Genomic DNA, 72,089 nt, shown 5'->3' on the forward strand with positions numbered 1-72,089 from the left:
AATTTTTATTATTATTATTATTTCTCAAGCAATCTTCTAGCAGCTCTTCCAGTGAGGTAAGAGACATTTTCTTTTAACAACAAAAAGCAGATTCACCAAGATGTGGCAGAATTTTAGCAATTAGATTGTTCATCGAATTGTAACCCAAACTCAATGGTATTTGAGAGAGATTGAAATTGACTATCTGAACGTTGGTTTCCTGTTTTGTGCTCTTTGACAGTGTGTATCAGACATCTGATTTCAGAGGAAATTGCATTTTAAAGGAAGCCAGGGTTAAATCAAGGGGCTGCCATTTGCCTTCAACATAGTTTTATCCTGAAAAACCTCTCAATATCTCTTAAAGCAGTGGTTCTGAAAGTGTTGCCCCTCAGCTAGCAGCATCAACATTATATTCTGGTGCACTTTAAAATTTGAGATTCTTTTGTTTAAAAACAAGAGGCTGAATAAGGGATTAGATTAGAAGTTGTGTATATCACTGACACAAGAACACCTGCCATGGTAGGAATACCCAAACAATAAACGTGATGGGAAAAAGTATCTGGGAAAGGAAGAAGCATGGTGGCACCACAAACCTTGTAGCCTTAGGTGCAGCCTGCACTCTTCCTAGTCAGGGACCAGGAAACATGCTTTACTCTTCTTCCAAGCTTCAAGTATCATCTTCAAATGGAGAGTTAACAGTCACTTAAAGATAACATTTGTGTCCTCTAGAAAGGGTATGTGGGACTTGGTTTGCCACATACCTCACCAGGCCTGTGTCATAATATTTTGTGTCACTTGTCACCTTCTGTAGGCATTTGATATTGTATGAATAATAAAAAATGTATGAAAATTTAAAATAAAACATTTTTATTCATATGCTATTTTGATAATGATGACTGATGATAAATGTTTTAATTTTTAAATTAATTTATTAAATTCCTAATAAATGACATAATTTTTGAGTAGTAGTGGCTTGGGCCCTGAGTATTTAATTAATTACCCCTAATATTCTAGCATGACTCTGAAGCTTAATCATGCAAGTAATGTTAATTCTTCTTTTCTTCCCCTAAAAGGAATCTGCAGAAGTTTCCACAGAGGTAATTTTCATTCAAATAAAATAAAATTAATATCACTTAGTAGTGTTTTATTTTTGTATATTTTTATACAAATTAATTTTTTTTCTTACCAGGAAGTTAGGCACACTGTGGACCAAAAGCACTATGTAAAACAACTGGTAAATTTCTCCTATAAATTATAATTTCAAGTAAAACATCTTATTTTGGCTGTTTTTTCTCTTAAATATTCACGCAATTCATTATATCCCATTAAGAAATTTATCGGCCGGCGCGGTGGCTCACGCCTGTAATCCCAGCACTTTGGGAGGGCGAGGCAGGTGGGTCACCAGGTCAAGAGATCGAGACCGTCCTGGCCAACATCGTGAAACCCCGTCTCTACTAAAAATACAAAAGTTAGCTGGGCGTGGTGGCGCGTGCCTGTAATCCCAGCTACTCAGGAGGCTGAAGCAGGAGAATCGCTTGAACCCGGGAGGCGGAGGTTGCAGTGAGCCGAGATCACACCACTGCATTCTAGCCCGGCGATCGAAAGAGACTCCGTCTCAAAAAAAAAAAAAAGAAAAAGAAAGAAATTTATCCCCAATTTGTAGGAGTCTATTTTTGCTATTTTTGTTGCTCTGATTTCTGGCTATTATTTTTGTCAAATCAATGTGGATTTATATTTTAAGAAAAATGAGTATTGAGAAATTATCCGCTGATTTTGGAGGAGTTACAAATTTCAGAAAGTTTGTTGCAAGTTTAAATTACCTAAGTTAGATACCAATGCACTTAAGGTATCACATTATTACGCACTCAACTTCTCTTTGACGACGGGATCTTAGATGATTATCTAAAGTGTAAACATTCTCAAGCTACAGGAGGTCATATAATCTAGGGGTCCCCAAACCACAGGGGGTACCGGTACCGGTCCTTGGCCTGTTAGGAACCACGCAGGACAACAGGAGGTGAGCTGCAAGCAAGCTAGCACTAGCCTGAGCTCCGCCTCTGTCAGATCAGCGGTGGCGTTAGAGTCTCAGGAGAGCGAACCGCATGGTGAACTGCGCACGCTAGGGATCTAGGTTGTGTTCTCCTTATGAGAATCTTTCTAACGCCTGATGATCTGAGGTGGAACAGTTTTATCCCGAAACCATACCCCCGCCCCCATCCGTGGAAAAAATCGTCTTCCACAAAACCGGTCCTTGATGTCAAAAAGGTTGGGGACTCCTGATGTAATCCATCCTCTGAGGACTAGAGAAGTTTGCTGCGTGTGTAGGGAAAGCGCATAGATTTTGGTATCAGGCAACTTGTATTCCAACTCCAGCTCCACAAGTTATTACTTAACCTCTCCAAGCTCCAGTTTCCTTAACTGAAAATACGGAGAGCTGCATTAACCCTGCAAGATTGTATTAGATGATGTACATTTAATTTATACAGAAATTGCTTGGAACACAGTAAATTCATCTAAAAATTTGACAATTATCTTATTTCAACACAGAGCAGACTTGCTTTCTAAAACCTTTATAATAGAAACACCTGTTTTTGAACACTTAAAAATGGAATGCTCCAAATAAAACCTGTCTTTTTAGGAATTTAGATCGTTACTAACTTCCACGTTGCTATAAATATCTTTCTTACATTTTGTCAAAATACTTCCAGTAACATTCTCGTTTTGTACCTCTCTTAACGGAACCATGGATTCATCCAACAATTCTAAAGACCCGTTGACTTTCTACACACACTTATTTTTCACTCTCTATTAAATGAAAATTCTCCTGAGGAAAAAATGCTATTTATATTTAATCCCTAAAAATAATCTTTGTAAAATCAGTTCAAAGGCTCCGGAACTTACTAGAATACTTAGTTACTAGGCAAACTTCTCATTATAGTTTAACAGATATAATCCCACATGATAAGTAATGCTCAGACAGTTTAAGCAATTTAATCAGGGTCGTGGATTCCAGTGCCCTGGGTAAAGACAATTAAGACCAGACTAACTTCCAACACACATGGAAAAGGAATAAGTTGAGACATGTACCTTGTGATTGTTTTTTTTTTCTTTTCCTTTCTTAAACATACTTTTCTTCCCCACATAGATAATTTTCTCCCGTGGTCTTACTTAATTTGATAATTTTTAAATTCTGCAATTGACTATAAATGTAGACACAGTTAAGGTAATTTTTATGTATGTAAACTATTCTTTTTCTCAGCAAATTTGCCACCACTTATAAATTTTCTAATTAAAGTTCTAATTCATTCAGTTTTGCTAACATTTGCTTTGACTCATGAAGGATATAAAATGTTGGAATAAATATTCATAATTTCCTTTCTCTCTAGAACAAAATCAACCCATTTTATCAGAAGTGGTACTTCCTCCCATTTCTTCAGCTTCCTTATCAACATCAGAATGTTATAAACCCAGGGGATCAGCATAAGACAAGTGTCTACCCCTTTGCTCCCACTGTAGTAAGTTTTGCATTTTTAAGAGGCGAGGGGTACAGGATAAAAATAAATACAGTGGCCAGGCGCAGTGGCTCAGGCCTGTAATCCCAGCAGTTTGGGAGGCCAAGGCAGGAGGATCACCTGAGGACGGGAGCTCGGGACCATCCTGTCCAACATGGTGAAACCCTGTCTCTACTAAAAATATAAAGATTAACTGGGGATGGTGGCACGTGCCTGTAATCACAACCACTTGGAAGGCTAAACCAGGAGAATCACTTGAACCATGGAGTTGGAGTTTGCAGTGAGCCAAGATCTGCCACTGCACTCCAGCCTGGCAACAGAGTGAGACTCTCTCTCAAAAAAAAATACAGTAACTAGAGGCAAAATACACTCAAAAGTTCTAACTTTAAAAGTAGGGCAGTCCAAATACAATAACAAATAACAATAGTAGCAATAGTGACAAATAAGTACTAATTTAATTTAAATTTAACATACATGTCCTAAGTATTTGCTCATATATCATTTCACTTGGTCCTTCAAATAATTCTTTCATGTAGGGGGAAGGATAGAAATCAGTATCTTCATTTAACAAGGGAAATGTAATGTAGGGAAATGTAAGGAAGTACTTGCTCAAATGCCAAGTAACCATTTCCATTTTGTTTCATAAAATGAATTTGTCTTAAGGAAATTTTTCTAATATGAGCAATAAATAACACAAGTCCTCCTCAGCCTTTTGATCAAATCATAAAATTAAAGCTTTTTTGTCTTGTTACAGGACCAGTAAATATAGCCACCCAATAAAAAGCCTAGTTTGATTTCCCTTATTTCATCTCCAGGAATAATTAAAAGTCCAAAGAAAGGGAAAAATAACAATTTTATAAGTAATTAAACATACTATTTATATTTTTTAAGGAAATCTGCCGGCATCTCTCAGAAAGTAAGTACAAACCACTTATATTAAATATATTTAAAGAATTACTTTTTATTTATCTATTATGGCTTGCTTTTTATTTATAACAATGTGTTATTTATTTTGTGGAAATATAAGGAGAAAAAGGATGCAGTTATACAAACCAGTCAGGTAAAACGTATTTATGTATTTACTGGTTCATTGATGAAATATATCTTAGATGCATGTACATTATTTTTTTACCAATCTTATTCCTTATAAGTATCTTTTTAAATAAGTATGAAAGAGGTAATGAATGGATGTCAATAGGGTCCCAAGAAAATATACTTGTGTGCCATTTGTGAACCACATTGTCAAAGTTAGATATTCCTGAAAAGATTTCTTGTTAGTTTTCCATCACCTTTCTATCACCAATTGGTTGCAAGTTTGTCATCAAATGCTGGACTGGCACTATATTCTTCTTGAATCAGTAGATACATTTTTTTTTTATTTCTTTCCAAGAATAAAGCCCCTCACTCCAAACCTATGAGGACCCTCACTCCAAAATCCAAAAGATGAAACCATTTAATGACACTGTATTTGAAAAAACCAATAGTCAAGCACATTTGGAAACAGTATATAATATCAACTCATATAATAAATAACATGATTTTCTGTATTCTTTAAATTTATTTACTATATTAACTTAAATTTGTAATTGCTAATATAGATTATTATTTCACTGTTAGAATATAAATTAAAAATATTCTGTATATAAAAAAATCACAGTTTTAGTTTGGCATAAAGATTCTGCTATTTACATAGGGAAGCCCTGCAGAGTTAATTGGTTAACAGACCTGGGACAGTGTTCTTGTACCAATGAACAGACACCAAACGTGCTATCATCTTGCTCTACCTCCCTTCCTTTTTGCCCCATTGGTATAGGAAAGCTAGTTTCCGTTTTCATATTAGCCAGTAATTTCTAAGGGAAAGTAGTAGATCTTAATTTGATACTAATGGAGAGTTTGATAAATAGGAAATAGGAAAATTGCACTGTTTTGTAAACATCTGCATTTTTCTTAAAGAAAGAATTATTGAATTTATCTAAGTTTTATAGGGATGTTTGAACACATAAAAATTTAAAAATACTTACTGAGATATATCCTCACTATCAGAATTAAGATATTTTACACTTTTGCCAATAATATGGAAGCATAGCAGATGATGTGTATGTGAGAGTATATGCATCTATATGCATAAGTATACTTATATATCTTTCTTAGAATACATATTTTAAACTGATTTTTCCCTTATGCTACAGTACCGAAGATCACCAAAAAATTAAAAACATGGGAAACTGGTGATAATGAAAGTAAACAACTACTTTTGTCATAATTTTATGAATAATCAAGTAAAGGAGGTTTAAACTTGCATGAATCAACTAACCAAACTAAATTTGCCAGTTCCCATGAGAAATGGAGGCCTAATCAGTTAGTGGTTTTCATTCTTTCTTAAAATTTTTTCAGTTAATTCCACTGTATACATCTTCATTGATACATCTTCATAGTTTCCTATTGATAAATGTTGTTTCTATTTTTTAAATTATAAAAATAACATACTAATATTCTTATAATAGCTTATTTTATACATATATGAATATATTAATAGGATAAATTCCTAAAAGTGAAATTTTTGAGTTAGAGGATATATACATGAAATTTTTATAATATTTCTATCACAAACTTTAATACCATAAATTAATATGCAACACACATGTAACTATAAATTATGAGTATCATAATTAATACTTATAGTTCTATATTTTATGTTTTATTTCATACATATATGATCATAAACACTATTTAATTTTCCGTGTGTTTATTTCTCCTTAGAACATTCATTTTAGACAATAACATTACTTTTAATAAAGTTAATATATTAAGTAATAAATTGCTTTTACCACACAGTAAATTCTCATAGTTAATGTTAGACTCTGAATATTACAAGATGATATCAGAAAGATCCTAAGGGACTTATTTCCTGTTGAAAATCTCCTTCAAGTAACTCATATTAGCATTTAGATTGGGCTTCATTTCTTTTAAAAAGCATACACACCCTGAATTTCAAAGTAGTTTCTCTATGTAGTTTGGTTTGTTTTTGAGATTTACAAGGAGTATCATACTTTATGTAGCCTCCTTGGTGTTGCATTTTTCACTCAATAGATTTCTAGCACATTTATCCATATTGTCACTTTATCCATATTGTCACAGCAGATATAATCTACCTATTTACACTGCTGATGATATTCCACAATTCAGTCCTCTATTGCCCTATACTTAGAAGGCATTTGGGTTGTTTAGGTTTAGTATATTTATTTTTAGTTTTGGTAGGTATTTTCAAACTATTTTTCTTTGAGGTGAAATAAAATTTTTTTCCAACCACTAATAAATGGGAATTTACAGTAGCTTTTTGCCCGAGTGGTTGGCATTTCTGATGCAACACTCTAGATCTCAAAGCAGTTTTAGAAACTCATTCATGGGCATTATGCAAGAGAGACCAGAAAGAGAACCCTGCTCCAGGGAGGCCTCAATGGGAGCAGTGACAACCCAAGACCACCCCATCAGACAATGCCAATCAGGGAGGTTTATAGATAGCTGATAGATTTATTTTATAACCTGGCAAGATCTCCACAGCATGATTTTTCATCTTGGATAGTTTTCTGAGTTTGTTACAGGGGCAATTGAAGAGATTTTTCTGCCTCTGAAGGTATTCACTGTGACACAGAGAAAAAAAATAAAGTCAGACTTGACACTGAGGTAAGAAGCAAGGAGGAGGTCAGGTCCTAAAAAGAAATCTTGCCTGTGGTCAGCAAAGAGGCAGCAGGGTGTCTGACACAGCCCTCGCCCTACCCTTGGACAGAGAGGGAATTTCACGTAGGAGGGGAGGAAAAGAGAGATCAGAGTCCAGACTTGTTGTTAATGATCCTCCAAAAGGCATTGCTTCTCTGAATCCAGATCCTCTCTGGGAAGGGAATCTTCTAAATTAGTTTTTTGTTTTCATGTAAATTTTCATTCTTCTAAACTTTTAAACTTTTCAATTTGTTTTTTCCCCTTACCTGTTCTCCATCCAAGCTATTATTTATATAATATTTTTCCTGAAGTTATGCTTTTTAAAAACTTGTCATTGCTAATAATAAGAAACGTTAGGCCGGGCGCGGTGGCTCACGCACTTTGGGAGGCCAAGGCGGGTGGATCACCTGAGGTCAGGAGTTCGAGACTAGCCTGGCCAATATGGTGAAACCCCATCTCTACTAAAAAAATACAAAAATTAGCCAGGTATGGTGGTGGGTGCCTGTAATCCAAACTACTCAGGAAGCTGAAGCAGGAGAATCACTTGAACCCAGGAGGCGATGGTTGCAGTGAGCCAAGAGAGTACGTTTGCACTCCAGCCTGGGCGACAAGAGAGATAGTCTGTCTCAAAAATTAAAAAAAATAAAAATAAAAATAAAAGGAAAGTTATATGTACTTAACTCACAAGTTTGATTATATATATATGTTTTAAATAAACATGCAATTATTAAAATTATTTAAATGAGTTGCCTAAAAGCATGTGCTTTCTCAATTACTCTTGTGAAAAATTCATTCATTCAATTATTATTTATTTAAGAAATGTTGTATTTAGCAAATACTATGTCCCTTCCATGTTTCCAGATCTTAGAGATAAAAAAGTGATTAAAAGAAGCATTACAGATAAATTTATTTTTATTCTTCTTGTTTATAAAAGAGTAGTTTTTCTCTATACATCCAAGAGGCAATTATGTATAATCAATACACTGAGAACAATGTGTCTAATTCTTGTTTTATTCCTTTACGGAAACACCAAAAAAGACTGTTAATATGGTAAAGTATTGTTTGTATATGAAGCTGTATTTGATTCATATTTCTAAAAACTAAACATTAAAATATTAATACTCCTGAAATTCTCCTCTTTTAATAAAATTGAGTGATATTTTAGTTTACTTAAAAATCCTCACATGTATACATATGTAACTTACCTGCACATTGCTCACATGTACCATAAAACCTAAAGTATAATAATAATAATAATAATAATAATAAAGAAAAAAATAAATAAATAAATAAATAAATAAAATCCTCTTTACTCCTTAACTGTGATTTTCTCAATTGACCTTAATTTTTTTCAGTCAAGACCTTCCAGGTTAGCAAGATCTCTCCACATAGCCTAAGTATTCTATGTTTTTTGCTGCTTCTTTCTTTTTTAAAAAAACAGATTTCTACCATTTTTTGAACTGAGAATTTTATTGCAATTAATCTTTTTCACCTGTCATAATAATACCTTTGTTGTAATATAAAAAAGATCTTTTGTCCACAAATATTAAGAATATACTGCTAAGTATTCAATTGCCCTGATTCTAAAATTTTGATTATTATACTTTTTATTTCTCAAATAATGTTCTAGTAGGTTATCTCTGGTGAGGAAAATGATAATTTTAAAATGAAACAATTAATGAATTCATTGAGAAATACTCTGTTTCTTGCTGTTGACTAATTATTTTAAGTAAATTAGGTGTTATGCTATTGACATATCAAATGGAAACAAAGGAAAACCCTTGTAAAAAATACAGACTCAAAGTCATTTTAGAGGTCTGGAATGAACCATCTACATGGTCAAGAGTAGCTGTTCTATCACACACTTTCAGATAATATATGTCTGAACTCTGTTACATTGGAAAAATGAATTTTTAAAACAAGCCAGCCAAATCAGGATTCTGGCAGTTGCCTTCACTGTAGTTTAATATCGTTTAGGAGTTGAATACTGGACTGGGTTATAAGTTATGTAAATCACAGGTTCAGGGAACACCCACTGTGGGAGAAAGTGCCAAGTGGGAGAGCAAAATTGGAAAGGGTCTTCAGAATATTAAGTATAAATTGTGGCACAGGATCTTGTGGCCTGGGGCCCAAAGCAAACAACATCTTCCTTCTTAGTGCCTTGAGAAGCATGCTTTACCCTTTCTCTCCACCTCAAACTGTGGGCCTATGGACACTGATATAAAAAACACTGGTCCTCCAAGAAGGAACATGCAGACTTTGCCACACACCTCAGTAGGCTTAATTATTTTTCCTCTCTCTCTCTCTCTCTGTCTCTCTCTTTTGCACCTGCCCATATTACATAGAAATTTGACATTATATGAACAATGTAGGTAAATGGAAAATATGAAATAAAATGTATTTTCAGTCAGGTACCATTATGTTGACACAGGACATGTCCTTTCAATGAATACTTATATTAATTTAATTCAGAATAGATTTCTATAAAGTATGACTTTGTTTCTTGGTAGTAACAGCTTGGCCCTGAATTATTAAAATAATTAGCCTTAATTCTATATTATTATGATATGGACAAAAATTACTATTGGGTTATCCAAGTGAGGTTATTTTTTCATTTTCTTTCCCTAAGGAATCAACTGAAGTATTCACCAAGGTAAGTAAGTTTTGTTCAAACAAAACAACAAAATATAATCTCAAAACATTTTCTTCTGTATTTTATGACCATTTATTTTTGTTATTAACAGAAAACTGAGCTGACTGAAGATGAAAAGAATTACTAAAAACATCTGGTAAATTTTCCATACAAACATAGCACAATTAGACTTTACTTGGAAACTGCCAAGTTGCAATCCTCTTGATAAAACAAAAAAAAAACTATGTTTACCAGTTCCAATTTTTATAACAGTCTTCCCTTTTTAAAAATGGTTACAGAAGCATTCCCCAACTGTAACACTTATATTATTGCTAAGTATCCACCCAACAATTATTCCATGGCAATTCTAAAATTCCATTGATTTTCCACTTTGTAAAAATGAGAACTTAGCCTAAAAGAAGATGCCACTGTATTTAATTCCAACTTAAATCCCTACGACAATCTGTGGCTAAATCTATATAGATAAATAGAACATAGAAGAGGGGCACATGTACTCATAATAAAATATATGGGAGGCATTATGCAAATAAAGTGCTCTTTCCATATTAATTCATTTACTTCTACAAGATAAATAACACTCAGAGATTAACTGCTCAGTGTCATAGATTCCACTAAGTTAAATCACACATTCTATATGACTCTGAGGCCCAGCGTTTTCCTCAGAAACAGAAAATAAACCACAACTGAGGACACTTATCTTAGTCAAGAAATTATCTTCTTGCCTTCTTACATGTATTTTTAATTTTATTTTTCCTTGTTTTTGATTTCTTTCATGCAAGAACTGTGGCTTTGGGGTCTGAATTAACCAAATAATTTTCTTACTTCTACAGTTAATTCTATAAATGTAATCATGGAGTTAATTTTGTATGAATAAATTTTCCTTTAATTAGGTTCATTTGGTAAAATGTAGAATTTATCCAAATAGAGTTTTGATTCATTTGGTTATGTTCAGGTCTCTCTGATTCATGGGATATTGAGATAATTATTTATATATTTTTCTAGAACAAAATCAACCAATATTATCAGTTCACCTTGCCCCAATATGTAAAAGCTGTTTATCAATATCACAAAACTATGAAACCATGGAAAAACATGAAGACAAATGCTTACCAAGTTATCCCCACTCTGGTGAGTGCTCTCTTTTTATTTGAAACTTAAAAATAGTTATCTTTTGTGCTAAAAGTAAGCTAGGGGGATGAAACTGATATAATCCCAATAAACTCAAGTAGAAGCTGAAACAAATAAAAATGCCTAAGCTAGAAATTAAATAATAAATCATACAATGCAAACACAGCATAATAAATAAAAATAATAACGTTACAAAAGTAGATGAAATTGTAAAAAGTAGCTGGACCAAGTTCTAGTTAACATTTATCCTTTATCTTATTTAAAAAAAAAAAAAAAAAAGAGATTTGACCTAGGGAACATTTCTTCTAATATGAAGAATGAATGAGGGAACAGGACACTGAACCCAGAGAATTAAAATGTATTATAAACAACATGGGTTTTGGAATCAGAAGACCTAATATAAATAGGCTTTTGAACTTAGGCAAGTCACATTATTTCTCTGGATATTTTTAAATACGATTTAGTTTTTTAGATATGCATGTAGCATTTAAAAGTGTCTTCCATATAATTTTAGAAAAATCAGAATTTAGTACCTCTGATTTGCATATGAGATGGAGATTTGTTCCTATACATTTTTTAAATAAAATTATTCATTTTTTTCTCTTTTCTCTTCAAAGAGGGATTTTTAAGATTCTTGAATTAACTGCTTCTACTTTACTTTGGTAAGTGCCTTTCCCCCTAGAATTTAAGCAATAACTTTCATGTGAAGAAAGTTATATTAAATAATATTACTAAGTAATATACTTTCAGCTTTAATTAAATCATATTTTGGTTTATAAAGTGTTTTAAATTTTGCTTTCATCTTTTTGACTCACAAATGTAAGTTGTCTGTGTAATTTGCATGCATATTTCATTAATACTTTAAATATAAATTATAGTACATTTCCTCCAAAGCTAATGATACATTCAAGCCAGAAGGAATGACTATGAGTGAAAATTGTCACAGGCATAGTGTTCACACAGATGATTTCCTGTCATCTTTTGAGTTGTGCCAAGAAATTCAGACCTGGCACTTTGGTTTGAGAAAAGATATGTAATATCAAGAGAGTTTCATACACAATTCAAGCCATTTAAGACAAATTTCCTGCATCATTTTCTCTGGAAAAATTAATGTTTTCTACAAAAAAATTTGGCTTATTTTTCAAATTTCTCTCTTTGACAATTTATTCAATGGATTTAGAACCATGGTGGCAACTCAAGAAAATTGTAATGTCCTTTGTGTAGTCATGTTTTGTTTTTCTTATTTTGCTCTTACAGCATTCAGGTTTATCTCCTATCCTAGAATTCTCTCATTTAATTTAAACGTTTTGTTCTTTTTATATGTCCCAAACACAAATTTCTAGCATGACAAATTAGGTTTCAAAACAATGAATAATAATAGTGATAATAATTTATCAAGAGCATATAGTGCACCAATTACAATTCTAAGCCCTTGCCTGTATTGACTAATTTAATGTTTACAAAAAACCTATGAAGTAGTTAATACTATCAGCTGATTTTTTTTCCATAAGTTATTGGGGTACAGGTGGTATTTGGTTACATGAGTAAGTTCTTCAGTGGTGATTTGTGAGATCCTGCTGCACCCATCACCCAAGCAGTATACACTGCACTGTATTTATTGTCTTTTATGCACCCCCCCACCGCCTCACTCTTCCCCTCAAGTCCCCAAAGTCCATTGTATCATTCTTATGGGTTTGTGTCCTCATAGATTAGCTCCCACATATCAGTGAGAACATACGATGTTTGGTTTTCCATTCCTGAGTTACTTCACATAGAATAATAATCCCCAATCTCATCCACGTCCTTGCAAATGCAGTTAATTCATTCCTTTTTGTGGCTGAGTAGTATTCCATCATATATACATACCACAGTTTCTTTATCCACTTGTTGATTGATGGGCATTTGGGTTGGTTCCACGATTTTGCAATTGTGAATTGTGCTGCTATAAACATGAGTATGCAAGTATCTTTTTCAAATAATGACTTCTTTTCCTTTGGATAGATGCCCAGTGGTGGGATTGCTGGATCAACTGGTAGCTCTACTTTTAGTTCTTTAAGGAATCTCCACACTGTTTTCCATAGTGGCTGTACTAGTTTACATTTACACCAGCAGTGTAGAAGTGTTCCCTGATCGCCGCATCTATGCCAACATCTACTGTTTTTGATTCTTTGATTAGCAAATAAAAATATAAAGTGGGGAAAGGACACGCTTTTCAACAAATGGTGCTGGTATAATTGGCTGGCCACATGTAGGAGAATGAAATTGGATCCTCATCTCTCACCCTACACAAAAATCAACTCAAGATGTTGACTTAAACCAAAGACCTGAAACTATAAAAATTCTGGAAGATTAGAAAAACCTTTCTAGACATTGGCTTAGGCAAGGATTTCATGACCAAAAACCCGAAAGCAAATGCAATAAAAACAGAGATAAGCAGCTGGGACCTAATTAAAGAGCTTTTGCACAGCAAAAGGAACAGTCAGCAGAGTAAACAGACAACTCACAGAGTGAGAGAAAATCTTCACAATCTGTACATCCAACAAAAGACTAATATCCAGAACCTACAACGAAGTCAAGCAAACCACTAAGAACAAAACAAACAATCCCATCAAAAAGTGGGCTAAGGACATGAACAGACAATTCTCAAAAGAAGATAAACAAATGGCCAACAAACATATGAAAAAATGCTCAACATCACTAATGATCAAGGAAATGCAAATCAAAATCACAATGTGATGCCACCTTATTCCTGCAAGAATGGCCATAATCAAAGTATCAGTTGATTTGAGATGAAGAACCTGAGGTGGAATGGAGGTTAAATAAATTGTTCATGATAGTCCTGAGAAAATAAAAAAGCCAAAAAAAAAAAAAATCGAATACAGATTTCCAGCCCTAGGGCTCAAACGCTCTACTACCAATGCTGAACTGCACCCGAAAGGCCACGTTAAGGTTTTTTTGAAAGGATATTTTCTGACTTTGAGTACATTGTTACAAACTTGATTTTATTATGTTATTTTGGCCTTCCTAATAATGAAAAAGGGTCAGGCAACTTCACAAAGTAATCTCATGTGACAAAAATAATACCATAATTGTTATGGATAAGAGCTAAAAATACAGTTGTGTTTTATAAATAGTAATATTTCTTACTGTCATTATTCACATATTTATTCCATTTTTTTTTTTTTTTTTGAGATGGAGTTTCACTCTTGTCGCCCAGGCTGGAGTGCAATGGCTCGATCTCAGCTCACTACAACCTCCACTTCCCGGGTTCAAGCAATTCTCCTGTATCAGCCTCCAGAATAGCTGGGATTACAGGCGCCCGCCACCATGCCCTGCTAGTTTTGTAGTTTTTTTTTCAGTAGAGACAGGGTTTCAACATGTTGGCTAGGCTGGTTTGAACTCCTGACCTCAGGTGATCCACCTGTCTTGGCCTCCCAAAGTGCTGGGATTACAGGCATGAGCCATGGTGCCCCGCCTTATTCTACATTTTTTAAAAAGCTTATCGTATGTCCCATGATGTCAGAGACCTGAGAGATACAAAATTATGATACTAAATTTACCTTCATTAAGCCCTTTTCTGACAAAGACACAGAAATGACAATACAATGTGCTAATTAGAGATAGAAAGATATAATAATACAACAAGGTTAAGCGATGAATCAGAGATAAAATATAAGGCAGAAGGTATTGAATTGACAGAAAAATTACAAAAGAAACAGAGAAGCCAAAAAATGTACAGTGCAATTTGAAGAATTTAATTTTAAAGTGATTTATTGAAATATATGACCCCAAAGTCATTGTATATAAAACATTATTTTACCAAAATCTGCATTCCAATTAGATCAAAAGGCTTAAATTATAGGAAGCAGTAATATCTTATATGCCTAATAAGCAACTTAGAAAATAAGAATAATTAAAGTGTTCCTTCAAAATTGGCTGAAAATATACATATGTACCATTAATAAATAAAAATGCTATTTTTGTATGCTAGATTGAATAAGCTTGCTATTAACTCTCATTCATTAAACTGTTCAACTTTATCTTATCAGGAAACAATTTCTCCTTCTACCTCAGTGACTGTATTGACTCCATCAAGCATGAACACAGATAGTTATTAAAAATCTTATTATGTGCCATGAATTATCTTAAGCATGAGAAAATATTAGCTCACAATAGTTATAATTAACATTCTGCCAGACTAAGATGGACAAGTGTGTGTGTTCTATACATAAACAAAAACTATCTTCTGTAATATATAAGTCCAGTATTACTTTTTTCTTTTTAGGTTTGCCTGGAAAATCTACCTTTTACAGTTCTCTACCATATTACTTCATACTACCAGCATGTTTGGACAAGCTTATTGCGAAGGCGGGAATACTGAGTCAAAGAAGACTGCAGAATATTTCCTGAATTGCGTATACCCTTCCCATGAGTTAATGTTGAATGTTGGGTTTGCATTGTGGTTTCATTAGGTTGATGATTACTTAAGATGTTTTTACCACTGTTTCTGAGTTACAAAAACACATTTCTTTTCCCCTCAAAATAAAATTTCGAGTGATAAAAAAAAATCAGCATTTTTATTGTTCATATTAACCACTGAGGCTACCGATGCTAATATAAGTAGTTATTTAACAATTAACTTTAAACTAGCTTGTCTACTACCAAAATGCTTTATATACACTTTCTGGACACTTCAATTTTACTTATCATAACCAATAACCTAGAACACTACAAGTTTTATATTCCCCCACCACAGCTTGGCTCACAGAACTACTTAGCCATCATTCCACCATCTTTCTGATTTATTCATGCTTATAATTTGCCACAACTTTAACCTCAAACCTTCACCAGAGCCCTCAGTCCTCCTCTCTCAGTCCACCTTGTCAGACTAAAGTATGGAGTCAGCCACTAAGACCATAAACCTTTCAAGATTCCTCATTAATGGTGTCACGAAATGAAGAAAGAGCAAAAGCAAACACATGGGTGCACATGTGGGCTCTAAGGCATACTTGGGCTCCAAGGGAGTCAGCACGTCCTGAGAAGATGGAGGGATGGGGAAAGCTATAAGGAAAGCAGATTAGGAAGGAGGGGATAGGGATGAAAGTTATTTATTAAGCATTCGGTTGTAATGGGAAGACATTACAGGAGTTTCCACTGGGGAGTAACATTATATGATATATGTCATCGACGAGCGAAAAACTTTAAATTTTGAAGACTTTATCTTTGACTCCATAGAATACGTCAATCCTTTATAATTCCCATTGTATTCCATTCTATTCAGTTCCTCTTAGTGCTGCTTCCTTTCTTATTCAGCCTGAACACTTAAGGGATTTTCAGAAGTTGACATATGACATATATTTTGAAAGGTGGAATAAGTAGAAGCCAAGAGAATTTTTTTTTTTCCCTTTTTTTTTTTCTTTTATTATTATTATTATTATTATCATCATTATTATACTTTAGGTTTTATGGTACATGTGCGCAATGTGCAGGTAAGTTACATATGTATACATGTGCCATGCTGGTGCGCTGCACCCACCAACTTGTCATCTAGCATTAGGTATATCTCCCAATGCTATCCCTCCCCCCTCCCCCCACCCCACAACAGTCCCCGAAGTGTGATGTTCCCCTTCCTGTGTCCATGTGTTCTCATTGTTCAATTCCCACCTATGAGTGAGAATATGCGGTGTTTGGTTTTTTGTTCTTGCGATAGTTTACTGAGAATGATGATTTCCAATTTCATCCATGTCCCTACAAAGGACGTGAACTCATCATTTTTTATGGCTGCATAGTATTCCATGGTGCCAAGAGAATTTTTATTTGTCCTCATAGAATCCATTCACCCCACTCCCATCCACTAAAATTCTGGTTACATTTCATTCTTTCTACTCTGTATTGGCCTCACTTCCTTTCTTACACAGCCCAGACTTCATGCTTCATTATTTTAAATATTATCTTGATAGCTCGTATTTCTGCCCCCCTACACTTAGCCAACCTTACCTGGAAAACACGCAACCACGTAAAATTCTGAATTTGATTTCTACTGCCATTCCACCAAAACAGATGAATTTTAAGTAAGTTTATGTTTTTTAAACTGTGTTGGTAACCAAAGACATCTTATCAAACTCTTTTTCTTGTTGACATTAGTGTTAACTGCCTTCAACTCTCCTTAAACTTCAAACTTATCTCACCAGAAAACAATTTTCCTTTCTACTTCATAGACAATACTGAGTCCATTGAGCGTAAATACTTCTTAGTAGAACACATCAATAATTTTATCTAAATCTGAGCATAACTTTAATTCTCTCAAGTTTTAAAGGATATATGACCTTCTTTTAGTTCAAAGCTAATAGCTCTTTTGATTTTTTAAAAAGTTCCTCTATATTCTATCCTTTTGATAATGTTCGTTGTAGCAAAAGTAATAGTGATAGTTTTAATGCCTAAAATTGAGCAGCTATGTGCAGGGTAATTTATATCTTTGTCTCAATTAATCTTACTATTAAATTTGCTATTATATTATCAATATAACTATTATTATTATATTATTAAACATAATACTTATTATTTTATTACTACATTTTTATTTTTAATAAATATGAGCATTGTTTCCACTTTGAATATCCAGTACTCAAAACATTATGGGATGTTCAGATGAATTATCAGGTTATTCCATATATTTTAGGCCTAATAGTTTGTTTTCATAAATTAAACTAGAACATAGCATTTATTATAGCTCCTTTTTGCCATTAGAACACAAACATTCACAATTTGCCAAAGACTCTCCAGATTGAAGTTTATCGCATTGGTATAGATATGTGACTAAATATTTTCCCTGTAATTGAAGGAGATTAGGAAAATATTAAAACACAAACACATTATAAAAATCTGCCAATGAGTTGCATACTCATAGCAACATATTTAGTAACATATCTTTGCAGAATGTTTCCCTTGTAAATTAAATCCCTTGATATTTTCAAGAGCATAGCAGTCCATCACGGATGAAAAGGCACCCTATTTCCATGACTACAAATAGCAGGACATGTTCTGGTCCATCGGTCTTCTAAAATCACTTACTGTTTGTGGATTGAGAAACTGTGTCTAACAAAAGAAGCTACTCATATGCTTATCATCTGTTCTTTTTTCAACTGTCAAACACAAACTACTGATTCCCTATCTTGTTAATCACAAAATAATGAGCTTAACAATACCTATTTTTTAGTATTTCATTCTCTAATAAGGGATCAGTTAAGTTTAAACACAGCTTTTCAACTTCTTCATTTACAAAACCATAGTGCCTTTGGAGTTTTACATTACAAATGCCTTATATTAATGATGTCCCTTTGTGATTACTTTTAATGGCAAAAACTACAATTGCTTTTGCACCAACCTAATACTTTTTATCTACTGGGTTGCTTTCTCATATATTTCCGGGCCTATAGCAGTACTCACTAACTATTGTTTAAATGACTAAAAGAAGAAAACAAGAAAGAAAGTAAGGAAGGGAGGGAGGAAAAAAAGAAAAAAGAAAAAAATGAAGAAAAGAATTAATATAAGGGGAAAATAGAAAAAAAGGCAAAACTATGGGAATGAAAAACTACTAAGTGGTTGCTAGAGTTGAGGGAAAGGAAAGATGTTGTTAGGTTTTGTTTGTTTGTTTGTTTTGTGTGTGTGTTTTTTTTTTACTACAGAGGGGCCACACATGGGAAATGTTAGCATGATGGAACCCTTACATATGATAAAGTAGTGGTGAATATATGACTACATACATTTGCCAAAACATGTAGAAGGCTTAAGGTTTAAGAGTGAATATTGCTAATTGCAAATTAAAAATAGAAGTAAACCAAGATGTTGCAGAAACCTAAGATAGAATGCAGCCTGTGACAAATAAATCAGACAGTATATATAAATATATGGCATAGCCTCACCAATGAGGGTAGGAGTAAAGGAGTGAGCTAGGAAACTTCAGGAAACATCATCTTGACTGGATGTTGTAACAACAAAAAAAAATTTGCTAATTTCCTTGAGACATTCTCTTTGACTTATAGGTCATCTAAAAGCATGATGCTTAATTTCCTCATATCTGGTAATTTTTAAGATATATTTCTGTTATTGACACCTAGCTTAATTACATTGGACTGACAAAACACTTATTATTTCTATGTTTAAAAATGTGTTCAGGTGTGTTTTATGGCCCTAAATATGGTCTATCTAGGCATATGTTCCATGTGACTTTGAGAAGAATATGTATTCCATTGTTGTTCAGTGGAGTGATCTATGAATGTCAATTAGATCAAATTGGTTGATAGTGTTGTTCAAATCATTTTTTTTCTTACTGGTTTACTCCCTCAGTTTTTGTCTGAGAAAATACTTCTCCTTCACTTTTGAGGAATATATTTCCTGGACCTAGAATTTTGTGTTGACAGTATTATTTCATTACATTTAAGATTTTACTATTTTCTTCTTTCTTGCATGGTTTCTGACATGCAAGAAATTACGTACCATAATTCTTATCCTTATTTTTCTGTAGATAATCAGTCTCTTTTTTTCTGTTGCTGTCTTCGAGATTTTCTTTGTCTTTGGTTCCCAGCAGTTTCAATACAATATGCTGTGTGTGTGTGTGTGTGTGTGTGTGTGTGTGTGTGTGTGTGTAGAATTTATTCCTAGTGTTCTCAGGGTATCTTGTTTCAGTGCTTTTAATTTCTGTCCATAATTTTGGAAAGTTTTTGACTGCTATTTCTTTAAACATTTTCTGCTTTGCTCTTTTTTCTCCTAGGATTACAAATGTTAGAACATTTGCTATTTTTCAATTTGTGTTTCAATTTGGTGATTTCTATGACATATCCTCAGGGTCTCTAATCCTTTCCTAGGTTGTGTCAAGTCTATCGATTAGCCAGTCAAATGAATTCTTTTTCTCTGTTGTAAACTTTTATAGCATTTCTAGTTATTCTTTGTTACAGTTTCCTTCTCTGTGCTGAAATTATCTATGTGATCTTGAATCTCATCTATCTTTATCATCAGAATATTTAGTATAATAATCCAAGTTATTTTAAATTCCCTGCTTAAGAGTTTCAACATCTGTGTAACAACTGACTCTTGTTCTGATTATTGCTTTTTTTTAAATCTTCAGACCTTGTTTATACCTTTCTGTGTGTCTTGTGATTTTTTTATTGAATGCCTGATTTACGGTATAGTCATTAGATAAACATGAGCCCACTTTGTTTCTACGAGGGCCTTAGTTTAGTATAGGGGGTTGTGTTAATCTAGTCCACAAGAGCAGAAATTAAATACTTAGACAAAAGGATTTTGTCACTCCTGACAAACAACACTGAACCTAGCATATGACCTAAGAAGATATCAAGCTAAATTACTTCACATTACTCTGATGTATGATGTGTGCACTGACAACCATTAGTATGCCTCATTTATTCTTTGATATAACATATTACTAGTGCTGTTAGGTTGTCAGTAATAAATTCACAGGATAGAAGAGCTCTTTCAGCTTGTAATATTTGTTTACATTAGTTAATTCATGTTTATAATGCTAATACAAGAAGAGAAACCACATCATTGTTTAAAAATACATTTGTTATTCTATTACATGCTTAACATAAAATGAAGTAAAGCATAAACTTTCTTCATCATAATTTCTAATTGATGCCAAAATAAAGTCAAGTAATGAATATTTGCAAGCTGCATTTAGGAATTAAGCTTAATGTAGTTCCTAAATTTGTCTTTTATTGTCATTTTATGGGAATAATTTCCCTATTTTTATGGTTCTCTGAAATGAAGGAAGTAATTCACAGCCAAATCAGTCAAATTCATAGGTTTTTAAATTATTTTTCTCAGAGTCAATGCTAATTTGTTTCAAAATGAAAGAGTAAACATTAAGTTAGGGACTTATAAATATCCCTGGAAAGAAAGGGATTGAGGCACATTGTCCACGTCAAGACCAGGAGCTGCATCCACTAGTTTGCACCCTGGAAACAACATATCCTTTTTTTTATGTTAATATGTTCCCATTTTAAAAACTTCTCTACCAGATTTCAGTCAGATGGACTTTAATAGTATACTTGTAAATACATGGCATATTTATATTATTTCATAATTTGCAGAGATTGATGACACAATCTAGTCTGTATAAATCTAGTCCACCTCACACCTGAGTTCTCACTTTAACACTGTATGAGGTGAGACTTAGCAAAGAAATTTTTTTTCCCTGCATTCAGACTGGACTCAAGAATTCACATAAACCCTAGAAAAAACAGATCAGTTCCGTTCATAAAGCCTCATGTGCTTCTAAAGAACTGAAAAATAGGGTCAAGTAAGTCTGTCTCACTTAACATGCTATTTCAAGAAAAAATAAAGAAGGAAAAGGATAATGAAACACTTTTTATTAAATTGTGTGTCAGTGAAAACCTGATGTACAATATCAAAGATCACTAAAGCAAAGGCCACTCAGTATGTGGTCAAAACCACGTTGAACAGGTAAGCAGCTTAGCCAAGATTAAAAATATGTTTTGAGAAATATGATGATTTTTTTCCAGCCTAGATTTTGATAAGGATTAGGTAGGAAAGAATCCACAATCTTATCAAAAAAAACTTGGAAGTTCATTATATTACTAGAATATACATAGCATATAAGCAATACATTCTCACTTCACAAAAAAAATAGACTACAGAAAATGAAAGAAAAATATAAAAATAATTATAAAAACAAAGTCATCGTCTAATTCATAACTCATTAAATATTTTACCAATACTCACGTCCTTATCTACTACATAATTTTTTATTTTAAATTAGTTTCCTGTCATATATAAAGTTGGTGCTCTTTTTACAGTGCTACAAGTCTCTAGAGTAGGAATATTATTCTTGTTTCTATTTGCTCTTTTAGTTATTTATTTGTATTTATTTATTTATTTTATAATTTTAACTTCTATTTTAGATTCAGGGGCTACATGTGCAGGTTTGTTACATGGGTATATTGCATGATGCTGAGGTTTGGGGTATGGATGGATCCCTTCACCCAGGTATTGAGCATAGTACCCAATAGGTAGTTTTTCAGCCCACTTCCTCTCCTTCCTCCCTCCACTAGTATTCCCCAGTGTCTCATGTTGCCATCTTTATGTTCACATGTATTTAATGTTTAGCTCCCAGTTATAAGGGAGAACACGAATATTTGGTTTTCTGTTCCTGCATTATTAATTTACTTATGACAATGGCCTCCAACTGTATTCATGTTACTGAAAAGGACATGATTTTATTCTCTTTATGGCTTATCTTTGCAATATTTAATATTTAAATATTCATTTAGCAATATATCATGAACCTAATATTATTATTCTTAATAAAACTTTTTGTAGGGATTTTATATTTTTCACATTATGAGATTCTAAATAATGCTATAAGTGTCCTCGTATGTGCAATTTTTTGGTACAAGTGGAGATACTTTGGCTTTGAAGAAGTAAGAAGCCATACACTTTAATAATCAATCAGTTGGAGAATGGTTTTAAGTTCTCTGAAGAAAATTGAGCCTAATCAAGACACACACCTGAGAATGTGGCTTCTCCACTATTCTTCAGAAATAGAGAAAAAAAATTACAATCAAGTTTAAGATTACAAATTTTTCTAAGTAGGTGATACCAATCTCCCACTGAATTTATAAAAGCAGAATATTAAGAAGCACCCATAGAATGGTGACATTTAAGCAATTTTATTTCCTGGTAAGACCTCCAAAATAAATTAATTGCAAAATGTGTCCCTGGGGAGCTAAATGAGTTGACATCTACTTTTAAACATTTTAGTTAGAAGTCAATTAACTGTTGAATGGTATCTGCTAATATATATTTATATTGGCTTTAGTGACATTCCTGTTAAGTAATACAGACAGTAGTTAAATAGCACGGCCAACTATTCTGTTAAGGGTCTTCCTACACAGACTAAAAAAGCCATGTATTCTTTCATTTCTCTCCGAAAGAAGAAAAATATAATTTAAAAATATATTGCATATTTTCTAAAACAATAAATTTATAGTGTTAATATTCATAGGGCCAATCAAAATGAAGCTTCTCCTTTGGGCCTGCATTGTATATGTTGCTTTTGCAAGGAAGGTAAGTAAATGGACTTCCAAAATTGTAACAATTGTATAACTATTTGCTAATTGTTCATAGGGATTTGTGCTTATGATAAAGTTACTATAGTGTTTATAATAAAGCTGCAGAGAGACATAGATGGACATGAGGTTTGTAGTGTCAGACTTTTCAATGGAAAATTTAAAAATCAAAATAATAAAGTTGTAGTATCTGAAAATAGATAAACAGCAAGGAAAGGAGGTAAGTTCAGAAATGTAGGAGGCTGGAGGAGGAAAAATTATAGAAAAGCAGGATCCCACGTAGATTATCTTAACAGAGTTTATCTCTTCAAATTATAGAATGCTGGACTGGGCTTCCTATGGCTGTGAAGTGCCATTGCTGGAGGTATTTATGTACAGACATTAGGGATACTTGATGGAATAGAAGTAAATACACATCATACCTTTAGTGGAATGTAAAGTAATATAGTGTAATGCAATGGCCTTTAGTGTAACATAAGTAGATGAAACTCTAGTGTAAGACAAATCTGATGGCAAATTCTTAATCCTAGCCAGTGACTATGCTAAATATTATCTTTTTTTAAATGGAGAAAATAATAACACCTACATCATAACATTGTTTTAAAGATTTTATAAGATAATTATTTAAAGTGCTTAGCAGAGTACCTCACGTATGGTAGAAACTCAACTGCTACTTGATACTATTTACTATTGATGTTATTATCATCCTGTCCAAACTTTAAACTATTATTTTTGTTCCCTAAAATTAGATAAATGAAGCTCCAATTCTTAACATAATAAATGATGATTTTCCTGTACTGCTTTTTATTTTTATTCTGTAGTTCATAATCTGTGGTCAATTCACAAACCATATTGAAGCTTCATTGGAGAACAAATGGATCTGTTGTCCTTCTGGTACTGTGAAGAGGTGGCAAAGACCACCCTTTTTTTTTTTTTTTTTTTTTTTTGAGACGGAGTCTCGCTCTGTCGCCAGGCTGGAGTGCAGTGGCGCGACCTCGGCTCACTGCAAGCTCCGCCTCTCGGGTTCACGCCATTCTCCTGCCTCAGCCTCCCGAGTAGCTGGGACTACAGGCGCCCGCCACCACGCCCGGCTAATTTTTTATATTTTTAGTAGAGACGGGGTTTCACCGTGTTCGCCAGGATGGTTTCGATCTCCTGACCTCGTGATCCGCCCGTCTCGGCCTCCCAAAGTGCTGGGATTACAGGCGTGAGCCATTGCTCCCGTGGCAAAGACCACTCTTTAACACACAGATGCGCACACACACACACACGCACACACACACACACACACTACAGACAAAACCTGGGAGGTTAAAAGTGAATAGCAAAATCAGATATATGAATGAGAGCTGAGTGATCTTTCAGATGATAAAGATTTATGTACATGTTGAATATTACAAACCAAAATCCCTCCAGCCAAAGTAAAACTCCCTGAGGAAATTGTTTAGGTCAAAACCATGTAATGATAAAAAAAAAAAAAATTCATACTAGTGACTCAAATTTCAAAAAAATTAACCATAAGTATTATTAAGCTTTGCAAATGTTTCAGCAATATGGAAATGTGGGTACAGATGTTTTCAAATACATAACCACATTAAAATATATTTTTCTTTATTTTAGAGACGGTTCCCCTTCATTGGTGAGGTAAAACTTTTTTTTCTTTACACGCAAGTATATTTGTTTTTATCTTAAAATATATTTTACATTTTAAAACTCTGATTTCTTTACAATGAAATTTAATGACTGCTATTGCTCTTAAAATAATAGTGCTATTAAACTCTTCTGATTTGATAGAAAATCTTTATGGAATATGTTTGTGCTCATCATATTTAGCAAAAGGTCTTTAGTCTTTTTAATGAGCAAAAGCATTAAGTACACTCCCTTTGCAGCTTAAGAAAATTTTTGCTATGCCAAGGTTTTCCCCTCATGCCTCTATAATACATTGTCAGTATGTCCTAAGTTCATTTGAACAAACTTAGTGATGAATCTGGAGATGCTCTGTCTGCATGAAGGGTTAGAGCAATAGAAAACATGAAGTAGTGGGCCGGCCATATATTCAGGCTAGGAATATGTGTCTTCAAGCTAGGAACCACTAGCAGGAGGAGCGTGTCCCAATGAGTTAGATGATTTCTGTGTAGCAAATACCCATAAATTATCTCTATGAGTTCAAAGCACATACTGGTTAACTGATGTTAGATGATTTTTTCAGTTCCTTGTTACTTGTGCCTCAATTTCTGGTAACAGAAGAGTACTAAGAAAATTACACTTATACCTATCCACCAGTATGCCATAAATCAACATGACACTCTAGCAAAGAAAGCCCAAGAGACATAATCTGTGATGTGCACACTTTTGACCAACAATGATCAGACATATAAAGAAGGAGTAGAAATCTTTTGGAAATAATGTTTTAAAATAGAAATAGTACTAGGTATTATTTTGAATTTCTTTTCTTTTGCATCATTTTATTTATTTTTTTATTATACTTTAACTTTTAGGGTACATGTGCACAACGTGCAGGTTTGTTACATATGTATACATGTGCCATGTTGGTGTGCTGCACCCATTTACTTGTCTTATGAGTTAATATTTAAGTCCTCAGATTCTAGGGCTCTATGATCCACAATGCAAATAATTGATATTTGCCTCTATGAACACCTGGGGACATATATTACTTATGTATATACGTCATGCCTCAGCGGGCTCTGGCAGTATGATTCGTGAGAAAAATTTAACTCAGTAATTCAGGAAACTTACCTAAAATTGGAAAAAAATTAAATGTTGATTAAGAAGCTTGACTGGCTGGGGAATGTAGCATCCCAGACACAAGAAGAAAGAAACCTTGTCTGTTTTCCAGTATGTAGGATCCCCTAGAACAGAGATGGCACAGAGAAGTTACTCATTTTATACTTTTAAAAATAAATCACAGAACTTCCATCAAGAAAAACCTTAAAATATCTCAAAGACCCTGAGGGACAATCTACATTTATTGAGAAACTTCTCAGTGTTGTATATTATTATATATAATAATAATATTATATACAATAACATTAACGACATCTACATCCAGTCTGCTCACCGTCTTATTTATTTATTTATTTTTATTTATATATATTTTTTGAGACAGAGTCTCACTCTGTTGCCAGGCTGGAGTGCAGTGGCCCGATCTCAGCTCACTGCAACCTCTGCCTTCCAGGTTCAAGCAATTCTCCTGCTTCTGCCTCCCGAGTAGCTGGGACTACAGGCGCCCGCCATCACGCCCAGCCAATTTTTTTGTATTTTTAGTAGAGATAGAGTTTCACCATATTGGCCAGGACGGTCTCGATCTCTTGACCTCGTGATCCGCCCGCTTCAGCTTCCCAATCTGCTCACCCTCTTAATGAAAATTTGAGATGCACAGTGTTAAAGGAAGGGAAGCATTGATAAAGAGAGGTAGGAAGTTGAGAAAGATAAGTCTGGAATATGGGACACCTGGAAGAGGAATAATGAAGCAGAGGCTTCAGTGGACACTTTAGAGACCCAGAGAGTGCTGAGGGCAGTGGGAAAGGCAATGGAGGGTGCAGAGAAGAAGGCCCAGAGCTACTAATCTCATAATCCTGTATCAATCCTAAAAGTGCGAGTGCTTTCCTTCTATCTTTGTATTCTGTGGAGTATAACACTCTTATTTGCTTAAACACAAAATATTTCCTCCTCAGTTGGAGTTTATTCAATTTTCTTAAGAGATTATTACTTCTTACTTCAAAAATATGGAAGTACACTAGCCTTAAGAAAGATAAGACATTGGAATTCTTTCAAAATATCATTACTTATCATATATCATCACAGTTGTACCATAAGTAATATATAGACAGGACAAATACAAACAATCAACTTCGACTTCTTTGTTTCTCCTTTAGGATGACAATGACGATGGTCACCCACTTCATCCATCTCTGAATATTCCTTATGGCATACGGAATTTGCCACCTCCTCTTTACTATCCCCCAGTGAATACAGTCCCCAGTTACCCTGGGAATACTTACACTGATACAGGGTTACCTTCGTATCCTTGGATTCTAACTGCTCCTGGATTCCTCTATGTCTATCACATCCGTGGTTTTCCCTTAGCTACTCGGTTGAATGTTCCTCCTCTCCCTCCTAGGGGTTTCTCCTTTGTCCCTCCTTCAAGGTTTTTTTCAGCAGCTGCAGCACCCACTGCCCCACCTATTGCAGCTGAGCCTGCTGCAGCTACACCGCCTACAGCCACACCTGTAGCAGCTGAGCCTGCTGCAGGGGCCCCTGTTGCAGCTGAGCCTGCTGCAGAGGCACCTGTTGCAGCTGAGCCTGCTGCAGAGGCACCTGTTGGAGTGGAGCCCACTGCAGAGGAACCTTCACCAGCTGAGCCTGCTACAGCCAAGCCTACTGCCCCAGAATCTCACCTTTCTCCCTCTCTTGACCAGGTAGGTTGTTTCTATCTTACCATTATAATGTATGAGAAATGAGATTTGTAGAAGGGAAAAAAAAACCACTCCCCAAGCAAACCTATATCAACTTAAATATTTTGAACAGCTTTATTGAGATACAATTGACATACCACAAACTACACATATTGAAAGTGTATACTTAGATGTGTTTTGACATATGTATACACTCATGAAAAGAATTACCAGGATGGGGAATGTGTCTACCACAGTCAAAAGTTTCCTCCTGTTCCTCTGTAATCCCACATTCCCCATCCTCCCATCCCTGGGCTGTTTTTTGTCACTACAAATTGGTTTGCATTTTCTAGAATTTTATGTAAGTGGAATAATATTGTATGTACTCTTGTGTCAGACATCATTCACTTTTAGAGATTTATCCATAAAGTTGTATTTACTAATAGTTTGGTTCTTTGCAGATTATTATTTTATTATACAGATACGCCATAATTCATTTACCCATTCATCTGTTGAACAGATCTTAGCTTCCAAACTGGATGCATTTATTTACTTATTGCATGCTTTAATGGCTTAAACATCCAGTACAATGTCAAATAAAAGTGATTAGATGGACATCCTTGCTCGGTTCCTAATATTAGGGAAAAGCATTAAGTTTTTTAACATATCTTTACACACACACATGCACATGTATATGTACCTACATATCCTCCTCCTCCTGGGGCCATGTATACATTGTACCCACATATTATTATATCTATAATGTACACAACATGTACATAATGTGTATATGTAGTACACACATATATGTGTGTATGGACATACATGTTCATGAGCTTTATTCTGGAATGCTATTAGGTTAGTATGCTTTTACACTTTATTAAACAGGAACAGATGAATGTTTTTATCCAAGGCTAATTTTTCCTTTATTGAGATCAAACTATTCTGAGTCCTCAAACTTATGTCCCGTGAATTTTGTGGTTATTCACTCTGGCTGGTGGGATCAAGAACTTTTTCCTGTCCTAGTACCAATTGTGAGTACCAATTGTTGTTCTATTCTGTCCTTTCAGGTAGTTCTCTACCTGACCTCAGGTAGTATCTTCATATAATTAATCAATACTCAGTTGAAATGTGAGGATATCCTCTTTTTTTAGAAAAATTCATCTTTTATTTTAGATACAGGGGTTACATGGGGTACATATGCAGATTTGTTACATGGGGATATGGTGTGGTGCTGAGGTTTAGAGAATGGATCCCTTCTCCCTGGTAGTGAGCACATTACCCAAGAGGTACTTTTATAACCCATCCCTAACCACCACCTTCTAGTAGGCCACAGTGTTCCTTGTTCCTATATTTATGTACATGTGTGCTCAATGCTTAGCTCCCATTTATAAGTGAGAACACACAATATATAGATCTTTGTATCTACATCTTTGTGGCCTGTTTTCCCATCAGGTACTCTGCCTGTAAATGTCAGCTATCTTGACCTTCCTGGAGTCCCAGCTCCATCTACTTAACTCAGAGAATCTGCTGGGACTTTATCTCTCTCTCTCTCTCTCTGTGTGTGTGTGTGTGTGTGTGTGTGTTTTCCCTTGCACCAAGCCATGGAAACTTACTCCAGGCAGTATGCTAGGACAGTCATAGAGACCACCTACCTTGCTTCCTGTCTCTTAGTGATCACTGTTTTACACAGCTTGATATTTAGATCTTGAAAAACTGTTCCTTCTCATTTTTCTTCTCATGTTTGCACATTATTTTTGTTTTGAGCAAAAGAGTAAATGCAGTTTCTATTATTTATCTTGAACTTTAGCTTTAGCGAAGTTTACTAAACTTTTGGAAAAACAATTGTTTTCAGACCAAAAAAAAGATTTAAGAAGCAGCTAGTCCCTAAATTTTAGTAGATATGACCCAAGGAATTAGGCTATTTTACCAAAGGGAAACCATGATTCTGAACTACGTAGAAGATACTCTGAACTCTGGCAAGAGGCTAAAAACAAATGAAAGTTTAAATCCACCAATGAATTATTTATGCAGCACATTGCCACCACCTGGAAAGCTCTAGTAGTTGTTTCCTAGAAGGAGATAAGAATTCTTTTTCTTTTTTTTTTTTTTTTTTTTTTTTTTTTTGTTGTAGCACTTCTTTTTTTTTTTTTTTTTTTCTTTTATTATTATTATTATTATTATTATTATACTTTAGGTTTTATGGTACATGTGCGCAAAGGACATGAACAGACACTTCTCAAAAGAAGACATTTATGCAGCCAAAAAACACATGAAAAAATGCTCACCATCACTGGCCATCAGAGAAATGCAAATCAAAACCACAATGAGATACCATCTCACACCAGTTAGAATGGCAATCATTAAAAAGTCAGGAAACAACAGGTGCTGGAGAGGATGTGGAGAAATAGGAACACTTTTACACTGTTGGTGGGACTGTAAACTAGTTCAACCCTTGTGGAAGTCAGTGTGGCGATTCCTCAGGGATCTAGAACTAGAAATTCCATTCGACCCAGCCATCCCATTACTGGGTATATACCCAAAGGACTATAAATCATGCTGCTATAAAGACACATGCACACGTATGTTTATTGCGGCATTATTCACAATAGCAAAGACTTGGAACCAACCCAAATGTCCAACAATGATAGACTGGATTAAGAAAATGTGGCACATATACACCATGGAATACTATGCAGCCATAAAAAATGATGAATTCTTTTTCTTTTAAGATATTCACCAAGGGGTTACATTCAATGGTGTTTGCAGCTTCTCTAGAGAGGTATGATGAGCCAGGCTTTTCTCCAATGCTTCACACATTAAATATGTTCATTCAGCAGATTTGACACAAGCACTTTCCATCTGCCCGGGTATTATGAACACTGTATATATATATACCTGTAGTTCATGGTTCACATGACAGTAGAAGGAAATGATAGAAAGTGAAGATAAAAAGAAATAGAACCGGATAAGAAGGAACCTTGAAAACACTGCTCAATACCTTGGACTTTATCCTGTAGCCAAAGCAATTTATTAGGGACCTTCACTGAGAGGAGTGATTCAACCAGTTCTCTGTTTCAGAAAGCTAAACCTAGTAGCAGTGTAGAATATTTTAAACATGTCAAGAAGAGATCAGCAAAACACAACTTCTCAGAGAAGAAAGATTATATAGAAAAGATAGGCCCAATACTATGAAATAAAGTACATTTGATTGTTTATGAAAAGATCTTTTTTTTATGTTTTCTAGGCAAATCAGTGAAATTCTCTAGAAGAGTACCGTGGGTTCATTTCTGTAAGTCATATGTGATAATATAATTTAGAAATTATAGATAAAGAGGTTAAATCTCATAATCTGAAGCTACCTTGGAATGTATTATATTTTTTACTACATGAAAATGAGAAAGTGGAGCTTAGAGAAGCACTGGTAGTTTGTGCCTCAGAACCTTTCAAACTATTAACTCATGTCTTGTGTAAGGAACTCAGACTGCTTTTGAACAAATAGCGAGTTCCTCCTTAAATTGATCCAAATTGATTATGACTTAAGATTCTAAATTAACAGTAGTTAATATAGGTAAAAACCTTTAACGTGGGAAAAGAGGGTTGGACTATACATAGAAAGAGGCATTGTTTAAGTTCTCACAGATTATTCCGTATGCTATCCCTTCAGCCTCCATCCTACCCCATATTAAGAACTACTGTTTTAGAAAACAAACAATTTAGACCTGAAGTCTCTCTGTCCCCACATTGTACCACCCAAAGGCACAAACAAACAGCTCAACTAGACTCACTGTGTCTTAGTCATCTGATCGGGGATAAGCAAGAAATTTGGCCGTCTTAATTTCAGGTTCTCACCCTTCATCCCTTCTCAAAGATGTTCCAATTTTAATGTTTACCAGACAGGTAAATGACAAGGCTTTGACTGTCAGCCAAATTAAAGTTATTTCTGAGGTGACATCACTAGCTAAAGTAGAATTGAAAAGCAAATGTGATGGTATTTATTATTGTTGGTGATACCTCTTTACAGCAGCCATTGCCAAAGAAACTAAAAGATATCCGTTTTTAGTTAAACTTGACTATTGCTATATTCTTTGGTTTTCATTTATTTTACTTTTATGTAAAATGAACAATTGGCTAGTGAATTAGTTCAAGATATTAGATACATATAATAGTTTCATATATTCTGTAGTCATTTGTATTTAGTATTTTGCCAAATAGCATGAATTTGTAGATAACCATTCAGTATAGTCTTTTTAAAATAACATTAAAATCATAAATCAAGAAAAATAATTTTGCTGTAAGTGTGAGTCATTTGGTCATTTTATTATACTAACCTAACGTTATTTTCTTCTTTCAGATACTGATGCAGAAATCAGTGAAATCTACAAAAATTTTCTTTCTTTTCTAAAGACTATTTCATTCTGTTGTATTCAGAGTATTCATCTCACTACATTGATTTGTTTGTGATAGTTTTTCCTTGGACTTAATTTATATTGAAATAACATTGATAATTAGATAAATAAAATAGATAATTTAGACAAATGGTGATAAGGTCTGAATGAAAACTATGCTAGGGAGGATTGAAATGGCAGCCTAGTCTGGAGTCCGATTATACAACTACTATAGGATGATGCTAGTATTGGTTTTGATTGCAATAGGTTTTTTCCTAAACAAGCATATTTTGTAGTCAATGAACTTTTTGTCACAAAACAGTAAAACATCTGTGTTTAACCTATGGTAAACAACATGTTAATGAACTGTGCTATCCATGACTTAATGGGCAGTTCAAATGTGACATCTACAGTTTTTCATTTCTCTTTTATGCCAGCACACAATCAATTCATCACCAATTGTCATTGGATTTACTTCAAAAAATATACCCCCAAATCCTAATACTTCTAACCTTCTCCACTGCATCTAGCCAACTCTAGCTATTGTCATCCCTAACAGAAATGGAGGAATAGCCTCTTTTTTTTTTTTTTTTGAGACAAAGTCTCACACTGTTGCCCGGCTGGAGTGCAATAGTGCCAACTCAGCTCACTGCAACCTCCACCTCCCAGGTTCAAGTGATTCTCCTGCCTCAGCCTCCTGAGTAGCCAGGACTACAGGTGCGTGCCACCACACGTGGCTAATTTTTTGTAATTTAGTAGAGACAGGGATTCACTATGTTGGCCAGGATGGTCTTGATCTCCTGACCTCGTGATCTGTCTGCCTCGGCCTCCCAAAGTGCTGGGAATACAGGTGTGAGCCACCGTGCCCTGCCAGAATAGCCTATTAACCAGTCTACCTGCTTCTACTTTTCCAAGAAAAAATTTTTACAAACATTCAGCATATTTTTATTTTGAAATAATTTTGTATTTTTCCCTATATCCTACATTGAATCAGAATATTACTGTTATGTATAGCCATGAGGACATGGTCTCAAAAAATGAGAAACTTTCTTAGATAGTAAAATTGTTAACTTGAGATGTTTGCTTCCATCTTCTAGAGTCAAGTAGGATCTAACTTTAATTTGACTTAGCCAATAATCTGAAACTATTACAGTAACTGTGTTTCACAGATACATGCAATATTCACCTCTAAATATTTAATGATAAATTTGTAATCATACATGATAGTCAATTTTAATGATTATGTTGTCAAAATTCAGGCTTTTTGTATGAATTGAAGACTTAAAGAAGAATTTGTAAATATGACTGTATAAGAAACAACAGAAAGATGAAGATGAACCAAAATATAAATATCAAGAGGCTACAAATTCTTAGCAAATTATAATTGCTAATGGGACATTATGTGGTGTTTAGTATCACATTTAGAACACAGTCATTTTGTTAAGTTTTCATGGGGTAAAAGAAAGAATTTATTCCAAGAAAATTTTGGAATTTTAAAAATAAACATGTCATCTTATCATGAGAAACATTGACAGTTTTTGCTTTTACTACAAGGTACTGTGAAATGTTCTGCTCTGTCAGTTGTGAGATGAGAGTATGAAATTTAAGTCTATCACTACAATAATATTTTGTTTTTAGTGTTCATTTTTTTCCTCCTGACTACATTGAGATGAGTTAGATTGAGTGAAAGGTAAACACTAACATTTGAATTGATGTAATTTCCATTATGGAAAACAAACTGTTGTTAGTAAACAGGCATCAGCTTTGAGACACAGAAAAGTCATCCAAACCAGAAGATTGGGAACTTCCTCAATTACTTCATCTTCCATTTATTACATTCAAGTAGTCAAAAATGTTGTTAATTATACATTTTAAAGACCATTTTTGGTAAGGTCTATGACATATTCAAAATACTACATACAAGTGCGTATTATCATAAATAATCCTAAAGAAAACATACATGTAACCACCACCATCTGGAAATTTCACACTAAATTATAAAACATTTCCATCACTGCATATATTGTTTAATGTCCCTTTATGAATCCACCTTCTTCCTTATCTGTAGAGTTAAAAACTACTTAGTGGATTAGGGTAATTCATTCTACTTTTAAAAATGATTTTTCCACCTCTAGTGTATTCTATAAAATAATATTGTTCACTTTTGCCTATTTTTGAGCTTTTTATTGAAAAATGCTACTGCAAAATTATTTTGAGTCATATCTTTTGATCAATATTAAGATACATTTGCAGAGTTTTGTATGTGTGTTTATATCCATCTTACATACTTCTTTACTGTATAGTGTTCCCTTTAGCCACTGGAAAATGATATAATGTCATTGCTTATAGAAGGTGTCTGATTCTTATTCAGTGCTACTTTCTACAGACAGGTAACTATTCTCATTACGATTAAGAAATGTTCACACCTTCACATTGGTATTAACTGCAACAACCCCTATACTTCTCCAGTGATTGCCAGATGGCCCACTATACATCCTTTCTTCTATTTCTTTCTTTTGTGGCCAGAAAGTCAGGACCTCAAAAAGGTATAAGTTTGTGTGTATAATTCCCTGGCTTTTTTCAAAAATTTTAGTATGCATTTATATGGCACTTATAATATATAAAAGAGTTTTATGAGTTTTAAAAATGTATATAAACAAGATGTATAATAAATGGTATGTCATTTTGCAACTTACACTTTTTACTCAACATTTATATTTCTGAGACTTTTCACATTTTTTAATGTATTAATAGTTTCACTTTAATGGATGTTTGCCAAGAAAGATCAAATATATCACATTTTATCTGAGTAAAAAGTAAACTATATTTCCTATATTATGCTGTAGAACTTATAGACTAATTTAAGTTAATTATAGGCCTTATTTCAGGCCTTTGCAAGTAGCCTGAATAAAACTTTTCATTATTTATATTATCACATGCATGTATGTGTGTATGTATATATGTGTGCACGTGCATGCATGGTAAAAATCTTAACCCAAAACTGAAATAAAAAGTTATAAGAGAAAATACTATTTTCTACCAATATCACAATGGATAATCTTTTTTAAATGACTACATATTTTGATAAGTTACAAAATCCATATATGAGTATGACACCAATAAGAACTTTTTCTCTAACCATTTTGAATACAAATAACCATGGATTCTAATAGCAAATATTATTGAAACATTATTGAAATAACTAACTGAAGTAAGTCACTTTTTTTTCTTGTTTTTAGTGGGGAGATGTTTGATGCAACTGTGATTCATTCAGTGAAGAGGTAGCACCATAACATTCTTACATTTAAATATGTTTTAATGCTTTATGTTTTTTAATTCTACATGTGCATATCCTAATTCTTAACTCTCAAAAATTATTTTATGAAAACTGGTGTGATAATTATGGTCACTATCAAAAACTTTAAGGTAATATTAACAGTATCTTCATTAACTTTAAAATTTTTGATATAAAATAAGAAAATAGCATCCTTCATTTCTTATTAAGCTGTATCTAGAGAAAATACAATATGTAAATTCCTGTAATTTAAGGGATGGAATTTAAATCAGAATGTGTAAAAGGGCAACACGAATGCTAAATCCTACCTTCATATTTTGATGCTTTTCCTTGATTGAAATATTAATTTACTTATTTTTATTATATAACCAGATAATGGACTAATGGTACATGCAGTGTGGAAATACACCAGTGATATTTTAAAGTACCAAACTTCTCCACTTTTGCTGTGGCAATCCAGTGAGAAGACGTCTTCTGTCATGTAATCTTTGTACAGATCTGCACAAGGAAATATATTCCTCTACAAGAATTATTTAGCCTAAAATGAATCTATGAAGTTATTATAAAATACAATAAGAAGTATAAAACAATACAGACATCCTTTCCAAAGCAAGTGCATGGATATCCTACATTTTAGTTACAGGGATAATTAGTGAATTTCCTCATTTAAAAACAAAATTTCTATTCCAAGGATGTTTCTGCAATTATACCATTATTATATAATATATTACCTAGTGCCGTGAAACATTCTGAGAGGTATCAGAGGAGTTGAGAGATTCTTCAGTAGGGATAGAAGATACTGTTTCATAAGAATTTCTTCATCCACAGTCTTCATCACTTGCCAATTTCTGGAAAAGTGAGGGTGGGAGTTTTTATCCTGATTACCCACTGCCTATAGAACATACAAAGGGATCTGAGTAAAGCAAGGAAGGTTATATGAAAAACTTAGCACGTCTTCATGTAAAAAAGAACTGGTAGCAAATCCTGGTGAGCATTGAAAGAATATATTCAAAACATTCTTCCAGAACTGAAATCAGCAAGGCAGGAGTCAGAATGCCATTCTCATCATCAACACAGGCATTTTGTTTCTCATTTGCCTGTTTTATCCGTAGAACTTAAGTGACCTTGATTTAAGTGATGATCATTTTGAACACCTACCTTCAGAAGAAAATTCACTGAATCATCTGGCATACAACAGATCTTCATTTTTTAAATCTTTTTAATAAATACAAGGTAACTTAAAATTTACCTGTGAATGTGATGGATCACTCTGGAATAGTTTTCTGATAAATACAGTTATTAAACTCAGACAAAATAATTGTGATAGGCAATAGAATTTTGTGGATACAAAATACCAGATGCCGGAGTCAAACCAAGTGGGCCCATACCCCAGGATCAACACTTAGTAGCAAAGGTAGTCCAAGGAAATTGCTGACTTTCCATATGCCTTCATTTTCTCATCTGTAAAGTGGAGATAACACTAGTATAGACCAATAGAATTTTAAGTATCATATGAAATTAAGTAAAACAGTAAGTATGTGATAAATAAATTAAGTAAAACAGTAAGCATGTGATAAATATAATTACCATTGTTCCAAGATTTTAAAAAAATCAGCAGTTTCTCCTCTAATAAAACTCTTTATTACATAAATAAAACCATAAAAAAGTAATTAAGAATGAAAGAATAGTCATTTTTATCCTAGCTCTTTAATCTAACACATAAGTAAAAATGAAATTCCAGATTCGGCATGCTTTCAGATACATATTAACATCAACTTTCTCTTCTACCGATCAGCAGAAATAAACTCTCAAAAGCAAATATTAATTTTCTACTGTTTTCTAGGCATTCTTATCTGAACTAAACTTATATAATTTTTACAAGAGTCATTAGTATTGTCCGTCTTATTTATGAGACGCAAAGGGCTAATTTGCCTGAAATCACATTGTTAGCAGGTGACAGAAACTGCTAAATGCTTGCAGTAGCTGATGTCATTGAGGTACCCAAATTTTCTCTTTGTGTTACTAGATTATGGAGTAATAATTGAGATTATATATTTGCAACAAATAAATAAGTAAATGTCTAGTTCATGAAAGTGACCTGGTATTATAAAAATGTATATCAGCATTATGCTTTCCAGGGATAACATGATTATTGTTCTTAGTATCCCATTTTAAGAATTCTGTGTATATGCATTTGTCAAATGTACCATTATTCAGACATGATCAATAATCACTGTATTATTTGTATAGATTACTCATGCTATGGTAATAGATAATTCTCAAAATATTAGTGTCATATATGATACAAGATTATTTCTTCTTCACATCACTTCATATTCTAATGCAGGTGTGATATATGAATTTCATGTGCTACCTCTTGAACACATCACCTCCAAAGTTCTATATTAGAGTAAGAGAGAGATAGGGGAACATACCAATTCTTATTGAATTGCTGTAGCCAAAAAATGGCACACACAACTTATCACAGCCCATTGGTCAGAACTAGACATATGCCTTCACACTACCTGCAAGGAAGTCTGGGAAATATAAAGGAGAAAGTGTAGCACTTACTCTCTCTACAATAGTATTGTGTCTATTAGTAATAGTGTGGGTGTATGAGGAGGTGGAGATAATTTGGAGGGCAATCAAATCAAATTAATGAAACTTTTATCTTAAATTTTGAGTCATTATATATCATATATATTCAAATTTTTGGATATGGATCCCTGAAACATCTCCCTACAAAATACTGACTTATATACTTCTAACAAATCAAAATCTTACTCAATACTCCTTACTCAGAAGTTTGGTCCTACTATGGTAGCATCTGTGGATTATATCATGTACACTAACGGAAATGAATAACAAATGACTTTGGGATGTTAATTGCTTTGCTTTTACTAATAAATCTCCCTTGCAAGTATATAATTTATTGCTACATTTTATTTCATTTTTCTAAGACTCACCTATAACAGTCAAGGTTCTTATTTTTCCTTTGGCTTGTCTAACTGTTAAGTCTCTGTTTTTACCAAATGTGTATTACTAATGGTATCATACCCCTTACCATTCATCAAAAAATAGCTAATTTATCCTGCAAAATAAAAGACCCAAAATCACAAATCATAGACTTAAGTAATATATATAAAGGAATCAGACCTCACCTTGCTATTCCTTGAGCTCTGCTCCAAAGATATTCTTTCAACAAAGAGCTTTTTCATTTCCTCTGTGCCAGGAGCTTTTCTACATGCTGGAAACTTAGACATAGACAACAGCAAGGAGTTTACTCTCACTGAAATTACATTACAATGGCATCAAGCAGAAAATAAGTAAATTTAAAAATTCAAGATTAAGATAAAACAGGTGCTTAAAAAATACTCCTAAAACGTAGTGCTATGAAAAAGAGTTTGGGGGAACCACGTGCAGTGGTTCATGCCTATAATCCCAGCCCTTTGGAAGGCCAAGGTGGGAGGGTCCCTTGAGGCCAGGAGTTCAAGACTAGCCTGGGCAAAATAGTGAGACTCTGTCTCTACAAAAAGTAAAAAAAAAAAAAAAAAAAAAAATAGCAAGGCATGGTAGCACATGACTGTAGTCATATCTACTAGGGAGACAGAGGCGGGAGTATGGCTTGAGTCCGGGAGTTTGAGGTTGTAGTGAGCTATGATCATTCCACTGCACTCAGCCTGGACAACAGAGCAAGACCTAGTCTCTAAAATAAATAAATACATAAAATTTAAAAGAAAATAGTTCAAGGGGATTTCAACATACTTTAACACAAAATTTAAGTGTCAGCTAATAATATATAGCAAGTCCTCACTTAACGTCTTGATTATATTCTTGGAAACTATGACTTTGAGCAAGAAGATGTATAACAAAACCAATTTTACCATAGGCTAATTGATAGAAGAAAAAAGTGTAAAGCTCCCATGGCATATTTCTGGTCATTAAAACATTGAAATACATGTGAGCTATACATACATTTAAGAAAGATTAATAAAAACAAATAAGAAAATCATTTACCCAATTTTTGGTGAGTCAATGAGCAATGGCAGTCACGGTGGTGGTAGCTTAGATCAAAATGCAAATGTTTGCAAAACAAAAATTGTAAGGAGCACCTTCTGCCACCATGTAGTTCAAAAACAAACAATAATTAATGTGATGGTCTTGCTGAGCTCTTTAGTACCACATTGTTCATTGTTGTGCATTTATATGATCTTTTACCATTTTTCTTTTATATCCTTTACAATTCTTATTTTTCAATAATTTGTCTTCATTCATTCATTCATTTTCCAACTCGTTTATTTCAGCTTCAGTGATGAGAGACTATCCCAGCAGCTTAGGGAACAAGGCGGGAACAGCCCTGTACAGGACATCATCCCAACTCAGGGCACACTCACATTCACACCCACACTCAGACTGGGACAACTTAGAGAAGACATCTCACCTGTCCTGCTCATCTTTGAGATGTGGGAGGAAACCAGTGTATCTGGAGAGAACACACAGATTTGGAGAATGGAAAGAATAAGCAATCCCCACATAGACCATAAAGTTACAAACAGCCCAATAAAAAAGGTATAATATGTGAACTGTCATTTCCCAAAGAACATAACTAAATGGCCAACAAAAGGGAAGTTGATTAACATCTTTGCTTACCATAAAAATGGATATTAAAACCACAGTTAGTTACTTCTACACATTTGTCACAATGGCAAAAAAAACTAATGGCACCATATGTTGATAAAGTTGTGGACTAACTGGAACTAAAACCAGTAGATGCATAGATGACACAATCACTTTAGAAAACCGATGGTGATCTTGGGGAAAGGAATTGGTTTATATCTTGGACCTAAGCAAATACATGGATACATAAAAATGTAATATTTTCATGAGCTGTACACTGATATTGTATATGTTTTACAGTATGTAAATTTTACATAAATTTTTAAGTGTTCCAAAATAACATTTTTTATGTTCCTTTTCATCAAACATTATCAAGAATCTAGGGGTGGGGGATCCAATAAAAGAAGGGCATGACTTCTGTGGGAAAGTTTATAAAACTTTGGTAAAGTAGACATCAAAAAACTGCAGATCCTATGTTCATAGATTGGGAACTTTGACAATGTAGATACAATAATATGTTTCAGAAATTCAAACCAGTAATTGAAAATTGACAATATGATTTCTACATTGTCAGATAAAATCAAAGAACCTGGAAAAAATCAATAAACTTAAATAAATGCATGTTTGAGTGGCCTATTCTAGAAGATAACAAGAGTTATTATAAATCTATAACTAATTAAAACTCTGGTATTGAAAAGACAAAAAAGCAATGGCACAGAAAAACAAACATAAAAACAGTCTCATGCATAGGGACACAATTTATGAAAGGGTTAGTGCTGCAGTTTTTTTCATGGTAATACCATAACCAATTAGTTATAAATATGGAAAAAAATTAAATTTGATTTCTACTCAATATCAGGTCAAAATTCAACTCTATGGTTGTTACGGACCCAAATGTGAAAGAGAAAACTAAAGTCTTTCAGAATATGACATTGCAGAATATCTTCATGACATTTAAGTAGAGGAAAAGTTTTAACCTGAAGTAAACTAGTGATGATTTTGACTGTGTTGAAATTAAGAATATCTGTTCATCAGCATATTCTGTAAAGATAGCAAAAAGACAAGCCACAAATAAGCAATAAAATACTCACACCTTGAACATATATACACCCAAACATATATATGCATGCGTATGTTTCTGTATGTATGTAGCTTCTATGAATAAACTGCACAAAATGTGTGGATGAATTTTAATATTTTAATATTGATCAAAAGAAGCAAATTATAAAAAAGAATACATACCATTATAACTTCCTTTATATAATGTTCAAAAATAAGGAAAGCTAAAATACGTTCATCAGGGATGCAACAGATGCAGTAAAGCTATAAAGAAAACAAACAGTAATGACAGTCGTCTTTAGAGATTAGGGAGGGTACAAGAAAACAGACACACACGAAGATGTTGGCAATGCTCTATGTTTCATGAACTGATGGCCTGTGGTTCATCGGTGTTTGCTCGATAGTTACATTTAAGGTACTTTCTGGTATTGACATTATATTTTATAACGAAAAACTATAACAAAGACTTGCAATAGGAAAATTTTGTAGCAATTGAATATAGTATATTATGAAAAGAATGCCATGAGGGAATTCCAATTCTCTGCATTAGATGACTCTACTCAAACCCTCAAACCTAGTTCCTTCTTTACAGAGAAATGGTTTTGAAGAAGAAAGCATTCAACCACCAAACCACTGAATGCACCACTTTGCATATCCACACACACTCCTCTCCTTTATTTTTTATGTAAGACTAGCCCCTCTTTTTGAGGACCATCTCTGTTTACTATCCTCTATCTTTGACTTCTAGATATCTACTCTATTCCACCCGTCATCACTTGAACAAGCTAAATTCTCTAACAGAATATAAACTCTAAAGAAATACCAAAGGCCTTGACATTCTTAATCTTGAGTTGTATTTTTTTTTCGCCATCATAGCCAAATTTTATCAAGAAGCCTGCACCAGCAGTAATTTTTCTTTTCATTTAGAATTCACTTCTCAGGCCCTACAGTCTAATTTTTACCTTTTTCTTACTCTGAAACTGTCTTATTAAGGTCACCGGTGACTCCTTTTTGATAAATCCGTGGATATTTTAAAGACCTTATCTTATTTTATATCTCATCATCATGGTATAAACCTCAATCCTCTTCTTTTCTTTCTAAAGACTGACTTTCTAGGAAATTTCAATTCCATGGCTACCCACACACATTTAACACTGGGTGTAAAGGCCATAACCACAATAGCTATGTAAAGACCACTATTATATGTCCTATAATTGAATTTATTTTCTTTCCTGAGTTCCTGAAGTAGAAAACTTAATCTAGTCAGTTCTAAGTAAATTCAGCCAGCCTAGGGGACGCCTCATTTCACATGTAGTTAAAATTCAGACTCATTAAGGATTTTCCTTCTCTCTTTCCTGAGTATCATCTGTTTTTACTAGATACTGACATAACATCCTGCCTGTGATAAGGTGTATATATTTTGGCCAAAGTCTACATTCTGGCTTTTACAGATGTGTAATTGTTCTCAACTGGCCCACAGGCCTAGTCATTTCACTCCATTGTGGTCAGCCTAAGAGGACCACAGCCTTATCTGATTCCTATAGAGTGCTCACTCCTTTTTTCTCGTTCTCTGTGCTTTCTTTCTTTTCTTTTCTTTCTTTTTTTTTTTTTTTTTTTTGATAGAGTCTCACTCCGTCTCCCAGGCTAAAGTGCAGTGGCACAACCATGGCTCACTGCAGCCTCGACCTTCTGGACTCAAGCAGTGCTTCTGCCTCAGCCTCCCAAGTAGCTGGGACTACAAGCACACACCACCATGCCCAGATAATTGTTGTTGTTGTTGTTTTTTAAGGAGAGATGGAGTCTCACTACATTGCCTATGCTGATCACAAACTCCTGGGCTCAAGGAATCCTACCGCCTGGGCCTCGCAATGTGTGAGGCACTGTGCCTAGCCACCAGCACTCTTTACATCAGGTAATTTTTGTACCCTACTTCAGGCTGAAAATGATATGTTCAGAGGAAAATTTGAATGCTCTCCCATACCCTACTTTGTCTGTGGAAGTATGAAGCCATCGCTCTTTCATGCCATTTATCCAGTTTAAACATAGATGACACACAAAGATGCACAGGAAAGTTCTCTGCAGGGGCTCTCATCTCCCCAGTCTAGACCCAGAAAGAAATGCACTGGGATATCCCAACCTCACTTGAGAAGGAAGGGTGTCATCTCCCATTAGGCTGGAGCTTGGCTCTGTTTGTGGGTAAGAGAGAGGGTCAGGATTTAGCATCAAAAACAATAGCTTTTTAAATATACATATACACTTTAAGTTCTGTGATACATGTGCAGAATGTGCAGGTTTGTTACATAGGTATACACGTACCATGGTGGTTTGCTGCACTCAAAACCAAACATCTCATGTTCTCACTCATAAGCGGTTTTTAACTCTCTATTATCATTTCCATCTTTCACTTTTCCCCACCTTAAGTCTGTTAATAGGCTTGATGATCTCATATACTTCCAAAGTTTTTTTATTACATCTGAAAGCCTGACTATTTAGTTTAAAAGCTAAGATTTTGTTCCATTATTCTTAAAAAAAAAAAACAGATTTAATGAGGTATAATTGATATATAATACACAGATTTAAGTGTTCCTATTTTGACAGTTACATGCAACATCTGAGGGCAATGAGATCCTCATAACTCATAGCTCAAATTGAGAGGTTCCTGAAGGAAAAATGGGGAGAGAAAAGAAAAAAACCTTACTAATATTTCACATAAATATACCTTCACGTATCATTGATTCTCAAGTCCAGATTTCTTACTGCTGGTGGGTTACTATTTAGATACGTGACGACACCAATGTTTGGTAGGCATGCATAGAAGTAAGAACCCACTAAAGAGAGCAGGAAGAAATAGTCAAAGAAGTAGGACACTCTCAGAATGTGACCTTACCTTAGCAAACTACATCTATAGGGTTAAGAGGGAGCCACTACTGTGTGCTTGAAAAGACTTCCTTTTGCCTTCCATTTTTCATCCACAAGAGTTAAGCGAGAGACAGAAAATGCTGTGTGCTCCTGACAAACATGACTTTCTTCTAGCTTCTCTCCAGAGCTCACAGCCTAATCACACTCTTCCTGCCAACCATCAGGACTAAGCTTGTCATGTCTCTTATTTCTATTTTTCTGTGATTTTAGCCTTCACAAACAACATAGATTTCCCAATGTTTCCTCTTTTTCTGGACCCTAATCTTCATACATATCCAGGTATTTTATTTTTCTGAACCATCTGACAGCACTTCCCATCTCCTGAGTACTGTATGTTATATCCTATGACACTCATAAGTCACCGGTAAATATATTATATTCTAAACTTCTTCTCTAAACCTTCACTTTATCCCTTGATCTAAATTAAACCTGGCACATTCCTAAGGACATTGTTGGAATAACTTACAAAATATCTAAATAAATGAAAAGGTATTTCATGTTCATGGACCAGATGACTTAATATTTTAGGATGGCAATACTCCACAAATTGAACTATAGATTTAATGCAACTTCTATCAAAACCTCAGCTTCTCTTTTTGCAAATTTGACAAGCTATTTCTGAAATTTCTGTATAAATGCAAGGAGTGTGGAATAGTCAAAACAGTCATATAGAAGAAGAACAAAGTTGGAGGACTTATACTTCTGAATTTCAAAGTTTACTATATGTTACTGTAGTACTGACATAAAGATAAACATATAGAACATTGTATTAGAATGGAGAGTCTAGAATGAGACTTTACACTTATAGTCAACTGAATTTCAATAAGAATGCAAAGAAATTCAATGGGGAAAGAAATTTTTTTTCAAAAAATAGTACTGGGACTATTGGACATCTACATGCAAAATAATTAAGTTGAACCCCTACCTATTAATCATTAACAAAAATGGATTATAGACCTAAATGTAAGAGTGAAAATTATAAAATTATAAAAATTATTTAAAAAAATAAAAATTATAAAAACTCTTGGTATAAAGCACAAGATTAAATCTTCACAACCATTAATTACACAGGGTTTTCAGATATTACACCAAAAACACAAATGGCAAAATAAAAAATAGATAAATTGGAACTCAATACATATTTAAAACTTTTGCGCATCAAAAAAGCACCATCAAGAAAATGAAAAGACAATCCACATATAATGAAAGAAAATATTTACAAATCATATACCAAATAAAGGACTTGTATTCAGAATATAAAGAATTCTTACAAATAACACAATTTAAAAATGGGCAAAAGATTTCAACAGACATTTCTCATGACAAGATATACAAATTGCCAATAAGCACAAAAGATGCTCGACATCATTAGTCATCAGGGAAATGCAAATAGAAATCGTAGTGAGATATCACTTCACACACCTACAAACACGGTTAGAATAAAAATAGTCAGAAAACAAGTGTTGATGAGGATCTGAAGATATCAGAACCCTCATACATTGCTAGTGAGTATATATAATAGTATAGCTGCTTTGCTGCTTTGAAAAACAATTTGTCAATTTGTCAAAACATTAAACATGGAATCATTACTATATTTACACGTTTTTACTTAGCTGTCCAGTAAACAACTTAAATACAATGCTTGTCTAATGCTCCACTACTGATTACCTCCCCACAGGATCTCTCCCTACTGCTATCTTCCTCCTCTTAGTAACTCAAAACTTGAGTCCTTCAGTTGTGCAAGCAAAACACTTAAAAGTCTTTCTTAATTATACTCTTTTTCTAAACCCCAATAGCTGACATGACAACGTATTTTGGAAATGCCAACTTCAACATACATCTAGAATCCAAACATTTCTTTGTTTTAATTCTTGTGGATACATAGTAGATGTATATATTACGGGGTGCGTGAGATGTTTTGATACAGGCATGCAATGTGAAATAAGCACATCATGGAGAATAGAGTATGCATTCCCTCAAGCATTTACCTTTTGAATTACAAATAATCCAATTACATTCTTTAAGTTATTTTAAAATATACAATTAAGTTATTATTGACTATTGTGCTATCAAGTAGGTCTTACTCATTTTTTGCCATCCCTCCTTATCACTATCATATACAAACCACCATAATCTCTCACTGATTATCACAATCACCTTCACCTCCTAACCTCTCCTTTCTTAAGTCTTCCACATCCTCCTAATGTGTTTTTTACACAGCAGTAAAAGGGATCATGTCAGAGTCATCTCTGTCCTCCCGAAATTCTGCAAGTGAATCACTGTGTCTCATGCGCAAGTTTAACAGGGAGAATAAAGTATTTGAATAAGTGAATCATATATTTAAGAGATATTTTTCCAATAAAAGTACAAAAGCAATTCTACTATTCTACAAAGGAAACGTTCACTGTATTTATATTGACAAACATTGCTTCTTAGCAGTCTGGAATATCTCTTTTTTAAATTAAAGAGATAAAGAAGACATCTACAAAGAATACTGCAAATCTGTCATGCTGTGCTCCCTTTTTTATAATAGAGGAGATTAAAAACTTCTCGAAATGATAAAGGATATGAAAGCCATTAATTCTTTGAGTAATGATATAAATTACTAGTGGTGCTTAGATGAAAAGACTGGTATGTTTAAAGATAACAGGCCCTGAATTTTTAAGAGTTTATATAGCTGTAAATCTAGGCATTAGATCCTTTCAGAAGAATTATTTGCTTATCATTAATCTTGGAAATAAGGTAATTTTGTTAGCAACAACTTTATTCCCTCTGTTCTCTTCATATATGTGCCAGAGGAGAAGAAGTTATTCAAAGAATGGCAGTAAAGTTTCTTGTGGAAAGCTATACTGATTGTATCTTAAATAAACCATTGATTAATTAAAATTCAATGATTTGTGAAGGGGAAAGTAGGTTAAGGAGTCATAAAAATAATACACAGCATAAGCACTGTGCATGACAATGCTAATATTAAATATTATCTAAGATTTACTTATCATACTACAAAGAAAAATGTGAAGTTCAAAAGCCCAAAAGAAGTATCAACATTACATTGTCAATATATATGTCTATGTAGGGTTGGGTCATATATCTCATTGCTTTGAAATGTATTTCTTTTTTCCAAAACATTTCATTGTTTTTTCGCCTTCCTGTTCATTGCTTGCCATGTGAAATAAAACTTCTCTATACATCTCAACCACAAAACAATGCAGCTTCTTTTCTTAGGGGTGTTTATCTCTTCCATTGTGTGAAAGTACAGCATTGCTTTCATTACTTGGACAATAAATATATTCTCACTAAAATCAAAGTTACATCCTGCCACTCTCTTCCTGTGCTTTTCTTTTTACACATTTCTTCTGTTTCAATGAAGAATCTGATGTAATATTTTACAGGACATTAAAATGTCAATTTAATAAAAAATTCACTATTTTTAAAACAATCTAAACACAGTAAGGAGACATCTATTATTAGATAGATCATGAGTTGAGGATATTTAAATATGAAAAACATGCACCTAAGGATCAAAGAAATACAGCACCTTTGAGCCGATCATAAAAGATAATAAAACGGTAAATCAGAGATTATACATGGAGATGTCAGAGGAATTATTAATGATTTAAAATGATTTAAACTTTTCTTGCCTACAGCATGAATAACTAAAGTATGATTTCATAAATTATTTTAGATATATGAAGAACAGTGACATATAATTCATGAGAAATTAACCTCCATCTACATAGGGAGGGAGAGTAGAATTAGTCTCAATCCAAATAGAAGGACCAAATAAATATGCAATATGGAGGTTATGGGTTGCTCTTCATAAGGGTCTTAATCCCAAATTTCCCACATCCTAAAACTCTGCCTAACTCCTTTAAGCCTCAGATTTCCTCATCTTCAAAAAAGAAGATAATGACTTAGAATCTTACAAATTCATATATAGAATTGATGAAAGAATATTCTAAAGAATTTGGCATAGTTTAATCATTCAAAAATGTTTCTTCATGTTAACATTATTATTAAGACATTTAACAGGAAATAAGCCACCACTTCTAAATAAATTGAAACAGAGGGTTGTTTTCAAGCAAGTAGTCGTTATATATAAAATGTAATGCTTCCCACTCAGTTTCAACAGTTTCACATGAATTATTTTATGCATACATGACACATTCAAAACCCTGAAATAATAACAAAGTTTTGGGAAAATAATAAAAATAAAATGGTAATTAATTAATTAGTGAGAAAAATTAATTACATTATTTGAATAATTAAATCGTATTACTGTCATCTCCAAGTATCTAACTCTTTTGACTATGAGAAAGTGTAAGTATTTCTCTTGGAATAGTTCTATCAACATTTCATTAGCATTCAATTAGTGTTCAATGTTGAATTTAATATTTTATAAATGTATTGGCTAGTTTTACTTATAATGTTTTACTGTTGTTTCTATTTCAAAATATAATTGGATTCTCATTTCTTTTAACTAGCAAAAAAAGTTTTATGAAAAGTTTTTATTATTAACCAAAAATATTTATTAATTGAAACTGTGTTTTTCCATTTTTCCTTAGCATTTAAATGACCTTGAATATGATCAAAACAATGTTCATATTAAACACCTAACTATAGAATAGAGTCCTTGGTTTTCTGGTGATCAATATACCTCTGTTTTGTGTACACCATTAATGGATACAGGTAACTTATGATTTACCCTGGATGTAACAAATGAGCTCTAAATTGTTTTGTTATAAAATATTTCATAAACTCAGACAAAAATATGCATAATACATAGTAGAGTATATAGGTTTAGTGGTTAAATAATATGGATCTGGAATCAGATAAAATTGAATTAATGCTAGAATAAGATACAATAGGTTAGAATTTCAGGTTCATTAATTAAAAAGAATGTAGCTCAAGGCAAATTGTTTCTCTGGTGTTTTCTCAAACAGCACTGGGAAAATGCTAGTACAGCAGGTCCTCACATAACATCGTTTAGTTAAACGTTGTTAGTTACAACGTTCATGAGGAAAAATGTATATCGAATCCAGCTGGAGCCACTGTCTACGGAATTTGCACATTCTCCCCCTGGTCTGCATGCATCTCTCCAGGTACTCCAGTTTCCTTTCACATTCCAGAGATGTGCACGTTCTGGCCACCTGCAGCCCTGAACTGGAATCGTTGGGTAATTAATTGTCTTACTTGTTTTTATTAACCTTCTTAAATGTATGTATGACTCACATTTATTTCAGTGTTTAATATTAGAAGTGTTTTGGTCTTTATTTAGAAGTTTGGTGATGGTTTTGTGAGCAGAAACATACCATAAGAATTTAACTCTTGTTTATATCCATTAGCCATTGGTTTCCTTAGACATCATTTCACTTAAAGTCACAGTTTCCAAGAACCTATCAACAATGTTAAATGAGGACTTAGCATACTGAACTAATAATTTTTAGTAGCATATGAGATTATGTAATGTGTCTGTAATATAGTAAGCACTCACTAAATTCTGTTATTGCCGTATCCTTTTACATATCAATGGGATTTTTCCTTTAGAAAAAGATTTCTTTCTATGCAAATAAAATCAGTCAAGTACTGGCAAGCACAATCATTTCTGGCCTAGCCTCCTGACTTATCTAAAATATAAAAGTGAACATTTCCAGAAATAGTCTAAATCCAATTAACTTTCCACCTTTTCATAGGAGTAAAGTCTTGAGTACGTTTTACTAAAATAAAGGAGGCAAACAGGATGTGGAGGAAGTAAATTGTAGAAAACAAGTGATTATCTGGCCTCTTCATGAATACTCCAGAAAACGTGAACTTAACACTACTGGAAAGAACCAGCCCACTTCAATTTAATTAAAATTGAAGTTAATTAAATTGACCCCAAAATGATCAATATAATATTTTACAATATTACTACTAAAGTTGAGAGAGGAATAACCATATTGGAGTTAGGATGGTTGGTACAGATATATCATTTGTAAAAACCCAACCCTCATACTTGCCCGTCTTCAAACCACAATTTTAGAATATACGTTAAAATAACACAGTCTTAAAACATCCACAAGCCCTCCTTCTTCCCTTCTCCTCACTCCACATCCCTCTCCAATTCCTTACTCTATCTCATTCCTCCACTCTTTCCACCTCCCTTCCTCTACTCATCCCTATCTACTCTCCTCTCCTCTCCTCCCCTCCCCTCCCCTCCTCTCCTCCCCTCCCCTTCCCTCCCCTTCCCTCCCCTTCCCTCCCCTCCCCTCCCCTTCCCTCCCCTCTAGTCTCCTCTCCTCCCTTTCTGTCTCTCTCCTTCCCTCTTCCTCCTTCCCCACCTCTCACTTTTCTCTCTCCTCCCCTCCCCTTTCTCTCCAGTGCTCTGATTGGCAGGAAAATCACGCAAGGATTTTGCTGGGCTGCAAATTCAATTCAGTGTGTCTGCAGTGGAGACTGAAATTCTACATTTCCAACAGATTCCAGGTGATGCCGATGCTGCTGGTCTAGAAGCCACAGTTGTGTAACAAGGCAATCCAGGGACACAAGAAATCAACACCATAATTCGATGTTCTTATTTTTTTCCTTCCAAAATCAGTCTAAATTTTAACTATATACTATGCATTGCAAGAAAATAGTAAAGCTTGTTTTACTTTTTTGGCAAATCTATATGTCTACTGAGTAGGAATCAGTAACTGCATAATTTAAATTCACAATTAAAGCAGTGATAACAATTCTTCTAAATACATACGTGGCTCCAATAATTTAAAAGCCTGATGTTCATTAAGTCATGATATCTGCTGTCTTATTTTTTATTGTCCCCACTATCCAAAAATTTATTAAACATTTTAAGACAGAATTCACATTTAGTTTATGAATGTAATTATTAGTTATTCATTTACTCCGAATTTTCCAAAAAGCCTCTCAAGAAAGATCTTTCAACATAAAGCAAAGGAAGACCACCAAGTAAAACTTTTCAATGACAGTACCAGTAGATAATATTGATCAGACAATCAGAATCCCCACATATGGCATTCGCATATATAAATGATAAAATACAAAAGAAAGACCCTGAATTATTTCCAATGCCTACGCCTATTATAAATCTGTTATTTAAAAAAGGTTATTGACTGCCAAAGTCTTATTTTAAGAAATACTAAGTTGCAGCAAAAAGAAAATGTTGAAATTACAAAGCCAGAGAAACTTCAATTTTGCTTTTATGAGCCTTTATGCATTTTATAAATACCAACTTAATATTACTGTTATTTTAATATTATTGTTCTTTTTACAGATGAAATCAGTGAAATCTATATTAAATGCCTTTCCCCTCTTTAAAATTTTACTTCTGATTATGCATTAAAATATATTTTTGTTTTGCATCGTGTTCTTTAGTCAGCTTAATTACAGAAGTAATGATTATGTGGATTGTCTTTCATTCTCTTTTAAGAAAAAATGTGTTCTATAGCTGTAAAAGAATATTGTTAGAATTTAAAATATGCAATGGCAATAAATATGCAATGGCAAGAAATAATTCTTCAGAATGTATGTACTTCATAAACAGACTATTAAATTGTTTTTATTTATTTAATTTTGTTTTTTTATTTCCTAAACCTTCTTCCTGAGAGAGTGCAGGAAGTAGCAGGAAAGGAAGAAGCTATTGATCACCGTTGACCTCTCGCAACTCTCCACTATGCCCAATCTGCATTTTCCATCTCAGGGAAGGACAGGACTGTCTTGGAGGTGTCCCAGTGCAAGATAGGGAGACATCACTTTTCCTTCCTCCTTTATCACAGTAGGGACCAAGTCTTGTCTATTTCTCTGGTTCCAACTTTCCTGTGCATTTCTACCACTCCATCCTATTCGTGATGCCTCTGTCCCACTCCATCCTATTCATGATGCCTCTGTCCCTCTCAATTAGGTGGCATGCTTCCCGTTTCTCACCACATCCCAGCTGTTGTTAATCTAGTCTTGAGATTAACATAAGCTCAATGGGAATTGCATTCAGTTTCGTTGGCAAATTTACAAGCACTCATATTTAATTGTGAGATATTTAATAAGATCTCAGATCTTATTTGTAGGCCTTATACATTTTTAAATGTTCATTCTTGGGTTTTCTTTCATGCTATTTTGTTTCTGTTGATTTATTTTTATTTTGTTTATTTATTTTTAAATATTTTATGAAGTTGTCACATGCATATCAAAAGTATACAACTTATAATTTTGCAGCTCAATGAATTATTGCAAAGAAATTATATTATTCTTGAAATAAAATCTGAACTGTTCTCCTCTGGTCTAATAGACACACTCTATACACTCTCTTCTATATATAACTAAATAAGACAAAATTATTCTAGTTGTTCAGAACAAAAACACTGATGTTATCCTTTGTTCCTTTGTCATATGCCACATAGGAAATCATTAATCAGTCATAATAACACTACCTTTAAAAATATCCAGAATCTAGCAACTTGTCATCATCTGGACTACAAGTTCCTTATTCACAACCACTATCATTTCTCATGTGAGTAGCACAGTAGCCTCCAAACTGGGCATCTTGCTTCCATTCTTCTCATTTTGAGTCTATTCTCAAAATCAACATCATTACAACAGCGATCATTTCAGAATATCAGCCATGTTTTTTCACCCTTCTGCTCAAAGCCTTCCATGAGATTCTAATGTCATAAAAGTCAGAATACCTTTAAATGTTGGCTCTCATCTCTTTGACTATGTCTCTTAATGTTCTTCCTTCTACTATAATACTCCTACTATAATACTGGCCTCCTGGCCAACCTTTGAAAACACTGGATATATTCCTAACTCAAGGCCTTTGCATCTGCTGTTTCCTTTGCTGATAATGCTCATTTTCTACATGATTTGCATCCTCACCTCCTCTGGGTGTTTGCTCATATGTAAGGTTGCCAGAATTAGCACAAATAAAGGGTAAGATATCAAGTTAAATTTTAATATTGAATAAACAATGACTCTTTTTAGGATAAGTATATCCTATGCAATATTTGGGACATACTTATGCTAAAAAATGTTTTTTATCTGAAATTGGCTAAAATCCTTAGGAAAGAAGGAAGAAAAACTAACCTCTTTGTTATATTGTTTCTAGTTAACATAATCCATTAATTACTTAAACAGAGTACACACAATTTAAGTAGCGTCACTGTCCTCATCCCTGGATCCAGGTAATCACCCTTGTTTTTAGTCTTTCTCTCTCGCTTCCCCCTCACACACACACAAACACACACACACACACACACACACACCCCTACATTTACTTCAACCAGTATCTCTCTTCTTTGAACTATTGTAGTTGTTGATTATACAACTTCCTCCAACAGAGAATCAGAGAATGGAAATAACTTTGCCAATATGAAAAGAAGAATTAATGTCTAAAATTATTGTGAAAGATAATAGTTTCCTGTAAAAAACTGATCATAATAAATTTTTAAATTGCAATACAATTATTGAACTCAATGTTTCTGCAAAGAAATTAGTGGTACCTGGATGCAAAGCACAAAAGAGAGACTGATTAACAGGTCTCAATTGTGACTAAAATCATCAAGTAATTATGGAAAGGAGAAGCTGATCCACTTCAACAAGGCAATGGAAAAGCAGAATAATTCACATAAAGAAAGACATTCAAATATGATATCTGAAAAATTCCTTCACTTCTCTCCAATTGTGTCACCAACGATTCACAGATACAAAGGAATTTTCATATAAAAATTTATAAAAAATACTTATTATATTGTTGAATTTCTATCCCTGCAGCCTCTTTGTCAGCTCTATTTCTATCAGTTCCTCCTGAAGAAAGAACAAACCCTCCAGTGATGGCTCCAGAAAGATCTCAAGAGCAGCTTTCATCCTCCAGCACTGGAAGGAGGGTGATGTGGGGAAGAGAGCAAGCCACTACTGTAACTTTCTGCAGTATAAATTTTAAATACATGTAGCACTTGGAAGTCTTATTTAATGGGCCAAAAGATCTCAATTCCTTAGCCTATATGCATGCATCTCTTTCCCAGACATTTAATTGTCTTAATTATCTCCCTAAGATTTCCTATAAATCCTCCACACACTTCAAACTACAAATCTAGACACAGTAATCTAAATACCTGGCATTCACTTAGAATAAAAGTTCCCTTATTTCAGGAGAGTTGTTCTTTAACTCCAACAACTCAACAGGTCAGGTAAATGACAATACACAAAAGACAATTTTCAGTGATACCAGCTCCGGGAATAATTATAAAATGGTTAAAAGCTGTCTGTAGTGGTCTCGGGTTTATAAACCTGTTCCCATCTACCACAAAATCCTCTCACTGTCTTCCTATTCTATTCCTATGTATACCTGGCCTTCAAAGGTACCTTAACAATATGAATGACCTTTTACAAAGCACTTCTTTCTAGGGCAGCCTGCACTTTCATCTTCAACCTTTTGAAATTTTAAGTCTTTGGCACTTATTCATTTAAGTAAATGTTTAAGCATTTCTTTTCAAGAAAAGGCAGCACATTATCAGAGCTCAAAGCCCTAATATAAAATGGCTGTGTTTGAACAGAGATCAAAAGCTCTCATGAAAATGAAATCACCCTTTCCTGGGGAAAATCTTGGCATCACTGAGCAAGTGATAAGCAGAACACATGGATGAAAAAAAATCTGGCCTTTGAAATTACCAAACTACATAAACAATTGGCAAAAATACAGTTCAGTCATGCCTTTAGGGATGTACACATTTGGCTGGCCTCTGGTCTGTCCTTTTAAGCCCTAGTGCACCAATAATAGCATTGTCCCTGAGGTACCTTGAGGTGAATTTAATTCTGACTTTTCCTCCTGTCTTTGTTTCCTGTGACTTTTCTCTGGTTGGCAAACAAAGTGTCTCTGTTCTTGTCTGTGAATGTCTGTATTGATTTCTGTCATCATACTTATTTTCCTTGTACTAAACATTAATCCCTGGTACATACCTTGAGTGAACTTGTCCTTTGTGGTCATAAATGACCTGTTCCTCTATGCCCTTCTTAGTGGAATTTGTGCAGAAGCTGGATACACCTCCTAATGTTGTCATGAGGGTTTAGGGAATCATTTTGTAAGCTTCTGAGTGGGCACTAAATTTCTATTGGTATTTAACATTAAAAAACCTGTACATTAAAAAAATGCCTAGATTTTAATTGATTCCCACTATGGATTCCACTTATATTTCATAATGTGTAGGCATTACTTAATAAACAGTAACAGACAAATAGCACCCATCCATCACAGATTAGATTTAATAATTAAATTTCAACAGATACAGAGCTCTTCCGGAAGAAGTAGTTTGAATATTCTCTCATTTTTACGCTTCCAAACTTTACTTACAGAGAAACTATTTGAGATACATACACATCTGTGAATCCCAATAAACACCATAAGTACAAAACTACCCAGCATAATTTCTCCCTTAGCAATAGGATCTGAAGCCTTTCAGAATTTTTCAACAAATCCAATTAGCTACGATTGTGTTATCTACAGTATTTGGAGATGTATTTTCTATGGCATGAATCTAGGATTTCTGTAAAATTTAGGATGCTCCATGATAAATACGCGGTTTTTTTTTTTTTAATTAGAAAAAAAGAATAACACTGAAGGGGAAAAAAAAATACTGAATATATGTATAGCTGATGGAAAGAGCGCCCTCATGTGGTAATGCACAAGCAGAGCTGGATTGCATTGACAGAAGTTGTTGAAAGTTTTACCAAGTCATGGGGCCCCTCTTGTGCCCATTTCAGCCATTGACATGGTTTAGCTTTGAAAATCCAGCACACCACAACATTCTAAGTAGCTACATATCATCGGTTATGACAGGCACTTAAGATAAAACTTTAGTTCCTTTAATTAGCTGCAGAAACATTTAGGGAAAATATTCAGAAGTAATCAGATTCAACTGTAACTTGTAAGATTCATTTTTTCAAGTTTCTGATTTCATATTTCATTGTTTTTTCTTTAAAAGTTAATGTTTCTATGTGAAAGACTTCATTGTCCAAAAACAGGCAAGTAAAATGAAAAACTTAATTCTGCAACAGTAGCACATCACCAACCATATATAACCCGTTTCTTGTTCTCTCTCTCTCTCACTCACGCACACCCATAGACAGGCACACACACATACACACACACACACACACACACACACACACACACGGATATCCTTTCATTTAGGGACTTTCTTGTCCTATTATCTGTAGTTCGTTCTTACCAAAACCATGTAATATTTATTCTACCATCACCTCATCAAGTACCTATATACAAATGAAGTCACACAATTTGTAAACTTGACTGGCTCTATACATTGTTCATGGAACAGAGGATTTTGCATCCTAAAGTAAAATTATTGACAAAATATATATAGCCTATATTCATTAATAGAAACCTTCAAGTAGCTGTTACTATTTCAAGAGTGAAATTATAATTAAAAATCATAAGGGTTTGACAGTACTACAACTACCATTAAATTAGCATGGCTCAAATAAGTGCTGAGATATCAACAACCTTATGTCTCAGGTTATTGAGATTATTACCTAACCAGAGTTATAAAACCTAAAGTTCAAAGAATGACTGGGATTGGTCACTGATTGATTGTTCCAGAAATTAAGCCCCTTGCATTACGAAGCGCTGAGAGTTGAGAGGTTGAGATGAATGAAGTGGGCATATTAGCAATATTAAAAATAATGATAGATATAGCTACTATTTAATGAGTACCCACTATATGCCAGACAGTATACAAAGTACTTCTTATAATGTGTTTTAACTCTCACAATGGTCTCACAAGGCACATGTTAGTCTAATTTTACAGATCAGAACATTAGGACATGGAAAGGTTAGGTAGCTCTCTTGAAGTACTATAGGTAATACATTACAGAGATAGAATAATCTGATGCCAACATAATATACTGCTTCCCACTGGAAAGTAAGATGAAATGAAAAATCCTAGGAAAAAGCTTTAGTAGGATTAAGGGAGAAAAATAATTTGGGTGGAGTAGAAGGAAGGGTTGTGGCAAGGGAAAAGTTGAAAGTAAAAATCAGTAAACTTACTGAGATCTTTGATTCCATTTTTTTAAATTCTATATAGTCAGAATATATTTATTCTAGTTGTCCATAAATTCTAGTTTCCAATCTCTATAATTGAATGTCAGAATTGGAAAAGTCAATCAATAAATTCCTCTTCTATGAAATCAATAATTTCCTCAAAGATGTCAATGACTTCTAGATCTCACAGTTAGTAAATGGCAAAGTCAGGATCGGAACATGGTTGGGCCCTGTGCTTCTGCCACAGCACCAACTCAGTGGCCCATTGCATTGGCACCCTGCCTTCACATTTGCCTTAAGTCTGTCCGTGGCACTGCTGCCAGAGTGATTTTGCAAAAATACCATTCCGACAGTGTAATAATAAAGACAAGCTAAACTATGCTTCAGTGACAAACAACCCCAAAATATCAGTGGCTTGAAACTATGAAATTTATTTCTCCCTTGCACTATATTTTCCCTGGGTCAGTTCAAAGTTCTGCTTTACATTGTTCCTACTCAGGGATCCCAATTGTAGAAACTCAGGTTGATGGAAAAGCTACCACCTGGAACATTGCTAGTGGACACAGCTAGTGGCCACAGCAAACAGAGACAGTGGTGAATAATCTTAAAATTTCCAGCCAGAAGTGACATGTGCTATTTCTTGTTCATACTTAATTTGTCAAAGAAAGTCACTAAATTCAAGGGCTGGAAACTGGAACATTACATGTGCCCAGAGGAGGAATGGAAATATTTGTTAGGCATTACTAATGAGTAACAGCATAGATTCCCTTGCTTAATTGATGTCAGCTGCCAACAGGATAAAATCCAGACACATTTATTTGTCTTAGAAAACTCATTGTGATGTGACCTCTAACTGCAGGCCATACCTCATTTCCCACAGGTATCCTATGTACCAATTATCTTGAATTAGTTATTATCCCACAAAATATCAAATTATGTCATGCCTCATGCATTTGTCTCATGTCTTCCTGGTGAAATCCTAGTTTTCCTTCAGGGCTCAACTCAGGGATTTTCTGTTCCATACTTTTATCACATCACTCCATCCCCAATCCAAACACAACATGGCCTTACCTATTTTCTACCTTCATCAAAGAGTGCCACACTCATTTGTTCATACGTAATTCTCATTTATTATACTGTACGTGCCCTGAATGCAATATCTCTGGGCTATTGCTAGTGCTCAATAAATAATGTCTGGTTGAAGAAATGAAGTCATCAGCATTCTAATAGGAGATACCAAGGTTTAGCAAAACTAGTATCTATAGTAAACCAAGGGAGTTTTGAATAAAAAAGTGAGACAACAGATGGATAGGCACATAGGTACCTTGGGATTGTGCATTACCCTTTACTGATAAAGTTAACTTGTTTTCCTAAATAACTTTTTGTAATGTAAGCTGGTGACTTTTATTTAAAGTGGAAAGTCACATATATGTGAATGTGTTTTGGAGGCTTTTTCAGACTTCTTCTATCTCTTAGAGACTTCTCCCTAAAGGATCAAGATGTGTCAGATTTCCCCTAGAATGTTTTATTCAGAACTATTACCACACTGAGCAAATACATTTTCTCATTCAATGGCACATAGTTTCTGTGGATACCCTGAAGATAAGTACATATTTGCATCATTTTACAGGGAAGGGAACAGGTTCAGAGAAAATAATAAACTTGCCCAAAGTTGCATGGCTAATAAGGACCCAAAGTGAGATTTCAAATCTAAGACTTTTTGATGGTGAAGCCATGCTATCAACATGCCATCTACACAATAAATGCAGGTAGTTGTAGAAAACTGTTTATGTGAAAATTTATTATATTTGCACATTAATGGGAGTTGTTGTTCTGATGAATCACTCTACCCTCTGTTTCATCAGGGCTCCTCGCCTGACAATGTTTTTATCGAAAGAGCATTGATAAGTTACAAACTTCAGGCTTTATCAGTTATGTAGGCGATATAGTAACTCACAAATTTTACTGCAATCATATTTCATGAGCAGCTGCTATTTTTGCCAGTCTCGGGTTTATGCTGGGCCTGGCGCTGTGTGGTGGTTATTCACCCAGAAACCTCATGACTTACATACCTACCCAAACCCACATGCATCATTGGGTAGAATGTGTCCTTGAATTATTTGATGTTTTTGACATTTGAAGGAAAAGAGCAATGCATTTGTTTTCTAGGAACTTCTACCAAGTATTTCCTAATATCACCATGGAACTGCCAGAGGTTTCTAAAACACATTCTCCTAAATTCTCACAATAAACCCCAGGGCAGATCTTCACAATTATTCCTTTGTGGACTCAATCTGTATCCCTCTATGCCAAAAGCATTTCTATCTTAAAGTTCGTCTAATCTTTGAATCTAAAAGTCAGTTCTCTGAAGTACTTATGAAATATACAACTAGGAACTTTATTCTTATAATGCAAGGTAAAGTGATTTTAAACTCCTTTACAGACACATTTTATACAAAAGTAATAAAACTGTCTTTAAAAATTCTACTTAGAGAGTTTACTTGTTTATTCCAAATTTGTCATATCCTGGGCTTAGAATGTGTGTGAAGGACCCAAGCAAATGTAAACTGCTTATTTCGACAATAAGAAAACCCAATGAGCATGCTTCACCAGAACAAATAATTAACATGACTACACATTAAATTGTGTGTTCCAGAGGAATCAGATGAGTAATTACTGAAGAAAGAGTGCCTAAGTGGTTAAGCTGTTTCTGCTGTCCTTGCAATCCAATAGACCAAGCTGTCTCAAAATCGTTTCCCACAAAATGTCTCATTCACCTTGGGTTTTAAGAGAATCATTTCAACCTAACACTTATTCAAAGTCTGAGCTTAGACAGATAATCCATTCTTAGACATCTTGAAAATCATTACATAATGTTTATTCATGGATGATTTGAGGCCGGGTGTGGTGGCTCACACCTCTAATCTCAGCACTTTGGAAGGCTGAGGCGGGCAGATCACTTGAGATCAAGAGTTCGAGACCAGCCTGGCCAACATGGCAAAACACAATCTCTACTGAAAATAAAAAAATTAGCCGGGCATGGTGATGCAGGCCAGCAAACTCAGCTACTAGGGAGGCTGAGGCAGGAGAATCACTTGAACCCAGGAGGCGGAGGTTGCAGTGAGCTGAGATTGTGCCATTGCACAGAATGAAACTGGGCAACAGAATGAAACTGTGTCTCAAAAAAACAGAACAAAACAACAACAAAAATAAAATAAAAGAAATTCATGGACTATTTTAGTCTGCATTACAGATATTAGTTACCAATCTTTCTTGGTAATTTTTTACATTCATACATACTTTCTGAGTTACTACTTTGTAGCACTTTTAATTGATTTGTCTCCAAGACGCTATTTTTTTCATCTTTGCCTGATGAATAAAGACATAAGAAAATATTTTCTAGGATATTGAAAAGTAAGCATGACGGAGATATTTTAATAATAAATTATCAATAAAGATTAAATTAATTCAAGTCTTCTACATACATAGGATACAAGAGAAGAAAAATACTTTTATACAAACGTAGGTCCACATCCATCAACCATGCTAGAGCACAATTTGACCAAGTAAATTTTTTTAAAGTGACACTTTTTTTCAGTGTAAACATGAAGGTTATGAAATAGGTCTTTTAAAATTATGTGTTTCAGCATAATATGATTGTCAAGTAGAAGATTTCAGAGTTAAACACATCTCAGTTCCAATCTTGATCCTGGAACTCATTAACCATGTAACTTTGGGGAGAGTTTTTGATCTCAATGAGCCATATGTTCCTCACCTGTAAAATGAAACTATCAGTATCATATCTAAACCTCAAGACTGTGCTGAGGATTAACACAGTTGAGTTGATTTACATAAATAAAGCACTTAGAAGAATACCTGATACAATCTACATGTTAGATAAACAGTACATTATTTCTATTCTAATTAACATCATTATTCAGAAAAAGGTGCTGAATGTAATGCTTTATATATATCTACACATGGAAAAAGAAAGAATGTGAGAGCAAGAATATGCTCTGCAATAGTACATACATTTAAAAATTTGATGAGGCCTCCAATGTACTCATGAACTTAATTTCAAAAAAAGTAGAATCCTTTCCAAGTAATATTACCATTTATCAGAAATCACAGAAAATTCTAATTTGATAAAAACACAAATTGACTGGTAATTTTAAAATGAATTCTAATTACTTATTCTAAAATATCCAATGAAACAGATACTTGATTGAAATACAATAGGGTATTTTCACAGTGTTCCTACATTTCTGAAAGCAGTCATAATGAGGAACGTTGTCTGTGGCACTGGTTTGTAAGTTCTTGGCTTTTGTAGTTTAAAATGATTGTTTTTGTAAGTAGAAAAGTTTCTTGGAAAAGGAATAGAGAAAACAAAATTTCTTTCATTGAAATGTGACCTGAACAATAAGCACTATTCTTAGGTGACCTTCATGGTTGATAATCTCAGCTTAGAGCACTTAACCTGTAGATTGGAACAATACTGGATATATTTCCTCATATCAGAATGAGTTTCTTAAGGCTTTTGGAGGAGCAGAAATAGTGTAGCTCAGTACTTCTGTCTTTAAAAAGTCCTAGCAGTCCAAGACAAACCTCAGAAAATCCAGAAATTGGGAGATCCTGATTATTACAGAATGTATGTCAGGGATTGTAGTAGGTTGGTACAAAAGTAGTTGCAGTTATTGCAACTGAAAGTAATATTCAAGAAACATGGGGAATCTTCAACAAATGATGAGAAAGAATGTTTAATCAAGAGAGTCATAAAGTTTATTTAATATATCCTAAAAGTGCATGGAAAAAAATTATCCAATGTCTTGGTTATGTGAAAACCTATAGAGTATGGTGTTGAAACAAATATTTTCTTTGGAAACAGAACTGTGTTCAAATCTGAGTTCTATTACTAGAGAACTGTGCTACCTTGGGAAAATAACCTCTCTGAGTCTCAGTTTCCTCAATGTATGATGACAATGATATTTTGCATATGCTTAGGATCAATTCAGAAAGTGTGTGTAGAAAAGATAGCCGAGAATCTGATGTATGGCACTAAACATGTGCTAGATTCACATATCTCTAAATACTTACACCCCCCCCAGATAAATTATGGTTTTAGTATCATTACATTATATAAGAAAGATCATGTGGCCCTGGTGGGAGTATTTACGCTGTAAAAACTGGGAGATGGAATAAATTGGGGCCCCCTTTTTCGGCAGAGATCTGTTTTATCACACACCATTGCCTAAAGGATAGAATTTGAGAATAGAGGCGTTGGTGAAAGCAAGGGGATTCTCCTGAACAATACTTTGAAATTAATGGTTTAGATTTTTTCAAGAATATTTTATAATTAAAATTTCAAAAATAAAACGAATATATCAGTATGAAATGGTGACACATGCTTTGCAGAGAACTTAAATAGGGTAGTATGATAGAAGCGGCTGCCCTAGATTGAGTAATCTGGGAACATTCTTCTGTGGAGTGATACCTAAAATGAGATATAAATTATAAGAATCCACCAGCCCCTCACTAACTGGAGGCAGCGCATTCCAGGCGTAGGGAACGGCAGGTGAGAAGGCCTTAAAGAGCAATGCATTTAACATATTCAAAACTCAGAATGAAAGCTAGTGGGGTTGCAGCTTAGTGAATAAGAAGAAGAATGAGAAGTCATGAAGTGGAAGAATAAAGCAAAGGTCAGATCACTGAGGACTTTGTAAACCAGGTTTAAAAAAAAAAAAAAAAGAAGAGGAAAATAATTGAAATAGGACATAACAGAAGAAGAAGAGAAGGAGGAGAAAAAGGAAGAAGAGCAAATGGAAAAAGGGAAGGAGAAAGGAGTGGAGAATAAGAAAGAAAGACAAGGTAGCAATTTTTTTGTTTTTTGTGTTTGTTTGTGTTTTTTTTGTATTTTTAGTAGAGACGGGGTTTCACCAGACAAGATACCAATTTTTTTGTTTTTTGTTTGTTTGTTTTTGGTTTTTTTATAGCAATTTTTTTGAAGAGTAGAATAAAATCCATTGCTGTCAGAAAGCATAACATCTTATCAAGGAGATAAACTTTTAATGTAACAAAATGGAAAAAGATTATCACCAGAATTCTAAGGGAGAACTAAGGCAGACTGGGCAATGTATTACTCCCCTTGACTGGGACATTCATAGGAGAGTCCCCTCACCATACCACGGGCTTTGCTAAATGTTTGGGAAGGAGGAGAAAGCCTGATATTGGCCAAACATTGTAGACTTCCTCCCTCATGACATCAATCATAGGCAAGTTACTAGAACCATAAAATTTTGTTTAAAATTGACTTGTTTAATGATGTGTTTTGTTTCTCCAAAAAGTTGTAGTACAAAAACTGGGTTAAGGCCAAACTGATTGCAGGCCCCAAACAAAGAAACAGATGCAGGAGTCATTAAAATGGCAAGGATGGAATTCACAAATCAAAAGGCAAAATAAATATTATAGAGGTTTAGTACAGAAAGAAACCCTTTCAGGTCAAGGGACAAAAGAAATTACTTTCAGAGAAAGTGGATGTTGATTTACACCCAGGCCAGAGCAAGCTGTATTTGAGAGACATGTCTCCCATTACATATTTGACTTGCCACACTTCGGGGAATCGCAGAAAGTTGATCATTTCTAGCCCAAACTTAACTGTGTGCTGGCCTCTCTCAACTACTCTGAAACTTATGAATTCATTCTTATAAAAGGAAGAGGTATATTCTTTTATTTTTCTTAACACCTTTATATCTAAGTCAACACTCCTGGAAATTATAGTCATAATTCACATGCACATACCTACAAATCTTAAATATAATAAAATAGACTCACCTCATCAAGCTAGAGTTACTAAGCTAGGACATACTGTCATAGTGGACATGGGATGATTAGTATCCAATAATGTACAATATCAAATAGAAGGGATTACTTTAGTAAAGTCTCATGGTAGTTAACAGAAAACACCCAATGTAATAGAAGAGATTTAGTTGACAGCTTGCTGATTCTCTGTATTTACTGCTCAAGTTATAATTTTTTTGTTAATTGTCTTTATTATGGTTCTATGTCTTTCTCCTCTCTAGTTAGGCATCTGGGTGCTTTGAGATAGAACTACATAATTGAGAATCAAAAGACCTGAATTCTAGCCACAAGTCTGGTACCTTTTGAAAGTGTGAAAAAAAACTGTAATTTCCATGAAGGTAAAAACTATTTGTATTAACCTTAGCACTAAGTTCTGAATGCCTAGCAAGGATATGGACTATAGAAGTTGTGCAACAACTATTTCTTGTATAAATAAACTAATTCATTAATGAATGAAGTCACTGAACCTTCCGTACTTCGGTTTTCTCGTTGAAGCATGAGGGTGATATATACATGTCTTGCCTACCTTGATATATCATTAGAAGTCTCCGGGAAATTACAGCTCAAGTGGAAGAAAATTATTTTAAGAAGTGATAAAATTTAAATTCAATTGTCATGAGCCACAGAACATTGCTCTGCTTTACAATGGCACTCTGTTAAGCCTTGATTGATTTTTCAGGATAGTTGAAGGAAAAGAAAGCAGGGATAACATTTTGAAAGCACTAATTTATAAACCACTGTTGTTTACTTTTCATCATCTGTGTTATTGGAACAGAACAAAGATATAGATGGTACATAATTCAACAGTCATGTGTACTTGGCATTAGAATATGTTTTTGTACTTTTATTTGAATGGAGGGTTGTCTGGTGTTCTGGTAATTGAACTAAACCAAAATAATGAAGTTATAATGATGGTATCAGGTTCCGGATTTCCTCATCTTAGGTCCCTGCAACTTAATCCATACAGACTTCCATTGCTCTGGAATTATACCACCTTTTTTTCTTCCCTGAATGAAGAAACCATTTATTTAACAAAACTTAGTGGAATACCTATTTTGTGACTGACACAGGAATAGATAATGAGTATGTTCAACCTAGTTGAATGGGAGAAACAGACATATACAATATCCACACTACAACGTGATGAGAACTAGAGTCCCTTGCTACTTCCCCTCCTAGCTAGAGATAACTTTGCCTCCAATGACACAGGTTCTTGAAAGCTATCAGATAATAAAGCATAGCCTGTTCTTTTTCACTTCAACTGCTGGACAACTGGAGAGTTTCAATTGCTTTTCTTTAAATACTCAGGTAATGAAAAATAAAAACAAAAAGAACACAATGACGGAAGTCTTCGAATTGTCTCCAGAGTTGAGGAATATAGTTAGATAAACAATTCACCAACAGAATAATTTTTAAACTGACTGTGTTTTTCACTCTATAATCCAGTTGCTGACCTTTCCAGTGCTTGGTCTTGACAATTTTCTGGCTCAGTAGTGGGGTTAGCTGGCTAAGACCCTGCAGCCTGCAGTAGAAAATAGTCTCTCAAGAGACTGAGAGCTTATGGTATATTTAATTTGACAATATTCAGAATAGACCAAAGTCATTAATTGTAAATATATATCATCATGCAATACACAACCTTCCTCCTAGTTCACTCATTCAGCAAATCTACTGCATTTTCCAGGCAACAATTGGTTACATTAACCACCTTTACGTTTAAGCTTTAGTTAAATCTGCCATTAATATCTAGGGTTTTCTAATTTTTTAGTTAATCTAAGAAGACCGCTATCACAAATCTCAGGAAAGTTACTTTTGCTAAAAGAAAAACTTTCAGCAAATTAAATTTAACAGAATTTAATCGAGTAAAGAATGATTTGCAAATCAGGCAGCCTGGAATAAAAATACATTCAGAGTGACTCCAGGGCCGCCACGTGGTCAAATAACATTTATGGACAGAAAAGGAAAACGGTGTACAGAAAATGGAAACGAATTACAGAAACAGTGAGTTGGTACGAGTTGCAGCTCTTCGATTGCCTTATTTGAACACATTTGAACAGTTAGCTGCTTGTGACTGGCTGTCACTCAGCTTCTTGTTAAAACAGTAGGTTACAGTTTGTTTAACATCATTAGGTTACAGTTCACTGGTATAAGAAATCTGTAGGTCAAACTTAAAATATGTATGGAGGCAGCTTTAGGCTAAACTTAATTCAATTTAATACTTTCTAATAGATATAAAGTCCTAGTGGTGGGTTTTCTTCTTTAGTAAAGAAAAATGTCTTTTTATTCTAACTAATGATTTATGTACTCAGATTTTTTGACTAGATAAACAACAAATAGTATAATTATTTTAGTATTAATGAGCCATGCAAGCTCTGTCTCATCCTACCAAAAAAGACAAATTTATTAAAAGGCAATAATTTTGTTTTCCTGCATAAGACTATCATGGGTTGCTCAAGATTAAGTTAGCTAAAAAGAACTCTATCCATAATAAAAATTAATTGATAATACATTGTCAAAACACTTGTGATCCTGAACTATCTATTAGAGGGGAGTCGATATTAACAACAAAAAACTACAAATAAACACAAAACTCCCATTATGAAGGAAACTTAAATAATAACAATGTGCAGAGAGTAATAGTTGTATTTTGAATATTAAAATAAATAACAAAAACATTTTTCAATAAAAACATGTATTCACAGCTATTTTTTAAAATGTAGGACATCATGCTTTATACTTATTAAATTATTTATTTCAAGCAACATGATCATATAGAAATACATTTCATAGACACATGGAAATTTAGCAATTTTTTAAGGATTGCATTCAGTAAGTAGAGGGAGATTAATTGATGTTTTCAAGGTCAAAATCTAAAGGAAACTAGCCCACATTTACTTAGCCCAGCGTTGAGAAAGCAAAGAATTCTGCTAAGTAGGCTTTGAAGTTTTGCTTTTCAGACCTATGACTTCTAACAATTCTGTATTTCGCCCTTGAAGTAAAAATAATCACCCAATTTATCCTTGGCTTTATTAAAGATATTAACTTTTATTCAGTTAGAGTACCCAGTTTTATTCAATTAGGGTATCCAGTTTAAGAATTATAAAAGAGTAGAATAGAATTATTCTAGGAGAATTATTCTAGGAGAGTTACTCATAACCAAACCAGAAGCCAGAAATGATCACAGGAAAACATTTCTCAGGGGATAATTTAATAACATTACTAAAAGTGTGGGAATCCATATACCACCTAAATGATTAGGAAAGAGGTTATTAGCTAAGCCATTGTCTGAAACCCACTGAATCACTGGTCCTTTTTGAACAATGATTGGTCCTTTTTTTCTAAAGATGAGTTTTAAAATTTAAGAGAAGCACCAAGCAGTAGAGCTGAGAGAGGAAAAGAACACAGATCTTGCATGGTTCAAATTTTTCTTTATAGGTCCAGGAGTAAGGTAAGATATCAAATCTTTGCTTTTATAATTTGAAGAACCAAAATCAGTGAACTCTGCAGGATAGACTATCAAGTTCACCCTAAATGCTTAATTAGGTCAATGATTTTAAGCAGGGAAAAAAGTTTCACATCTAGAAGACAAGAGAAATATACTTAAACAGGTTACACCATAAATCAATATCACAGTTTAGTTTTATAATCTATTGCCATAAATTACAAAAACATTGACTCAGTTGCTTAGTTCTAGTATATTATTCTGTTATTAGGCTACTAAGTGGAAATTATCTGGTATTGGACTGGTATTGTCAAATCTCTATTGAAGTACTTTTCAACATAGACGTTAAAATTGCTGCAATAATAAGTCCCTAGTTGGTTAGCCTTAGTCACGAACTCCCATGGTCTGATGGGCCTGCTCCTCTCCTTGTAGAGCAGCACTAGGAGCAGATCATCTTGTTCTTTAATGCATTCAACCACATCATATGTCTCCAAATGAGTCTTTTGTTCAAGCTAAAATGACAAGCAATCAACTTTGGTCTTTATAAACAGCTTGTCTGAGAGAAAATAAAGAGTTGTATCATAGAAATTTACAAATATAACTTTTTAAATTTTAAATTGCAAAATGTAAGTAAATACTATAGAATTCACCCAGCTATTCCTTTGATTGAACAATACTAATTATTTTGTCATGAATTTTAAGTAATGTCTTTATAAAGCTAAAGATCACAACTTATTTTCTAGATATATCATACGAAAATGAAAATTATAATTCTTCTTGGATTCCTGGGAGCCACATTGTCAGCCCCAGTAAGTGATTTTATGGCACTACTAGTCCCATTGTGTTAAACCTTCAACAATCCCTTCTTTTTACTATTTCTGATTTTTTTTTCATTTTTACTTTTAGCTTATCCCACAGCGTCTTATGTCTGCCAGCAATAGCAATGAGGTTAGTTTAAATAATTAAAACAATCTCCTCCTTTTTTTAATGGAAATCAAGTGGGAAGAGATAGAAGTCATCATTTAATTTATACTGTGTTCCTCTCCACTTGCTTTTATGTATATCCAAGCACATTTCTAATGTTCATATTTGATTATATAACAGGTTACCTCTAAAATATTATTCTGCTTCCCTTGCTTGATTGTTAATTCTTCAAAGCCAAATACAATATTGTTTATATCTTTTTGTTCTAATAACACCTAACACAGGTGTATATAGGTGTTTAAAAACATAAAATGACTAAACCACTGGAATGTGTTAACGTTGTGCAATCTCATACCCAACAGAGGAGAGGTTGTTAAATCCCAACCTTGTTTTAAATCTAACTTCTAATCACTGTAATTTAATGTTAGCCTAGTGAGAAAATGTTCCACTTCGAACAAGAAATTGAGCAACCAGCTATGACTTGTGCTATATTTGCAGTAAACATTGTTCCTACTCATTTTAGTGTGTAGTAATCTTGATTTCATATTATTTTTCTTTTTCTAGTTACTTCTTAATCTTAATAATGGTCAACTTTTGCCACTACAACTTCAGGTACCTCCATTTCAATAAGTACTTTATGGGGAATATTTTCCTATTGCTTATTTATGTTATTTGGTAAGAAAACAAAATGTTTCCTGATTCTATTTTGGAAATCTCAATTTTTAACGTTATGAATTTGTCTCATATGTTCTAGTGGCCATTTGTTTGAAGATTAAAGTAAAAACTGTAATTTGAACAACATTTATTTATTAAGAACTTGGTATATGCCAGGCACTAATTCTCACAATTATGAGATAGTTAAAAGTAATTATTTTACACAAAGTCATGCCCAGTTAACCAGTAAGAGCAGGCTGAGGGGTTTAGGGTTAAGGTAGGGGAAAATACAGAAGGTTTAAAACCAGTGTGGTATATGCAGATGTTGGGCTCTTTTATCAACCTTATCCTGCCCCATATTTCTCATGGCCATCGGGAATTTAGCATTTGCTTCGTATTATTTGCTTGGTTCAAAATGAATCAAGATGCTGTCCTTTTTTATGTTGCAACATTGGAACTATAGAAATTGTTTGTATTTTGTCTCTTTCTTGCTCAGGACTTTTAAATTCTTTTTGGCACGAAGGGAACATGCTTTCTTTCCTTTGTGTCTTTTTAGGGCCCACTTAATTCATGGATTCCACCTTTCTCTAGAATTTTACAACAGCAGCAGCAGGCTCAAATTCCAGGACTCTCCCAATTCTCTTTATCAGCTCTAGACCAGTTTGCTGGATTGTTCCCAAATCAGATACCCTTCCCAGGACAGGCCAGTTTTGCCCAAGGAGCCCAGGCAGGCCAAGTTGACCCCTTACAGCTTCAAACACCGCCTCAGACACAACCAGGCCCCAATCACGTAAGTCAGGCCTCTTTCATTTTGTTCTGAGGAGAGAGAACTGCATGTTTAATCTGACAATGAATATGAATCAGCTTTGAAATAGGCAGGGGTTTTTGAACAATATTTTTTCTCATTATATGTTTCTACCATCACTGTAAGTAAGTTCTTTCTTATATTTTCTGATTTCTAAGACAAAAAACATTTAAATCAGCTACTCTAGGATACAGCAACAAGCCAAAAAAGTTAAAAACAAGTCTAGGATAAGATAGGAAAACTTCAATAAAAGGCAGTTTATGTCAGCACATGTAACAGATGACTTTTTGTCGTGGAAACTTGTTAACACAAATGATAAATTTATATGGCTAGCTCTATGAAAAGCAGCTCAGGGATTTTTAAATAACAAAGTCAAGCATACATTTTTATATAATTTTTTTTTTGGCAGGTGATACCCTATGTATTCTCCTTCAAAATGCCTCAAGAGCAAGGACAGGTAAATGGATATAACAACACTGCCCATAGAGATGGCTACATACACTCTCCACAATGCTTTCTATTTCTACCTCTGACTCCTATAGCAAGGCTATAAAAACCTATATAATGGTATCACTGTCTAGATAACATCACTGCTGGGCTAGTGTCAGTTTGTTGACGTTGGGCTCACTTAACAACTCCTTAAGGACAGGCAGCTAAGTAGAGTCTCCAAGACCCCTGAATTTCCAGGGCATTGCTATGTTGAGAGTAAAAGAGCTCAGTAAGCCCCAGGTCATGTCCTCTCTGCATCCAAAGTGCTGGAAGTTGAGAAAAACTCAAGAGAAATACCATGGGCTGACTTCATCCAACTTTAAATTTTGCTTCAGAAGGAGACGCACTAAGCTGATAATATATGATATGATGTAGAGATAAGAAACACTTGCCCATGTTATTTGGCTGTTATGAAATTCTGCTCAAAACATTTTAAGCTTCTTACACATTTCCAACTTGAATCCATATTACAATCAAATGATAATTTTTTCCATTAAATAGGATAATCTTTTAAAAAATGAATGCAAACTAGTATAATCATCATATTAATATGGAAAACCCTATAAATATCAGGATTATTAATTTTATAATATTCTGGGTTCAAAGAAACAGTATTATAAATAAATTATATTATTCATCGCAGAATATTGGCCTTTTCATAAAAAGTTACAGCATTTGGCTCTACTGTAATTATAACTAAATAACTTTGTCCCACATCCTCTTCCATTATAAAACAAAAGTTACTTCTAGACATTATCTCATTTTATGACACAAGCATCTAAAGAATTAGATGTATACCTAGAATTACTGCATCTTAAGAATCAAGAAACCTAGTCTTAATGAGATCAAATTCCCAATCCCATTGAAAGTAAATAGCTGAGTTGGAATACAATTCTCCACCCCTTCTGTCTCCTTCTTTAATCACGAAACCAGTAGCTCTCCACCCTGGCTTTACATTAGAATCTCTGGTGTTAAGTTTGAAAATTACAAATCTCTGAACCCTACCCCAGTGAATCAGTACCCCATGAATAGATGTTAAGTTTGGTCATCTTCTAAAATGCTCAAATGTGGTTTTGATTCTTAGCCAGGATTAAGAATGCTTGCACAAAATATAATCCTTCTGAAACCCTAGTTGTTTTTTTTTTTAACTCTCATGTCTAATACAATCTCTTACTTTATGCAAATAAACAAAACAGCATACAAAAATTACCATATGTACTAAGATTCTCATTTTCTATGAACACATACACAAATAAACAGACACAGACATATAAGTAGAAGGCAATAATATAAATGGAAGCCACATGGCAATGTAGGTGGTGACGTTTCAGATGATTTCATTTGTTACTTGTCTATGTCTTGATTTACCAAATATCCTAAAATATATATGGATTGTTTTAATAAAGTAGCAATTCTTAAATGCAATACATTCATAGAATTTCATTTATTATGGCAAAACGTCTAATACCACATTCTGCAGAATCATGATTCTCAAAAATACAGGGAAAGTGCTACATAGGCTATCTTTCACTTAGGTATTTGCAAAGTAATTTGTATATAAAGTTTCCAAGATGTCCTTTGAAAAAAAAAGCTCTTTTGCTTAGTTCAACCCACTATTTCCTAAATGTGTTTGACCAAGCAAGCTTAAAAAACAAGTCCAGTATTACCTGGGATACAAGTTGTTTCCAAAGTTTGGGAAGGGATTCTTCATCTATTTGCTTTGTATTTAATCATAAAAAGCTGCTAGACATAAACCAGCTTTTAAATAAAATTGACATTAGAAGATAAAAAGTATGTCCTATGCTGATTTAATGGAATCTCTTGTATACTTCTCTTTTTACAAGTAGATGTTTCAATACTATCCAGTTTACATGCTCCTACCCTGGGAACAACCTCAGCAAACAGTTCCAAGGTCACCTCAACAAACAAGAGAGCAGCAGTATGAGGAGCAGGTACTGCAAATGTTTTATTTTAATCCTACTAGTTCCACTTGAAAATAGAGAAAATAAGGTATATTACCATAGAAAAAAAGTTTCTGAGTATATTTAATGCAAACACTCAACAGCATGAAACAGATAGGCATAAGAGG

The 72,089-nt window shown here is 34.0% G+C and overlaps 2 protein-coding genes and 1 long non-coding RNA gene across 4 annotated transcripts in view; all 3 read left to right on the forward strand.

The window, feature by feature from the left end:
* The first annotated feature begins 1,864 nt into the window (after positions 1 to 1,864).
* LOC129058850 (uncharacterized) lies at positions 1,865 to 15,548 on the forward strand. The gene is made up of 7 exons (XR_008524264.1): positions 1,865 to 1,996; positions 4,383 to 4,407; positions 9,838 to 9,861; positions 9,953 to 9,997; positions 10,864 to 10,989; positions 11,607 to 11,651; positions 15,275 to 15,548. It is a non-coding gene; the product is annotated as an uncharacterized LOC129058850 (long non-coding RNA).
* A 7,495-nt stretch (positions 15,549 to 23,043) lies between these two features.
* On the forward strand, positions 23,044 to 35,184 carry PRR27 (proline rich 27). Its single transcript, XM_054554774.1, has 5 exons — positions 23,044 to 23,094; positions 24,717 to 24,740; positions 26,993 to 27,535; positions 30,244 to 30,293; positions 35,139 to 35,184. Exons 1-5 carry the CDS (start codon positions 23,044 to 23,046, stop codon positions 35,182 to 35,184), a joined length of 714 nt encoding a protein of 237 aa, XP_054410749.1.
* A 31,881-nt stretch (positions 35,185 to 67,065) lies between these two features.
* The window catches only part of ODAM (odontogenic, ameloblast associated), an 8,874-nt gene continuing 3,850 nt past the window's right edge, over positions 67,066 to 72,089 (forward strand). For both annotated transcript variants that reach the window (XM_002814825.3, XM_054553614.1), the window contains exons 1-7: positions 67,066 to 67,134; positions 67,872 to 67,937; positions 68,035 to 68,076; positions 68,617 to 68,664; positions 69,263 to 69,496; positions 69,921 to 69,968; positions 71,848 to 71,952. In XM_002814825.3, the coding sequence (XP_002814871.3) occupies positions 67,099 to 67,134; positions 67,872 to 67,937; positions 68,035 to 68,076; positions 68,617 to 68,664; positions 69,263 to 69,496; positions 69,921 to 69,968; positions 71,848 to 71,952 (579 nt within the window). In that variant the 5' untranslated portion in view covers positions 67,066 to 67,098. The remainder of the gene's footprint in view (positions 67,135 to 67,871; positions 67,938 to 68,034; positions 68,077 to 68,616; positions 68,665 to 69,262; positions 69,497 to 69,920; positions 69,969 to 71,847; positions 71,953 to 72,089) is intronic.

The sequence above is a fragment of the Pongo abelii genome, chromosome 3 (genome assembly GCF_028885655.2).
Source record: "Pongo abelii isolate AG06213 chromosome 3, NHGRI_mPonAbe1-v2.0_pri, whole genome shotgun sequence".
In the NCBI taxonomy this organism is placed as follows: Eukaryota; Metazoa; Chordata; class Mammalia; order Primates; family Hominidae; genus Pongo; species Pongo abelii.

Bases quoted from the DNA above. Each gene is read 5' to 3' on its own strand.
- PRR27 (XM_054554774.1), top strand. From the start codon at position 23,044: ATGAAGCTTCTCCTTTGGGCCTGCATTGTATATGTTGCTTTTGCAAGG. The intron at 23,095-24,716 runs GTAAGTAAATGG...TCTTTATTTTAG, and splicing joins ATGTTGCTTTTGCAAGGAAG to AGACGGTTCCCCTTCATTGG. The intron at 24,741-26,992 runs GTAAAACTTTTT...TTTCTCCTTTAG, and splicing joins GGTTCCCCTTCATTGGTGAG to GATGACAATGACGATGGTCA.